At 48.5% G+C, this 72,089-nt stretch overlaps 2 protein-coding genes across 3 annotated transcripts; both read left to right on the top strand.

Moving 5' to 3' along the window:
- The first annotated feature begins 50,351 nt into the window (after positions 1 to 50,351).
- On the top strand, positions 50,352 to 66,148 carry LOC120982838 (E3 ubiquitin-protein ligase rnf8-B-like). Of its 2 annotated transcripts, none has more exons than XM_040413023.1 (8): positions 50,352 to 50,643; positions 52,272 to 52,397; positions 57,502 to 58,164; positions 59,043 to 59,105; positions 63,583 to 63,672; positions 63,748 to 63,855; positions 63,926 to 64,130; positions 65,566 to 66,148. In XM_040413023.1, the coding sequence occupies exons 1-8, from the start codon at positions 50,545 to 50,547 to the stop codon at positions 65,805 to 65,807; spliced, it is 1,596 nt and encodes a 531-aa protein (XP_040268957.1). In that variant the 5' UTR covers positions 50,352 to 50,544; the 3' UTR covers positions 65,808 to 66,148. The 2 variants fall into 2 exon arrangements, with proteins under 2 accessions (XP_040268957.1, XP_040268958.1); XM_040413024.1 differs by having other exon boundaries at positions 63,926 to 64,137; positions 65,566 to 65,719.
- Positions 66,149 to 68,975: 2,827 nt separating this feature from the next.
- Positions 68,976 to 71,926, top strand: LOC120982837 (alpha-1,6-mannosyl-glycoprotein 2-beta-N-acetylglucosaminyltransferase-like). The gene is made up of 2 exons (XM_040413022.1): positions 68,976 to 69,392; positions 69,498 to 71,926. The coding sequence occupies exon 2, from the start codon at positions 69,610 to 69,612 to the stop codon at positions 70,864 to 70,866; it is 1,257 nt and encodes a 418-aa protein (XP_040268956.1). The 5' UTR covers positions 68,976 to 69,392; positions 69,498 to 69,609; the 3' UTR covers positions 70,867 to 71,926.
- Positions 71,927 to 72,089: the final 163 nt, after the last annotated feature.

Raw genomic sequence — 72,089 nt, 5'->3', positions numbered from 1 at the left:
TGGAGAAATTCGCGCCCGCCATATTCTTTTACATTGTGAAGAACTTTGACCCATGACACATCCATCAGGTGGTACAGGACAGCCAATTGAGACGTTTTAGTACATGGACAAAATAATGAATGGAGATCGCAAATTCGAATAAAACATCTGGTATGTCACTGTCCATGTTGTGGGACTATTTGTGCACTTCTAGTAATTATTTCTTGGCTGCAAATATGAGCTGATGGTTTTTCAGGTTCGCCTGCCATTAAAATAAATGGGACCCGCCGCAAACTTGCAGTTCACGAACATTTGATTGCGTTCGCGTGATCGCGTTTGCGAACCGTCCCGGCAGATGTTCGTCCATCACTACTGATAACATCCTACCAAAACAAGAAAGGTACTTCACGTATAAAATCCTCCTAATATCTGGAAAGTTCTATCCTCCTTTATTTTTGGGTTTGTACAATTCCTGCCTCCTAACTATTTCCATTTTCAATTTCCATAAAAATGAAAACAAATCTTAACAATTTTTTTCATTTATATTAATAGGAGGCATAAAGACCATTGATACAAAATCATCACGATTAAAACCATTTTATCACCAAAATTTTACCTTCTAAAGTCAAGGATATCAATTTATGTTCCACAAATTCATCTTTTTCTTTACTCTCTCCAGCAACGCTTCCCAGTTTTTAAAATTTCCACATGATTCTGAAAAAAATAACCGTAAAATATTGAATTCAGAAACTCTTGCAATCTAAGTCCAAATTAAAATTCCCAGTAGTTAAAGCCACTTTAAAACCAGAATCTCCACTAAACCGTTCTACTGTTCTCAATACCCTATTTCAAGTTTTTAATTTTAAAACATGACAGGAGGCTTCCTATTTTGCATTAACTCTCTTTACTAACTCCATAGCAGTAAAGAAAAAAAAAAAAAATGTAAAGAGTAACAAGTAGATCACTCCGCCGCATAGTATATAAGGGTCATGCTGCCTGTACACTTCCTCTTTCTTTACTGCTCCATCAGCAGACAGGTCAGACTTTTTGCTCCCCTGGAGCTATATTACTTCTTGTGCATTTATTTCTTACTATATCGTATTATTATCATTTACCTCGGGTTCCTCAGGTCCCCCTCTAGCCTGGAGTGCCTCCTGGCTCCCTCATTTTCGCGGCCGTTTTCCCGCCATTTTCGCGGCCGTTTTCCCGCCATTTTCGCGGCCGGTTTCCCGCCGTTTTCGTGCCGGCCCGCTTCCAAATCACGGCTGGCCCCAAAAAATTTAGTCCCCGGCTTACGGCCTACACTCGTGGCCGCCATTTTGGATTGCGGACATCGCGGGATTTCGCAGCCATCTTAATTTTACCTCATAACATCTCATTGGGGATTCAGTGTGACTGTACTAATTAGCTGTTACTCCCTCATTATTGGTTTTCACCCCTGTGCCTATCTCAGACTACTATTCAGTTCTCTCTGTGCCTCATATGGCTGGGTCAGTCAGGTCAGTGCTGCTGCCTGTTTATTATTGTGACCTGCACTTAAGGGTTTCAACCCTGTGCGACCGGGGTGAGCCCCCACTATTAATACGCTGCTTATTGGGAGACTAGCTGTTGCAGTTCTCTCTAACTGGGTGAGCCCCAGTTTATAAGGTCACTACTTTACCCTGCTGGGGTTTATACTGGGCTTTGTTCCCATACTATTAAAACTGACCATACGCCTGTTCTCAAGACCTGGGTGCCCGTTTATTACTGTGCCTTTCAGTGACATACCAGCCGACCCTTATCATGGAGAATTCCCAGAATGTCCCTGTAGACTTTCAGGCTATGATTAACGCAGCTGTCGCTGCCTCTGTGGAGAAGGCACTCTCCAAGGCCCGAGCTTCGGCTCCTGACGTACCTAAAACTCGCAGACGTCCACGACACGAGTCGGACTCCGACCTGTCCGACTATCAGACAGGGGATGAATCCCGCCCTACGAAACGCCATGACCAAGGCGAGGACTATACACCCAAACCACCCAAAGGTAAGGCACCTGCCAAACGTAAAACTGCCAAACTTCACACTCCGGCCCCGCGTCAGGAGTACTCTTCAGAAGAAGAACAGGACCCTACCCACTCCATGTCAGTGCTAGATGAGTGGCAAGCTGACGCTTCACAGTCGGATTACGACGCATGGGGCTCGGACGAGAAGTCTGTTTCCGCTTTCATGCAGGAGACCCTCCTGGGTGCGGCCCAGGCAAGAGATATCGAAGACACTGCTGACGCAGAACCTCCTCTTGACTCAGACACCATTATGGACCCCTCAGGTCAGGCGATGTTCGATCCTCGCAACATACGACACCCCAGATCGGGTGAATGGTCGCCTCCGGAACACCTTTCCAGGTTCATGCACCTGTGGCTCCGCAAACCTCTGGAGAAAGAGGTCCGCAACCGACTCAGGTCTGAATGCCCACGCCCTTACCTGCCGGATAAGGTCGCTCAGACCCAGAATTTGACAAAGTTATGACGACCTTTATGATGCGCAGTGGCAGAGACCCTCGACGGGGGGTAGAGAAAGGCCTATGGGGCGCCCAAGATAACCTACTGGATTCCGTAGGCCCCCTGGCTCGCATTATGTATCTGGCGGATGATGCCTACGCCAAAGCCGATTCCTTATCCACCGAGGACTTCAGGGAATGGGCACATGACATTCGTGAGTGGGCACAACGTTGTTTTTGTTTCATCGGAAACGCCAATGTTACGCTCTCTTCGGAGAGACGAAAAGCAGCGTTATTCCGTATTAACGGTAAATTGGCAGACCTTGGCACAAAAGAGATTGGGCCCCAGGCACAAGGGAAACTTTTCGGTGAACCATTCCTCAAGGAATTAAACAAACATGTCAACGTTTTCACCTCCCTTAATAAGGCGCAATCCTCAATGTGCAGTGTCTTCAGGAGCAACCCTACCAGAGGGGTTTTTGGAAGGGCTGGCCGGCAACGGGGCCGTGCCGCCAGCCGATTTTGGCCTTCAGGCCCCCGTACTCAACCAACACCATTTTATCCGACAAGGGATTATCAGCAACGACCCTTTTCCAGAGGCTCGGATAGAGGCCGTGGAATCCGCGGACGCGGACGTTCCCGCTTTACTGCAGGTAAGGACCCATATTCCTCCGTTGTTACCATGTACCCGCACTGCGGGCCGTATTTCCCTTTCTTTCCACAATTGGGCCGCCCTTTGCTCAGACGCTTGGATTCTACAAACAGTGCAGGGATATATCATAGACCTAGTGGGAACCCCCTTTCAGGTTCAGCCCCCTCACCCCATCCACATGTCGTCTTTCGACCACAACCTTCTCAACACGGAGCTACGCGTGCTTCGGGACAAAGGGGCTATTCAACCAGTCCACGAACAGGGAGGTTACTTCAGCAACATCTTCCTCGTGCGGAAGAAGTCGGGAGAATACCGCCCAGTTATCAATCTTCGCGCCCTCAACGCGTACGTGGTCTATCGCCACTTCAAGATGGAGGGCATCCACCTCCTGCGGGACCTTCTTCGCAGCAACGACTGGTTCGCCAGGCTCGATCTAAAAGATGCATACCTGTCAGTCCCGGTGCACCCGGACTGTCGAGCACTCCTACGTTTCCTCTGGCATGGTCGCCCTTGGCAATTCACTTGCCTCCCTTTCGGGCTCAGCTCAGCCCCATGGTGTTTCACCAAACTCCTAAAACCGGTGGTGGCCCACCTGAGGTCCAGGGGCATTCGATGCATTATCTACTTGGACGACCTCCTCCTGTTCTGCTCCGACGAACGCAGACTACGCCAACACATTCACCTGGCAGTATCCCTACTGGAATCTCTGGGCTTCGTGGTAAACCAACAGAAATCGGAGCTGACCCCTACCCAGACGATACAATTCCTCGGCTTCGAGATCGACTCGACGACGTGCACTCTGAGGCTACCAACCTCAAAGATCGCAACCATTCGAAAGGAGATTCGCAGCGTTCTCCGACTCGATTCCATCCCTCTACGCAACCTGGCCAGGATTGTGGGACTCCTCTCAGCTTCCATTCAAGCCATATTTCCGGGTCCTCTCCACTACAGGGCCATGCAACGACTCAAGGCAAAATACCTTCGCCACAGACCTACCTACGATCAACCCGTCCCGGTGACGACAGAAGTTCGCGAAGAGCTGTCATGGTGGCTGGACAGCATGCAAGCCTGGAACGGCAAGGCCATATTCGGAGACACTCCAGATTTCGTTTAGAATCAGACGCCAGCTTGTGGGGATGGGGTGCCACCAACGGAACCATCTCCACGGGAGGAGCATGGACGACGCAGGAGCTCTCCATGCACATCAATTGCCTCGAACTCCTAGCAGGATCCTTCGCGATTCGCAGCCTGGCTCGGGAGAGCTCCAATTGTTGCATCCTCCTTCGCATGGACAACATCTCCGCAGTCCAGTACATCAACCACCTAGGAGGCGCTCGCTCACGCCTACGGTCAGATATCACGAGGAACATCTTCGACTACTGCCTCCCTCGCAACATCACGTTACAAGCGGAATACTTGCCGGGAGAAATCAACCTCACAGCCGACTGGTTCTCTCGCCACTGGAGAGACGTCAGCGACTGGAAGCTGAACACGAGAATCTTCAGGGCCCTGGCAGCCCGGAGGGGTCCCTTTCACCTGGATCTGTTCGCCTCTCGCAACAATCACCAGACCCCGGAGTTCTTCAGCTGGCTTCCGGACCCGGAGAGCAAGGCGACAGACGCTTTTCTCCAACAATGGCCGGCGACAGGAGCCTACGCTTTTCCCCCATTCTCCATGATTGCGAGAACACTACACCAGATGCGGACACAGCAAATCAAACTGGTTCTCATAACGCCCTTGTGGCAGAGTCAACCATGGTTCCCGGACCTCCTGGCCTCCTCCTACATGTCCACATAGTGTTGATCACGAATATTCGAATTGCGAATTTTAATCGCGAATATCGGCACTTCGAGAATTCGCGAATATTTAGAATATCGCTAAATATATTCGTAATCGCGAATATTCGATTTTTTTTTAAATACCAGTTCATGCGAATTTTTATGCGAAAATTTTATGCGAATTTTATGCGAATTTTCGCAATCAAGAAAATAATGCCTGGAGATCATGAATTCGCGAATTTTCGAATATTTGGGCGAATATTCGCCATATATTCGAAAATTCGCGAATTCGAATATTGCCCCTGACGCTCATCACTAGTCCCACATTTCAGCTCGATCACATTGCAGCCATTGACCTCCCTTGGATGTGGGCTCTCTTTTTCACGCTCCCTCTCCGGCGTGGAAACCTGATTCGCTGACAACCGTGATCAACATGGAAGGCTCTGAAAAGAACATCGATAGTTGATAGAGACAATATCCAAATGGATGGTGGACGTCACGGGGGCACCTCTGCATAGGTGACAGGAACATAAATTTCAAAAAATAGTCTGTTACATTGTCAGGTGACATTTTACAAATTTTGCCGGATAGAAACCCCTGCTCTGCATCGGTGACAGGGAATAAAATTTCGGAAATTCTTCTTTAATTGATGCGCGCCACCATTTCATTCAATGCTTAAACTTTAACAAGTTGTCCTACATTTGCGCTTTAATAATTTGTCCCACATTTGTGCTTCAATAATTTTTCCCACAGTTCCATTCTATCATATTTAATTTGAAACAATTAACCTCCCTTGGATGTGATCTCTCTTTCTCATTTTATCTATCTTTCCAACAGTCCAACAATTTTAAAATCTTCTTTTAAATACATAGACCATAAAACACCATATTAAAATCTAAAATCCTTACATCAAAGATTTCATTAGACTACATATTATCGTCGATACCTGTAACGGAGCTTCACTATCACAACAAGTTGTCTCCTCTGTCTCTTGTCTCACTAAGCCTCTTCTCTTGTTGGAGAACAATCCTTTATCAGAGACCATAACAAGTCTTTTTGCTCATTTGCCAAAGTAAAAAAAATTATATTCCCCCAAATACTTTTAACTATTTTATATGAGAAACAATTGACTGGACTCAATTCTATTTTATCATCCAATACTACAAGAGTTTTAGAGATTACACAATTTATTTCAATCTACATTTGGAACTTTAAAATCTCTTAAAATTTTGTGTAAAACAATATAGTGCTCTGATTATAAAACCCTATATGGCCTACTTCATTCTATGTTATATTTACTAATATAAAATCCAACATTATAATAAGAAAGGTTTTCACTTTTGTTTCTGGTCCCGGAGGTTGTTTCTCTGCAAACTTTGAGTGCTATGGAGAAATTCGCGCCCTGCCATATTCTTTTACATTGTGAAGAACTTTGACCCATGACACATCCATCAGGTGGTACAGGACAGCCAATTGAGACGTTTTAGTACATGGACAAAATAATGAATGGAGATCGCAAATTCGAATAAAACATCTGGTATGTCACTGTCCATGTGTGGGACTATTTGTGCACTTCTAGTAATTATTTCTTGGCTGCAAATATGAGCTGATGGTTTTTCAGGTTCGCCTGCCATTAAAATAAATGGGACCCGCCGCAAACTTGCGGTTCACGAACATTTGATTGCGTTCGCGTGATCGCGTTTGCGAACCGTCCCGGCAGATGTTCGTCCATCACTACTGATAACATCCTACCAAAACAAGAAAGGTACTTCACGTATAAAATCCTCCTAATATCTGGAAAGTTCTATCCTCCTTTATTTTTGGGTTTGTACAATTCCTGCCTCCTAACTATTTCCATTTTCAATTTCCATAAAAATGAAAACAAATCTTAACAATTTTTTTCATTTATATTAATAGGAGGCATAAAGACCATTGATACAAAATCATCAAGATTAAAACCATTTTATCACCAAAATTTTACCTTCTAAAGTCAAGGATATCAATTTATGTTCCACAAATTCATCTTTTTCTTTACTCTCTCCAGCAACGCTTCCCAGTTTTTAAAATTTCCACATGATTCTGAAAAAAATAACCGTAAAATATTGAATTCAGAAACTCTTGCAATCTAAGTCCAAATTAAAATTCCCAGTAGTTAAAGCCACTTTAAAACCAGAATCTCCACTAAACCGTTCTACTGTTCTCAATACCCTATTTCAAGTTTTTAATTTAAAACATGACAGGAGGCTTCCTATTTTGCATTAACTCTCTTTACTAACTCCATAGCAGTAAAGAAAAAAAAAAAAATGTAAAGAGTAACAAGTAGATCACTCCGCCGCATAGTATATAAGGGTCATGCTGCCTGTACACTTCCTCTTTCTTTACTGCTCCATCAGCAGACAGGTCAGACTTTTGCTCCCCTGGAGCTATATTACTTCTTGTGCATTTATTTCTTACTATATCGTATTATTATCATTTACCTCGGGTTCCTCAGGTCCCCCTCTAGCCTGGAGTGCCTCCTGGCTCCCTCATTTTCGCGGCCGTTTTCCCGCCATTTTCGCGGCCGTTTTCCCGCCATTTTCGCGGCCGGTTTCCCGCCGTTTTCGTGCCGGCCCGCTTCCAAATCACGGCTGGCCCCAAAAAATTTAGTCCCCGGCTTACGGCCTACACTCGTGGCCGCCATTTTGGATTGCGGACATCGCGGGATTTCGCAGCCATCTTAATTTTACCTCATAACATCTCATTGGGGATTCAGTGTGACTGTACTAATTAGCTGTTACTCCCTCATTACTGGTTTTCACCCCTGTGCCTATCTCAGACTACTATTCAGTTCTCTCTGTGCCTCATATGGCTGGGTCAGTCAGGTCAGTGCTGCTGCCTGTTTATTATTGTGACCTGCACTTAAGGGTTCAACCCTGTGCGACCGGGGTGAGCCCCCACTATTAATACGCTGCTTATTGGGAGACTAGCTGTTGCAGTTCTCTCTAACTGGGTGAGCCCCAGTTTATAAGGTCACTACTTTACCCTGCTGGGGTTTATACTGGGCTTTGTTCCCATACTATTAAAACTGACCATACGCCTGTTCTCAAGACCTGGGTGCCCGTTTATTACTGTGCCTTTCAGTGACATACCAGCCGACCCTTATCATGGAGAATTCCCAGAATGTCCCTGTAGACTTTCAGGCTATGATTAACGCAGCTGTCGCTGCCTCTGTGGAGAAGGCACTCTCCAAGGCCCGAGCTTCGGCTCCTGACGTACCTAAAACTCGCAGACGTCCACGACACGAGTCGGACTCCGACCTGTCCGACTATCAGACAGGGGATGAATCCCGCCCTACGAAACGCCATGACCAAGGCGAGGACTATACACCCAAACCACCCAAAGGTAAGGCACCTGCCAAACGTAAAACTGCCAAACTTCACACTCCGGCCCCGCGTCAGGAGTACTCTTCAGAAGAAGAACAGGACCCTACCCACTCCATGTCAGTGCTAGATGAGTGGCAAGCTGACGCTTCACAGTCGGATTACGACGCATGGGGCTCGGACGAGAAGTCTGTTTCCGCTTTCATGCAGGAGACCCTCCTGGGTGCGGCCCAGGCAAGAGATATCGAAGACACTGCTGACGCAGAACCTCCTCTTGACTCAGACACCATTATGGACCCCTCAGGTCAGGCGATGTTCGATCCTCGCAACATACGACACCCCAGATCGGGTGAATGGGTCGCCTCCGGAACACCTTTCCAGGTTCATGCACCTGTGGCTCCGCAAACCTCTGGAGAAAGAGGTCCGCAACCGACTCAGGTCTGAATGCCCACGCCCTTACCTGCCGGATAAGGTCGCTCAGACCCCAGAATTTGACAAAGTTATGACGACCTTTATGATGCGCAGTGGCAGAGACCCTCGACGGGGGGTAGAGAAAGGCCTATGGGGCGCCCAAGATAACCTACTGGATTCCGTAGGCCCCCTGGCTCGCATTATGTATCTGGCGGATGATGCCTACGCCAAAGCCGATTCCTTATCCACCGAGGACTTCAGGGAATGGGCACATGACATTCGTGAGTGGGCACAACGTTGTTTTTGTTTCATCGGAAACGCCAATGTTACGCTCTCTTCGGAGAGACGAAAAGCAGCGTTATTCCGTATTAACGGTAAATTGGCAGACCTTGGCACAAAAGAGATTGGGCCCCAGGCACAAGGGAAACTTTTCGGTGAACCATTCCTCAAGGAATTAAACAAACATGTCAACGTTTTCACCTCCCTTAATAAGGCGCAATCCTCAATGTGCAGTGTCTTCAGGAGCAACCCTACCAGAGGGGTTTTTGGAAGGGCTGGCCGGCAACGGGGCCGTGCCGCCAGCCGATTTTGGCCTTCAGGCCCCCGTACTCAACCAACACCATTTTATCCGACAAGGGATATCAGCAACGACCCTTTTCCAGAGGCTCGGATAGAGGCCGTGGAATCCGCGGACGCGGACGTTCCCGCTTTACTGCAGGTAAGGACCCATATTCCTCCGTTGTTACCATGTACCCGCACTGCGGGCCGTATTTCCCTTTCTTTCCACAATTGGGCCGCCCTTTGCTCAGACGCTTGGATTCTACAAACAGTGCAGGGATATATCATAGACCTAGTGGGAACCCCCTTTCAGGTTCAGCCCCCTCACCCCATCCACATGTCGTCTTTCGACCACAACCTTCTCAACACGGAGCTACGCGTGCTTCGGGACAAAGGGGCTATTCAACCAGTCCACGAACAGGGAGGTTACTTCAGCAACATCTTCCTCGTGCGGAAGAAGTCGGGAGAATACCGCCCAGTTATCAATCTTCGCGCCCTCAACGCGTACGTGGTCTATCGCCACTTCAAGATGGAGGGCATCCACCTCCTGCGGGACCTTCTTCGCAGCAACGACTGGTTCGCCAGGCTCGATCTAAAAGATGCATACCTGTCAGTCCCGGTGCACCCGGACTGTCGAGCACTCCTACGTTTCCTCTGGCATGGTCGCCCTTGGCAATTCACTTGCCTCCCTTTCGGGCTCAGCTCAGCCCCATGGTGTTTCACCAAACTCCTAAAACCGGTGGTGGCCCACCTGAGGTCCAGGGGCATTCGATGCATTATCTACTTGGACGACCTCCTCCTGTTCTGCTCCGACGAACGCAGACTACGCCAACACATTCACCTGGCAGTATCCCTACTGGAATCTCTGGGCTTCGTGGTAAACCAACAGAAATCGGAGCTGACCCCTACCCAGACGATACAATTCCTCGGCTTCGAGATCGACTCGACGACGTGCACTCTGAGGCTACCAACCTCAAAGATCGCAACCATTCGAAAGGAGATTCGCAGCGTTCTCCGACTCGATTCCATCCCTCTACGCAACCTGGCCAGGATTGTGGGACTCCTCTCAGCTTCCATTCAAGCCATATTTCCGGGTCCTCTCCACTACAGGGCCATGCAACGACTCAAGGCAAAATACCTTCGCCACAGACCTACCTACGATCAACCCGTCCCGGTGACGACAGAAGTTCGCGAAGAGCTGTCATGGTGGCTGGACAGCATGCAAGCCTGGAACGGCAAGGCCATATTCGGAGACACTCCAGATTTCGTTTTAGAATCAGACGCCAGCTTGTGGGGATGGGGTGCCACCAACGGAACCATCTCCACGGGAGGAGCATGGACGACGCAGGAGCTCTCCATGCACATCAATTGCCTCGAACTCCTAGCAGGATCCTTCGCGATTCGCAGCCTGGCTCGGGAGAGCTCCAATTGTTGCATCCTCCTTCGCATGGACAACATCTCCGCAGTCCAGTACATCAACCACCTAGGAGGCGCTCGCTCACGCCTACGGTCAGATATCACGAGGAACATCTTCGACTACTGCCTCCCTCGCAACATCACGTTACAAGCGGAATACTTGCCGGGAGAAATCAACCTCACAGCCGACTGGTTCTCTCGCCACTGGAGAGACGTCAGCGACTGGAAGCTGAACACGAGAATCTTCAGGGCCCTGGCAGCCCGGAGGGGTCCCTTTCACCTGGATCTGTTCGCCTCTCGCAACAATCACCAGACCCCGGAGTTCTTCAGCTGGCTTCCGGACCCGGAGAGCAAGGCGACAGACGCTTTTCTCCAACAATGGCCGGCGACAGGAGCCTACGCTTTTCCCCCATTCTCCATGATTGCGAGAACACTACACCAGATGCGGACACAGCAAATCAAACTGGTTCTCATAACGCCCTTGTGGCAGAGTCAACCATGGTTCCCGGACCTCCTGGCCTCCTCCTACATGTCCCACATAGTGTTGATCACGAATATTCGAATTGCGAATTTTAATCGCGAATATCGGCACTTCGAGAATTCGCGAATATTTAGAATATCGCTAAATATATTCGTAATCGCGAATATTCGATTTTTTTTTAAATACCAGTTCATGCGAATTTTTATGCGAAAATTTTATGCGAATTTTATGCGAATTTTCGCAATCAAGAAAATAATGCCTGGAGATCATGAATTCGCGAATTTTCGAATATATGGCGAATATTCGCCCAAATATTCGCGAAATATCGCGAATTCGAATATTGCCCCTGACGCTCATCACTAGTCCCACATTTCAGCTCGATCACATTGCAGCCATTGACCTCCCTTGGATGTGGGCTCTCTTTTTCACGCTCCCTCTCCGGCGTGGAAACCTGATTCGCTGACAACCGTGATCAACATGGAAGGCTCTGAAAAGAACATCGATAGTTGATAGAGACAATATCCAAATGGATGGTGGACGTCACGGGGGCACCTCTGCATAGGTGACAGGAACATAAATTTCAAAAAATAGTCTGTTACATTGTCAGGTGACATTTTACAAATTTTGCCGGATAGAAACCCCTGCTCTGCATCGGTGACAGGGAATAAAATTTCGGAAATTCTTCTTTAATTGATGCGCGCCACCATTTCATTCAATGCTTAAACTTTAACAAGTTGTCCTACATTTGCGCTTTAATAATTTGTCCCACATTTGTGCTTCAATAATTTTTCCCACAGTTCCATTCTATCATATTTAATTTGAAACAATTAACCTCCCTTGGATGTGATCTCTCTTTCTCATTTTATCTATCTTTCCAACAGTCCAACAATTTTAAAATCTTCTTTTTAAATACATAGACCATAAAACACCATATTAAAATCTAAAATCCTTACATCAAAGATTTCATTAGACTACATATTATCGTCGATACCTGTAACGGAGCTTCACTATCACAACAAGTTGTCTCCTCTGTCTCTTGTCTCACTAAGCCTCTTCTCTTGTTGGAGAACAATCCTTTATCAGAGACCATAACAAGTCTTTTTGCTCATTTGCCAAAGTAAAAAAAATTATATTCCCCCAAATACTTTTAACTATTTTATATGAGAAACAATTGACTGGACTCAATTCTATTTTATCATCCAATACTACAAGAGTTTTAGAGATTACACAATTTATTTCAATCTACATTTGGAACTTTAAAATCTCTTAAAATTTTGTGTAAAACAATATAGTGCTCTGATTATAAAACCCTATATGGCCTACTTCATTCTATGTTATATTTACTAATATAAAATCCAACATTATAAATAAGAAAGGTTTTCACTTTTGTTTCTGGTCCCGGAGGTTGTTTCTCTGCAAACTTTGAGTGCTATGGAGAAATTCGCGCCTGCCATATTCTTTTACATTGTGAAGAACTTTGACCCATGACACATCCATCAGGTGGTACAGGACAGCCAATTGAGACGTTTTAGTACATGGACAAAATAATGAATGGAGATCGCAAATTCGAATAAAACATCTGGTATGTCACTGTCCATGTTGTGGGACTATTTGTGCACTTCTAGTAATTATTTCTTGGCTGCAAATATGAGCTGATGGTTTTTCAGGTTCGCCTGCCATTAAAATAAATGGGACCCGCCGCAAACTTGCGGTTCACGAACATTTGATTGCGTTCGCGTGATCGCGTTTGCGAACCGTCCCGGCAGATGTTCGTCCATCACTACTGATAACATCCTACCAAAACAAGAAAGGTACTTCACGTATAAAATCCTCCTAATATCTGGAAAGTTCTATCCTCCTTTATTTTTGGGTTTGTACAATTCCTGCCTCCTAACTATTTCCATTTCAATTTCCATAAAAATGAAAACAAATCTTAACAATTTTTTTCATTTATATTAATAGGAGGCATAAAGACCATTGATACAAAATCATCAAGATTAAAACCATTTTATCACCAAAATTTTACCTTCTAAAGTCAAGGATATCAATTTATGTTCCACAAATTCATCTTTTTCTTTACTCTCTCCAGCAACGCTTCCCAGTTTTTAAAATTTCCACATGATTCTGAAAAAAATAACCGTAAAATATTGAATTCAGAAACTCTTGCAATCTAAGTCCAAATTAAAATTCCCAGTAGTTAAAGCCACTTTAAAACCAGAATCTCCACTAAACCGTTCTACTGTTCTCAATACCCTATTTCAAGTTTTTAATTTTAAAACATGACAGGAGGCTTCCTATTTTGCATTAACTCTCTTTACTAACTCCACAGCAGTAAAGAAAAAAAAAAAATGTAAAGAGTAACAAGTAGATCACTCCGCCGCATAGTATATAAGGGTCATGCTGCCTGTACACTTCCTCTTTCTTTACTGCTCCATCAGCAGACAGGTCAGACTTTTTGCTCCCCTGGAGCTATATTACTTCTTGTGCATTTATTTCTTACTATATCGTATTATTATCATTTACCTCGGGTTCCTCAGGTCCCCCTCTAGCCTGGAGTGCCTCCTGGCTCCCTCATTTTCGCGGCCGTTTTCCCGCCATTTTCGCGGCCGTTTTCCCGCCATTTTCGCGGCCGGTTTCCCGCCGTTTTCGTGCCGGCCCGCTTCCAAATCACGGCTGGCCCCAAAAAATTTAGTCCCCGGCTTACGGCCTACACTCGTGGCCGCCATTTTGGATTGCGGACATCGCGGGATTTCGCAGCCATCTTAATTTTACCTCATAACATCTCATTGGGGATTCAGTGTGACTGTACTAATTAGCTGTTACTCCCTCATTACTGGTTTTCACCCCTGTGCCTATCTCAGACTACTATTCAGTTCTCTCTGTGCCTCATATGGCTGGGTCAGTCAGGTCAGTGCTGCTGCCTGTTTATTATTGTGACCTGCACTTAAGGGTTTCAACCCTGTGCGACCGGGGTGAGCCCCCACTATTAATACGCTGCTTATTGGGAGACTAGCTGTTGCAGTTCTCTCTAACTGGGTGAGCCCCAGTTTATAAGGTCACTACTTTACCCTGCTGGGGTTTATACTGGGCTTTGTTCCCATACTATTAAAACTGACCATACGCCTGTTCTCAAGACCTGGGTGCCCGTTTATTACTGTGCCTTTCAGTGACATACCAGCCGACCCTTATCATGGAGAATTCCCAGAATGTCCCTGTAGACTTTCAGGCTATGATTAACGCAGCTGTCGCTGCCTCTGTGGAGAAGGCACTCTCCAAGGCCCGAGCTTCGGCTCCTGACGTACCTAAAACTCGCAGACGTCCACGACACGAGTCGGACTCCGACCTGTCCGACTATCAGACAGGGGATGAATCCCGCCCTACGAAACGCCATGACAAAGGCGAGGACTATACACCCAAACCACCCAAAGGTAAGGCACCTGCCAAACGTAAAACTGCCAAACTTCACACTCCGGCCCCGCGTCAGGAGTACTCTTCAGAAGAAGAACAGGACCCTACCCACTCCATGTCAGTGCTAGATGAGTGGCAAGCTGACGCTTCAGAGTCGGATTACGACGCATGGGGCTCGGACGAGAAGTCTGTTTCCGCTTTCATGCAGGAGACCCTCCTGGGTGCGGCCCAGGCAAGAGATATCGAAGACACTGCTGACGCAGAACCTCCTCTTGACTCAGACACCATTATGGACCCCTCAGGTCAGGCGATGTTCGATCCTCGCAACATACGACACCCCAGATCGGGTGAATGGTCGCCTCCGGAACACCTTTCCAGGTTCATGCACCTGTGGCTCCGCAAACCTCTGGAGAAAGAGGTCCGCAACCGACTCAGGTCTGAATGCCCACGCCCTTACCTGCCGGATAAGGTCGCTCAGACCCCAGAATTTGACAAAGTTATGACGACCTTTATGATGCGCAGTGGCAGAGACCCTCGACGGGGGGTAGAGAAAGGCCTATGGGGCGCCCAAGATAACCTACTGGATTCCGTAGGCCCCCTGGCTCGCATTATGTATCTGGCGGATGATGCCTACGCCAAAGCCGATTCCTTATCCACCGAGGACTTCAGGGAATGGGCACATGACATTCGTGAGTGGGCACAACGTTGTTTTTGTTTCATCGGAAACGCCAATGTTACGCTCTCTTCGGAGAGACGAAAAGCAGCGTTATTCCGTATTAACGGTAAATTGGCAGACCTTGGCACAAAAGAGATTGGGCCCCAGGCACAAGGGAAACTTTTCGGTGAACCATTCCTCAAGGAATTAAACAAACATGTCAACGTTTTCACCTCCCTTAATAAGGCGCAATCCTCAATGTGCAGTGTCTTCAGGAGCAACCCTACCAGAGGGGTTTTTGGAAGGGCTGGCCGGCAACGGGGCCGTGCCGCCAGCCGATTTTGGCCTTCAGGCCCCCGTACTCAACCAACACCATTTTATCCGACAAGGGATTATCAGCAACGACCCTTTTCCAGAGGCTCGGATAGAGGCCGTGGAATCCGCGGACGCGGACGTTCCCGCTTTACTGCAGGTAAGGACCCATATTCCTCCGTTGTTACCATGTACCCGCACTGCGGGCCGTATTTCCCTTTCTTTCCACAATTGGGCCGCCCTTTGCTCAGACGCTTGGATTCTACAAACAGTGCAGGGATATATCATAGACCTAGTGGGAACCCCCTTTCAGGTTCAGCCCCCTCACCCCATCCACATGTCGTCTTTCGACCACAACCTTCTCAACACGGAGCTACGCGTGCTTCGGGACAAAGGGGCTATTCAACCAGTCCACGAACAGGGAGGTTACTTCAGCAACATCTTCCTCGTGCGGAAGAAGTCGGGAGAATACCGCCCAGTTATCAATCTTCGCGCCCTCAACGCGTACGTGGTCTATCGCCACTTCAAGATGGAGGGCATCCACCTCCTGCGGGACCTTCTTCGCAGCAACGACTGGTTCGCCAGGCTCGATCTAAAAGATGCATACCTGTCAGTCCCGGTGCACCCGGACTGTCGAGCACTCCTACGTTTCCTCTGGCATGGTCGCCCTTGGCAATTCACTTGCCTCCCTTTCGGGCTCAGCTCAGCCCCATGGTGTTTCACCAAACTCCTAAAACCGGTGGTGGCCCACCTGAGGTCCAGGGGCATTCGATGCATTATCTACTTGGACGACCTCCTCCTGTTCTGCTCCGACGAACGCAGACTACGCCAACACATTCACCTGGCAGTATCCCTACTGGAATCTCTGGGCTTCGTGGTAAACCAACAGAAATCGGAGCTGACCCCTACCCAGACGATACAATTCCTCGGCTTCGAGATCGACTCGACGACGTGCACTCTGAGGCTACCAACCTCAAAGATCGCAACCATTCGAAAGGAGATTCGCAGCGTTCTCCGACTCGATTCCATCCCTCTACGCAACCTGGCCAGGATTGTGGGACTCCTCTCAGCTTCCATTCAAGCCATATTTCCGGGTCCTCTCCACTACAGGGCCATGCAACGACTCAAGGCAAAATACCTTCGCCACAGACCTACCTACGATCAACCCGTCCCGGTGACGACAGAAGTTCGCGAAGAGCTGTCATGGTGGCTGGACAGCATGCAAGCCTGGAACGGCAAGGCCATATTCGGAGACACTCCAGATTTCGTTTTAGAATCAGACGCCAGCTTGTGGGGATGGGGTGCCACCAACGGAACCATCTCCACGGGAGGAGCATGGACGACGCAGGAGCTCTCCATGCACATCAATTGCCTCGAACTCCTAGCAGGATCCTTCGCGATTCGCAGCCTGGCTCGGGAGAGCTCCAATTGTTGCATCCTCCTTCGCATGGACAACATCTCCGCAGTCCAGTACATCAACCACCTAGGAGGCGCTCGCTCACGCCTACGGTCAGATATCACGAGGAACATCTTCGACTACTGCCTCCCTCGCAACATCACGTTACAAGCGGAATACTTGCCGGGAGAAATCAACCTCACAGCCGACTGGTTCTCTCGCCACTGGAGAGACGTCAGCGACTGGAAGCTGAACACGAGAATCTTCAGGGCCCTGGCAGCCCGGAGGGGTCCCTTTCACCTGGATCTGTTCGCCTCTCGCAACAATCACCAGACCCCGGAGTTCTTCAGCTGGCTTCCGGACCCGGAGAGCAAGGCGACAGACGCTTTTCTCCAACAATGGCCGGCGACAGGAGCCTACGCTTTTCCCCCATTCTCCATGATTGCGAGAACACTACACCAGATGCGGACACAGCAAATCAAACTGGTTCTCATAACGCCCTTGTGGCAGAGTCAACCATGGTTCCCGGACCTCCTGGCCTCCTCCTACATGTCCCACATAGTGTTGATCACGAATATTCGAATTGCGAATTTTAATCGCGAATATCGGCACTTCGAGAATTCGCGAATATTTAGAATATCGCTAAATATATTCGTAATCGCGAATATTCGATTTTTTTTTAAATACCAGTTCATGCGAATTTTTATGCGAAAATTTTATGCGAATTTTATGCGAATTTTCGCAATCAAGAAAATAATGCCTGGAGATCATGAATTCGCGAATTTTCGAATATATGGCGAATATTCGCCCAAATATTCGCGAAATATCGCGAATTCGAATATTGCCCCTGACGCTCATCACTAGTCCCACATTTCAGCTCGATCACATTGCAGCCATTGACCTCCCTTGGATGTGGGCTCTCTTTTTCACGCTCCCTCTCCGGCGTGGAAACCTGATTCGCTGACAACCGTGATCAACATGGAAGGCTCTGAAAAGAACATCGATAGTTGATAGAGACAATATCCAAATGGATGGTGGACGTCACGGGGGCACCTCTGCATAGGTGACAGGAACATAAATTTCAAAAAATAGTCTGTTACATTGTCAGGTGACATTTACAAATTTTGCCGGATAGAAACCCCTGCTCTGCATCGGTGACAGGGAATAAAATTTCGGAAATTCTTCTTTAATTGATGCGCGCCACCATTTCATTCAATGCTTAAACTTTAACAAGTTGTCCTACATTTGCGCTTTAATAATTTGTCCCACATTTGTGCTTCAATAATTTTTCCCACAGTTCCATTCTATCATATTTAATTTGAAACAATTAACCTCCCTTGGATGTGATCTCTCTTTCTCATTTTATCTATCTTTCCAACAGTCCAACAATTTTAAAATCTTCTTTTTAAATACATAGACCATAAAACACCATATTAAAATCTAAAATCCTTACATCAAAGATTTCATTAGACTACATATTATCGTCGATACCTGTAACGGAGCTTCACTATCACAACAAGTTGTCTCCTCTGTCTCTTGTCTCACTAAGCCTCTTCTCTTGTTGGAGAACAATCCTTTATCAGAGACCATAACAAGTCTTTTTGCTCATTTGCCAAAGTAAAAAAAATTATATTCCCCCAAATACTTTTAACTATTTTATATGAGAAACAATTGACTGGACTCAATTCTATTTTATCATCCAATACTACAAGAGTTTTAGAGATTACACAATTTATTTCAATCTACATTTGGAACTTTAAAATCTCTTAAAATTTTGTGTAAAACAATATAGTGCTCTGATTATAAAACCCTATATGGCCTACTTCATTCTATGTTATATTTACTAATATAAAATCCAACATTATAAATAAGAAAGGTTTTCACTTTTGTTTCTGGTCCCGGAGGTTGTTTCTCTGCAAACTTTGAGTGCTATGGAGAAATTCGCGCCTGCCATATTCTTTTACATTGTGAAGAACTTTGACCCATGACACATCCATCAGGTGGTACAGGACAGCCAATTGAGACGTTTTAGTACATGGACAAAATAATGAATGGAGATCGCAAATTCGAATAAAACATCTGGTATGTCACTGTCCATGTTGTGGGACTATTTGTGCACTTCTAGTAATTATTTCTTGGCTGCAAATATGAGCTGATGGTTTTTCAGGTTCGCCTGCCATTAAAATAAATGGGACCCGCCGCAAACTTGCGGTTCACGAACATTTGATTGCGTTCGCGTGATCGCGTTTGCGAACCGTCCCGGCAGATGTTCGTCCATCACTACTGATAACATCCTACCAAAACAAGAAAGGTACTTCACGTATAAAATCCTTCTAATATCTGGAAAGTTCTATCCTCCTTTATTTTTGGGTTTGTACAATTCCTGCCTCCTAACTATTTCCATTTTCAATTTCCATAAAAATGAAAACAAATCTTAACAATTTTTTTCATTTATATTAATAGGAGGCATAAAGACCATTGATACAAAATCATCAAGATTAAAACCATTTTATCACCAAAATTTTACCTTCTAAAGTCAAGGATATCAATTTATGTTCCACAAATTCATCTTTTTCTTTACTCTCTCCAGCAACGCTTCCCAGTTTTTAAAATTTCCACATGATTCTGAAAAAAATAACCGTAAAATATTGAATTCAGAAACTCTTGCAATCTAAGTCCAAATTAAAATTCCCAGTAGTTAAAGCCACTTTAAAACCAGAATCTCCACTAAACCGTTCTACTGTTCTCAATACCCTATTTCAAGTTTTAATTTTAAAACATGACAGGAGGCTTCCTATTTTGCATTAACTCTCTTTACTAACTCCACAGCAGTAAAGAAAAAAAAAAAATGTAAAGAGTAACAAGTAGATCACTCCGCCGCATAGTATATAAGGGTCATGCTGCCTGTACACTTCCTCTTTCTTTACTGCTCCATCAGCAGACAGGTCAGACTTTTTGCTCCCCTGGAGCTATATTACTTCTTGTGCATTTATTTCTTACTATATCGTATTATTATCATTTACCTCGGGTTCCTCAGGTCCCCCTCTAGCCTGGAGTGCCTCCTGGCTCCCTCATTTTCGCGGCCGTTTTCCCGCCATTTTCGCGGCCGTTTTCCCGCCATTTTCGCGGCCGGTTTCCCGCCGTTTTCGTGCCGGCCCGCTTCCAAATCACGGCTGGCCCCAAAAAATTTAGTCCCCGGCTTACGGCCTACACTCGTGGCCGCCATTTTGGATTGCGGACATCGCGGGATTTCGCAGCCATCTTAATTTTACCTCATAACATCTCATTGGGGATTCAGTGTGACTGTACTAATTAGCTGTTACTCCCTCATTACTGGTTTTCACCCCTGTGCCTATCTCAGACTACTATTCAGTTCTCTCTGTGCCTCATATGGCTGGGTCAGTCAGGTCAGTGCTGCTGCCTGTTTATTATTGTGACCTGCACTTAAGGGTTTCAACCCTGTGCGACCGGGGTGAGCCCCCACTATTAATACGCTGCTTATTGGGAGACTAGCTGTTGCAGTTCTCTCTAACTGGGTGAGCCCCAGTTTATAAGGTCACTACTTTACCCTGCTGGGGTTTATACTGGGCTTTGTTCCCATACTATTAAAACTGACCATACGCCTGTTCTCAAGACCTGGGTGCCCGTTTATTACTGTGCCTTTCAGTGACATACCAGCCGACCCTTATCATGGAGAATTCCCAGAATGTCCCTGTAGACTTTCAGGCTATGATTAACGCAGCTGTCGCTGCCTCTGTGGAGAAGGCACTCTCCAAGGCCCGAGCTTCGGCTCCTGACGTACCTAAAACTCGCAGACGTCCACGACACGAGTCGGACTCCGACCTGTCCGACTATCAGACAGGGGATGAATCCCGCCCTACGAAACGCCATGACAAAGGCGAGGACTATACACCCAAACCACCCAAAGGTAAGGCACCTGCCAAACGTAAAACTGCCAAACTTCACACTCCGGCCCCGCGTCAGGAGTACTCTTCAGAAGAAGAACAGGACCCTACCCACTCCATGTCAGTGCTAGATGAGTGGCAAGCTGACGCTTCAGAGTCGGATTACGACGCATGGGGCTCGGACGAGAAGTCTGTTTCCGCTTTCATGCAGGAGACCCTCCTGGGTGCGGCCCAGGCAAGAGATATCGAAGACACTGCTGACGCAGAACCTCCTCTTGACTCAGACACCATTATGGACCCCTCAGGTCAGGCGATGTTCGATCCTCGCAACATACGACACCCCAGATCGGGTGAATGGTCGCCTCCGGAACACCTTTCCAGGTTCATGCACCTGTGGCTCCGCAAACCTCTGGAGAAAGAGGTCCGCAACCGACTCAGGTCTGAATGCCCACGCCCTTCCCTGCCGGATAAGGTCGCTCAGACCCCAGAATTTGACAAAGTTATGACGACCTTTATGATGCGCAGTGGCAGAGACCCTCGACGGGGGGTAGAGAAAGGCCTATGGGGCGCCCAAGATAACCTACTGGATTCCGTAGGCCCCCTGGCTCGCATTATGTATCTGGCGGATGATGCCTACGCCAAAGCCGATTCCTTATCCACCGAGGACTTCAGGGAATGGGCACATGACATTCGTGAGTGGGCACAACGTTGTTTTTGTTTCATCGGAAACGCCAATGTTACGCTCTCTTCGGAGAGACGAAAAGCAGCGTTATTCCGTATTAACGGTAAATTGGCAGACCTTGGCACAAAAGAGATTGGGCCCCAGGCACAAGGGAAACTTTTCGGTGAACCATTCCTCAAGGAATTAAACAAACATGTCAACGTTTTCACCTCCCTTAATAAGGCGCAATCCTCAATGTGCAGTGTCTTCAGGAGCAACCCTACCAGAGGGGTTTTTGGAAGGGCTGGCCGGCAACGGGGCCGTGCCGCCAGCCGATTTTGGCCTTCAGGCCCCCGTACTCAACCAACACCATTTTATCCGACAAGGGATTATCAGCAACGACCCTTTTCCAGAGGCTCGGATAGAGGCCGTGGAATCCGCGGACGCGGACGTTCCCGCTTTACTGCAGGTAAGGACCCATATTCCTCCGTTGTTACCATGTACCCGCACTGCGGGCCGTATTTCCCTTTCTTTCCACAATTGGGCCGCCCTTTGCTCAGACGCTTGGATTCTACAAACAGTGCAGGGATATATCATAGACCTAGTGGGAACCCCCTTTCAGGTTCAGCCCCCTCACCCCATCCACATGTCGTCTTTCGACCACAACCTTCTCAACACGGAGCTACGCGTGCTTCGGGACAAAGGGGCTATTCAACCAGTCCACGAACAGGGAGGTTACTTCAGCAACATCTTCCTCGTGCGGAAGAAGTCGGGAGAATACCGCCCAGTTATCAATCTTCGCGCCCTCAACGCGTACGTGGTCTATCGCCACTTCAAGATGGAGGGCATCCACCTCCTGCGGGACCTTCTTCGCAGCAACGACTGGTTCGCCAGGCTCGATCTAAAAGATGCATACCTGTCAGTCCCGGTGCACCCGGACTGTCGAGCACTCCTACGTTTCCTCTGGCATGGTCGCCCTTGGCAATTCACTTGCCTCCCTTTCGGGCTCAGCTCAGCCCCATGGTGTTTCACCAAACTCCTAAAACCGGTGGTGGCCCACCTGAGGTCCAGGGGCATTCGATGCATTATCTACTTGGACGACCTCCTCCTGTTCTGCTCCGACGAACGCAGACTACGCCAACACATTCACCTGGCAGTATCCCTACTGGAATCTCTGGGCTTCGTGGTAAACCAACAGAAATCGGAGCTGACCCCTACCCAGACGATACAATTCCTCGGCTTCGAGATCGACTCGACGACGTGCACTCTGAGGCTACCAACCTCAAAGATCGCAACCATTCGAAAGGAGATTCGCAGCGTTCTCCGACTCGATTCCATCCCTCTACGCAACCTGGCCAGGATTGTGGGACTCCTCTCAGCTTCCATTCAAGCCATATTTCCGGGTCCTCTCCACTACAGGGCCATGCAACGACTCAAGGCAAAATACCTTCGCCACAGACCTACCTACGATCAACCCGTCCCGGTGACGACAGAAGTTCGCGAAGAGCTGTCATGGTGGCTGGACAGCATGCAAGCCTGGAACGGCAAGGCCATATTCGGAGACACTCCAGATTTCGTTTTAGAATCAGACGCCAGCTTGTGGGGATGGGGTGCCACCAACGGAACCATCTCCACGGGAGGAGCATGGACGACGCAGGAGCTCTCCATGCACATCAATTGCCTCGAACTCCTAGCAGGATCCTTCGCGATTCGCAGCCTGGCTCGGGAGAGCTCCAATTGTTGCATCCTCCTTCGCATGGACAACATCTCCGCAGTCCAGTACATCAACCACCTAGGAGGCGCTCGCTCACGCCTACGGTCAGATATCACGAGGAACATCTTCGACTACTGCCTCCCTCGCAACATCACGTTACAAGCGGAATACTTGCCGGGAGAAATCAACCTCACAGCCGACTGGTTCTCTCGCCACTGGAGAGACGTCAGCGACTGGAAGCTGAACACGAGAATCTTCAGGGCCCTGGCAGCCCGGAGGGGTCCCTTTCACCTGGATCTGTTCGCCTCTCGCAACAATCACCAGACCCCGGAGTTCTTCAGCTGGCTTCCGGACCCGGAGAGCAAGGCGACAGACGCTTTTCTCCAACAATGGCCGGCGACAGGAGCCTACGCTTTTCCCCCATTCTCCATGATTGCGAGAACACTACACCAGATGCGGACACAGCAAATCAAACTGGTTCTCATAACGCCCTTGTGGCAGAGTCAACCATGGTTCCCGGACCTCCTGGCCTCCTCCTACATGGATCCTCTCCTCCTTCCATCCTTCCAGGACCTGCTCACGGATCCCAAAGGATGTCTCCACCCGCTCATCCTGGAAGATCGACTACCCCTGGTGGCTTGGTCTCTTTCCTGGGTTCCTGGCGAGTCAGCGGACTATCGCAGACTGCTAGGGACCTCTTATGGGACTCATGGGCCCCGGGAACTAGACGCTGCTACCTTTCAGCTTGGGCCTCCTGGTCTACTTGGTGCATGGAACGGGACTCCGATCCATTTACGGCACCTGTTCCCATGATTCTCAATTTTCTTTCCTCCTTGTTTTCCTCTGGCCGCTCTTATCGCTCTATCAACGTCGTTCGCTCCGCGATTTCGGCAGCCCATACTCCCGTCGGGGACCTCCCGGTCGGCAAAGATCCTCTGGTCTGTCGCCTACTCCGCGGCATGCGGCTCCGCCGCCCCCCAGCCCCCAAATACCATCACCTATCGGACGTGGGACTGGTTCTCCATTTTTTCAGGGATTGGCCTCCGAATGACCGCCTCTCCCTTCGCCAACTATCCGCTAAGTGCGCTTTTCTCCTCTGTCTTGTGTCTTTCCGACGGGTGTCGGACGTTCGGGCCTTCAATGTCGATGCCTTTGAGGTGACCCCTGAAGGAGTCACTTTCCATATCTCTCGTCGCACTAAATCAGGTTCGACGTCGGTCTCTTATCCCTTTTTTCCAGACGACCCGCAGCTCTGTGTTGTGTCCACCCTTCGCAGTTATGTTTCGGTTACCTCCTCACTCCGTCCCTTTACGTCGGGTCAACTTCTAGTTTCCTACGTGCGCCCTTACGCCCCAGTCTCTGTCACCACGCTGGCCCGTTGGATCCGCTGGATCCTTTCCCTCACAGGTATAGACCCCGCTTTCGGCGCCCACTCCGTTCGCGGAGCGGCGGCTTCAGCAGCCCTAATGGCAGGGGCGTCCCTTTCAGATATTCTCCGAACGGCGGACTGGTCTAGGGAATCTACTTTCCGTACCTTTTATTTTCGCACTCCCCCTTCTGCTGGGACATCTCTTCTTCAGCGTTAAAATTGCAAAATAGGAAGCCTCCTGTCATGTTTTAAAATTGAAGATTATGCTAGCTTTAGTGTACTAATAATCTTAATTTTAATAAAGACAGAAGGCGAGTTTTTTCCCTCCCTTCTATTCCCTACCCTGACTCTTTGGGGGAGTGAATCTCAAGGTGTCGGATATGGGGCTCGATTTTAATAATCTCTCTGTTTTGGGACATATTCAGAATTTCTCACCCTAAGTATTGCCTCCCTGACGGGCAGTTCTTAGTTGTATTACATACTTACACCTACCATACATTTAGCCACTAGATAATTTGCACGCTATTTGTAATTATTTAATTTTACACTATTCCGTTAAAGCCCATAAGCGTAAATAGTTACGATTCTATACCTAACCTATTTTATACTCTCCTTTCAGCGTAACCCTCTTCAGGTCCTCCACTGGTCGCTGGTTTGTTAATCTTACGACCCCATAGGATGAGATGAGAGCTTCGTTCGGTCTTACCCCCAACCTCGTTTACCAGAAGTCTCCTCAAGTTCTGCTCGCCAGAAACCGCTGTTACAGTTTTCGTTGAATTTCTGGATGTTCGAGCTCAACCTGGACTTTGATGTCGCTTTTAGAAAGAGGAAGTGTACAGGCAGCATGACCCTTATATACTATGCGGCGGAGTGATCTACTTGTTACTCTTTACATTTTTTTTTTTTTTTTCTTTACTGCTGTGGAGTTAGTAAAGAGAGTTAATGCAAAATACTCGCCTCCTGTCTTTATTAAAATTAAGATTATTAGTACACTAAAGCTAGCATAATCTTCAATTTTTTTACAAAAAAAGTGACATCATCCACATATGCTATAACTCTTCGCTCAGGGATAAAAACACAATTAACAACTTTATCTTTTTATTTTTTTAATTGCACATAATAAAGGTACAATTGCATAGGTGAATAAAATCAGGAGTAAAGGGCAACCTCGTTTCTCCCACACTCTATTTTAACACTTCTGGATAAAAAAAAAACATTAAGGCTACATGAACACATCCATACTAAGACCAATGATAGTCTATGGGGTTATTCACACGGCAGTTTTTTGACGGCCAGTGAATAAGAGATGTCAAAAAGTAGAACGTGCTCTATCTTGTCCGTAGCCCCTATACAATTTAATGGGTCCGTTTTTAACGTCCATTTCCCAGAAAGGAATCAGTGACAAAACGTCCATTAAAAATTGACAGTTTATCCGTTTTTAACGGGCGTTTTTTTCACTGTTGTGTGAATGTAGCCTAACTGGGAAACTCTACCATCTCCACCACATGCCTCTTCAAAGTCTAAAGAAATTAATGCTAAATCCCGACCTCTGTCTTTGAAATCCCATCACATCTCTCACCAAAAAAGCGAACCTGTAATTTTTCTCCCTGGCACCGCACACGTTTGATCCATTCCAATTACAGACGAGATTACTCTTTTTAAACAATTAGCAAAAAAGTTAGCATAAATCCTATAATTAATGCTTAGCAAAGTTCTAGGTATTGAATTTTTTTAATTCTTTTTCCACTTTTTAAAAAAGTAAAACAGCAGTCTAAGCTACTGGAAGTACAGAAAGGGAGACGCTTTCATAGATAATTCCCGGTGATCATTATACTGGGACTTTACTTCCCCAACTGTCCCCTGATGATTTGGGTTACACTACCTAAAGAAATGCGTCGGGACAGAGCTGGACACTCAGGACTGTACTGCTGTGTATTCCTATGGATCCATACACAGAGCGGGAATCCTTGTGATTAAGATACAGCAGAGAGTCCTAGGAAGCACTAGGGACGGCTCAGAGGGGTCGCCCTTATCAGGGTGAGTGCACTTCTACCTGAGCATAAAGACTAGCTTAGGCCAAGTAGGGACAGTCCAAGGAAAGATACCTATCTCTGTACTCCTGTACTCCTCACCGCCTGTCTCCACAGAACTGACATTAGTACACTGAGATCATTTGCACATAGTCTGTCTATATCTTAAACCTTTGTGGACTCAGTCTTTTAAATGTATTAATTAAAAGTTAAGTAATCTGACAAGGCCACCACTACTGTTTGTGAATTTATAAAGTGCACAAGAAGATAGAACTTCACCCTTAAAAAAATCATCCCCTACTAAATCCCCCCAAAATCCTTTCTGCAGGTAGGCCATCCAATCCCGTCATCTTATTATTAGAAAAATTATTACATCAACTATCTCATTTAAAAATAAAAATAAAAAACATCAGTTTCCTCTAGTAAATCTACAATCCACTTTATCCCTGTACCTCACATAAGTCCAGAGATCTCCACATTAATTGATCTGATAGAATTATATCAAGCTGACCGCTCGGGGGTGTCTTTTCTGCTACAGCTCAGGAAGCGTGTCCTGTCGTCTGCAGCTCTCTCCCTGTCACAGTCATGGAGGCAGTTGAAGGATGAAACTGAGGATGTGCGGCCATCTCAGTGAGCAGGTCAAAGAAATAAGAAAAAAACAAACAGCAGGTGGCGCTGTACAGATATACTTTATTAACTCAAAGGTATTCAGATCCAACTTTTGAATAATTTTTTGTTGGACAACCCCTTTAGGAAAGCATCACTATCTTTTTTAGAGAATAACCCATCATAAAATTCCTCTGCTTTTTCTACCTTTCTTTCAATCATCTTTTCCCCCTCAATATGTCATCCACATTCAGTCCATTGTTCCTCAAAAGATACAAACACTGAAGTTTTGCATTTAACCCTTCCTACACACTTAACCTCTGCTTTCTCTCACCAACATGAATAAAACATGAATGAAAAATAACCTAATTTGGTTCTTTAATGAAATCCCACGATTTCAAAAATTATAAAAACTTCTTGTCCTAAAACTAATTTTTGATACATAACACCAAACTCAGGTTTCACCTCCATCTTCCAACAATTTAGTATAAAGCTTCCAATGTGAAGATTTTTTTACTTCCATATCACCATGTTTTAAAAAACATTTCAACAATATAGTCAGAAAAGCACAAAAGTAGCATCTGTTTTAAAAAGAAAATGACCTATTGTTTACATCACATATAACATATTTTTAAAGAATTTTTGATGATGTTTTTAATTTTCAACATCCATATGTATATTTAAACAAAAAACATAAAATCCTGCAGTTTTCACACTGGCCACTAAGCCTAATAATAGGCGCCACTTCAGGGTCTGTACAGATCCCATTACTGCAGTTATCTGCTTATCTATGCACAGAGCTGATATCATTACATGCAGGATTAGAATGACAGATAAGACAGTATCCACCATTCACAATAGGTGATTGTCAGAGCTTATCTAATTCCTCCCTGTACAATGACCTCTGTACAGGTCACAGAGCATGCTTAAAAATGTTCCCATAGAAGTCGAAAGGGTCACCTCTTTACTATTCTGTCTATGGCCCTTGGGGGTGCCATAAAGCAATTTTCTTTCTAAATGCTGTTAACAACAGCTCAGGTAAAATAGCCGCCCCATAATCATGTTCTGGAAATAAAATTAATAAATCTGCAAAACAGATTAGAAAAAAGGAGATTTGTTCTTATCAGGTTTTAACTGGCAGAAAATAATTTGGTGACACATTTCCTTTGAAATTATCTAATTGATCCTTGACTCAAAATTCCTGTTATTTCATATAATGTTATCTTTTTATTTTTTTACCACAAACTTCCCATATATTAAACAAAGAAACTGAACCGTATTTTTTGTTTTCCAAATGACAAATAAAATCCCCTCCTACAATAATTGGATCTACACCAGTTTCAAACAGTTGAATTCTCTTACTTTTTTCCATGTATCCATACACAGAAAACATTTTATATTTTTGTTAGTTTTTATTTTTACTTCAAAATTCTCCAAAGATAAATCTCTACCAATTTCTCACATTCCATTCTTACTACAGAAGAAACCAACACCATCGCTTTTTTGTTAATTTCCACCTGAAAAGACAGCCTTAACATTCCAATGTTTTTTTACCCAGATCGCCTGGGCATCTAGTTCTCCATTTGTTGTAGGACTTGGGTATGCCACCACCCATATTTTTAGTCTAATGTACTGATCGCTATGACATCATTGGGGGATCTGCCCACTCAGTCACGTCGTATGAGGACCAGATTGGTTCCCTAGGGGGCTTCACTATCGACTGGGAAAACAAAAGGCAGGTGCAGGATTACAATAAGTCCTTGAGCTTCCCCTTAGCACAATCCTGATGAAGCCAGTGCACTGGTGAAACATGTAGGGAGGGTTTCCTCACGGGAATCCCTTTTTTTAGGCAGGCAACAGCTATTCTACGTTTGGCACTCGATAGGGCTTGCTAACTAACAGACCTACAGAATCTACCTCATGATAGAAGTATGTGTTGGCAACTTTAGTGTGATTTCTCCCCCTTCTCTTGCCCCTATTTAGGGGTGTAAGTAAAGAACAAGGGGAGACCCCAGCAGTGAAATAGTAATAGAGTGAAAGCGGTACCCCAATAGTTTTAATGGATCCCACTTGTATTTTCTTTTAGCATAAATAGTAAAAGTTGCGTTTTATCTTAATAAGAGTGACCCTGTACAGGGAATATTTTTGGGGTTATCAACCCTTTACCCAATAATAGCAGAGGGGGCACATGGAAAAACCTATATGTCAAAGACTGAAATGCGTACTTTGCTGGATAAACACTGGATAGCCCCTGGATTCAGTACAATGGCAGCCAGGATTACCCAGGCTTGCATGGTATGTGCTAGATGCAACACTGGTAAAGTAGTTAAGGTCCCGATGAAGCACACCCCAAAGCCACTTTACCGTTTTCAGAGACTTCAGATGGACTATATACAGCTACCCAAGGTATGTGTATATGAGCATGTGCTTGTGTGTGTTGATTTATTCTCTGGATGGCCTGTAGTGTATTCCAGTGGCACATGCTACAGCAAAGGCCACTGCCCAGAAACTGACCAAGGAGCTTTTTTGTAGGTTCAGGGTTCCAGAAGTAATAGAAAGTGACGAGGCGCACACTTCACAGGAGAAATCATGAGAGAGGTGATGGAGGTCCTAGGCATAAAGCAAGCATTCCATACTCCCTACCACCCACAGAGCAGCGGGAAAGTCTAGAGAATGAATGGTACCCTAAAATTAAAGATTCGGAAGGTCATGGAGGAAACAGGAAAAAGTTGGGTGGATTGCCTGCCAGTAGCCCTGTTCTCAGAAAGATATACCCCACACAGACAGACATGGTTGTCATCATATAAAATTCTTTTTGGATCAGCACCATGTAAGGGCTTGTATTTCCCTCGGAAGATGGCCATGAAACATAATTCCCTGTCAGAATATGTTCAGGCTTTATAGACACAATTAAACAGAATGCATAAGCAAATGTTTGCTTCCAAACCCCGATAGCACAAAAGGCAGCCATACTCTGGAGCCTGGAGATTGGGTGGAGAGATACGTGAGGAACGTGAGTTTGATGGCCCCTTCCAGGTCCTATTGATGACCTCCACGTCTGTAAAGCTGCAAGGAAAGACCAACTGGGTGCATGCCAGCCATTGTAACAAGGTTTCAATCACCGAGGCCAATAAGGATGACCTTCTTCACACTCCTGATGGGATTGGCAAGGCTGATACAAGTGACTCAGTTTCTTAATGTTTTAGTTTTTTTTGCCTTTCTCTGGATCAACTTGCAGAATAACAGGCTGAACTAGGTGGACAGATGTCTTTTTTAAGCCTTATAAAGTATGTTACTATGTAATGAGATGCTAAGAGGTGAATGGGACAATAAATTCATTACACATCATCAGGTGTTATCTAAGGACTTACAGGAATCTAACCTCAAAAAATTCTGGATTTGTACCCAGTATCCTCTAAGACCATGCCATATCTAGCTTTACCTGTGTCTTTTCAGGAAGTAGCCACCTTGTCATGTTGGTCTTCAGTTTATAACCCTCAGAATGACAAATCCACCTATAACACTACTGGTGTTCCCTTACCCGCTGCAGGATGGTTGGAAACCTCTTGGTGGCAGGCTAATATAACTACCAGAAATGTTAGAGATCTTAGGGTATATGATCATAATGGACAGCAGTGGGTAAGATTAAGCAATTTGATATGGGAAACCTGGTACTCCCAGTACAACTCTCATATAGCCTAGCCTAAGATCTTTTACACAAGTCATTACAATTAGTTATGGACAAACATCGGCCGGGACGGTTCGCGAACCGCAAGTTCGCGGCGGGCCCTATTCATTTTAATGGCAGGCGAACCTGAAAAACCTTCAGCCCATATTTGCAGCCACCAAATACTTAGTCCCACAACATGGACAGTGACATACCAGAGGGGGATCAATGACAAAAATTCCAACATAAAATATGTATCTCAATCAGGGGACATTTTATGCGTCTTAAAGGGAAATTCTCTGAAATGTGCCCTGTTGGAGCCTAGAAGAATGTTATTTTAGGCCACGGAGAACGGGCCTTAAAAATTAGGCATTCACCTGACATAAAATAAATTGTGATTATGTGGCTCGAGGTACATTATGCGGTCACTGAATAACAATTTTACTGTAGCCCACTTTTTTTTTTTCACTTTTTTTGGGGACAACTGGTATATCACACCAGTAGAAATTATTGGTTCCAATAGCGTTTGTCCCTCTATATAGTTGCAGTATCGCAGCAGAACCGCGCACAACTGCTGCACAATACAAATATACTATAATATACTTTCTATGTTAGAAAGTATATTTTAAGTATATTACACCCCTCAGTAAGTCACACCTATCGATAGCACACCTACAGTATACCAGTCCTTAAAAGGATATTTGTGGCCCTATTAGCCAGCGCTTGGTGTCCCTAACAGCCTGTCCCTGCTCCACACAGCAACCTCTCCCTACACTGGCAAAAGACTGAATGTAAAATGGTGGCCAGATCGGGTTTATTTATAGGGTAGGGGGTGTGTCCATGTGCTGAAACGTCTCCATTGGCTGTCCTGTACCACCTGATGGATGTGTCATGGGTCAAAGTTCTTCACAATGTGAAAGAATATGGCGCCGGCGGACATTGCCATATGTTCGCCCGTTCGGCGAACCGCGAACGAGCAAAGTTCACCGTGAAACAACCGCTGGGCGAACCGCAAGGCCATCTCTAATTACAATGTCTTTGGTCAATAGGCATCTACATAATGATACCTGTGAGAACAATATGTACGTCCCTTTGGGGAGTGATTCCCAGTGTAAACAGTATGGAAATGGATCTATTGAGGACTCGACTAACGACATGTGGGTTTTACAGTATCATGGGAGGAAGTGGTGATGTACAAGAGCAGAATGGTGAGTGGTGTCTCTAGAATAGTAGCTTAACGGTCACTGTAATGGCTGCCATGTTTTTACATGGCAAAACATACACTTACAGACTGCCAGGCGACATGTATTATGTTTGCGGCCAGGTGGTCTATAAGTGGGTCCCACCTGGAGCGTCTGGTGCTTGTGCTATTGCCAGCCTTACACCTGCTATGTTCATTCTGCCACATGGAAAGATGAACATACATGCAGTCCCCAAACATACCATTTACCAAAGAGCTGCCGACAAAACCCCTAGACCCAATGCAAAAACCCATGTAGTATCAATTAGCATCCCAAATATGTTTTTAGCACTCTGCTCCTATCACGGTCGGCGTGACTATCACATACGTGACGCAGAGGGAGGGAACAAGGAAGGCCCTGCCCAAGTGAGAGGGAAGGTGGTGACCCCTGACTCACCTAGCGGCTGGCACCTGGCTGCCCTGACGTCCCTAGACGGGTTCCTCACCCATACGCCGATCACGTGCCTAAAGCCCTGGCTTTCCCTAAGCTGAGCCCTAGATAGTGAACAGGGCGGTGGGAACACTAGTCCGCACCACTAGCTCTAAAGGAAAACACCAAGGGGAGGACAGACAATACAAACTCAACATATAATCCCAGGTGGGCGACAACAAGAGACAACAAGAAGCCCAACAGGGATCCGGAGGGTAGCACACAGGAACGACAACCAGGATTCACAACTCCAGTGGGTCAGTATAGATGTCCAGGCAGGAAGCTCTATAACTGGCAACTAGAGAAGTGTGAGGGGAGAATATAAGGAGGTTGGGAGTGGCAGACAAGAAACAGCTGAGGAGGAGAAGCTACGGATCCCTGATTGAGACAAAAAGGATAGCAAGGCAAACACAGAAAACAATCACTAAGAAACAACGTGATCTTTAGATATAGAGCGCGCAGCCACCCGCTGCGACCTCCTGACCCCGGGTATAACGGAGTCAGACGTGGCTCTTGATACCCTCGTGACAGTACCCCCCCTTTCACGAGGGGCCTCCGGACACTCAGGACCAGGTCTCTCCGGATGAGAGGTATGGAAAGCCTGAATTAACCTGTTGGCGTTTACCTCTGACGCTGGAACCTACATTCTTTCCTCGGGACCGTAACCCCTCCAATGCACCAGATACTGAAGAGAGCGGCGGACCCGACGAGAATCAACAATTCTGGCTATTTGAAACTCCAGATTACCATCCACAATAACAGTAGGAGGTGGCAGCGGCGATGGTTCTAGAGGTGGAACATACTTCTTGAGTAACGATTTATGGAAGACGTTATGGATCTTAAAAGTCTGAGGTAGCTCCAGGCGAAAAGCCACAGGGTTAATAACGGCTACTATTTTATAAGGACCAATGAACCTAGGGCCCAGTTTCCAAGAGGGAACCTTCAACTTAATATTCCTAGTAGACAACCACACACAGTCATTCACTCCTAGGTCCAGACCTGGCGACCGTTTCTTATCGGCCATGCATTTATATTTACCACTCATCTTTTTCAAGTTAACTTGCACCTTCTGCCATACCGATGAAAGAGATGAAGAAAACCTTTCCTCTTCGGGAACCCCAGAAGACCCCCCCCTCTTTGAAAGTACAAAATTGGGGATGAAAACCGTATGCACCAAGGAATGGTGACTTGCCAGTGGACTCCTGATAATGATTATTTATGGCAAACTCAGCTAACGGTAAATATGATGACCACAACTCTTAGTTTTCAGACACAAAACACCTTAAATATGTTTCTAGGTTTTGGTTGGTACGCTCAGTCTGTCCATTCGACTGAGGATGGAAAGCTGAGGAAGATGACAAGTGTACCCCCAAACGGGAACAAAAAGCTTTCCAAAACTTAGAAATAAACTGGGTTCCCCGATCCGAAACCACATCGGAAGGGACCCCGTGAAGCTTCACGATTTCACTGATAAACACCTGAGCAAGAGTTTTAGCATTAGGAAGTGCGGGTAGCGCAATAAAGTGTACCATTTTGCTAAACCTGTCTACTACTACCAAAATAACTGTTTTACCCGCCGACAATGGTAAGTCAGTGATGAAATCCATTGACAGATGTGTCCATGGCCTATTGGGGATAAAAAGTGGCAATAAAGACCCTGCTGGACGTGTATGAGAGACTTTCGCGCGTGCACAAGTAGAACAAGTAGACACGAAATCCATTACATCCTGACGCAACCTTGGCCACCAAAAACGACGAGATAATAGCTCCAAGGTTGCTTTACTACCCGGGTGCCCAGCAAGTGCCGAATTATGATGTTCTTTTAATAATTCAAGACGCAGGTTTAACGGTACAAACAATTTCTCTGAGGGGTACAACCACTCCTCTTTGTAAAATAGGTACCGGATCACTAGCATTACCCCCTCCAGGGAAACTACGAGATAACGCGTCTGCCTTGGTATTTTTTGCCCCAGGACGATAGGTGATTACAAAGTTAAATCTGGTAAAGAATAGCGACCACCTGGCTTGTCTAGGGGTGAGACGCTTAGCCGATTCTAGGTACAGAAGGTTTTTGTGATCCGTAATCACCGTGACGGGGTGGATTGCTCCCTCTAAGAAGTGACGCCACTCTTCAAGCGCCAGCTTAATCGCCAACAGTTCCCTATTTCCAACATCATAGTTCTTCTCTGCAGAAGATAATTTTTTGGAAAAGAAAGCGCAAGGGCGCCATTTGCCAGGAGACGGACCCTGAGACAATACAGCCCCCACTCCCACCTCTGACGCATCTACCTCAACAATAAAAGGCTGGGAGACATCAGGTTGAATTAGAACAGGTGCCGAGGTAAACCTCTCTTTTAGAGAGGAAAATGCATTTTTAGCGGCGTCAGACCATTTAGAAAAATCCGTCCCCTTCCTAGTCATGTCGGTAAGGGGTTTAACGATCGCTGAATAATTTTTAATGAACTTTCTATAGAAATTTGCGAAACCCAAAAACCGTTGTAGGGCTTTAAGGTTCTCAGGAAGATCCCAATCTAAAATTGCCTGGACCTTCCCAGGATCCATACGGAAACCTGAAGCAGATAATAGATATCCCAGGAACTGTATTTCCTGAACGGCGAAGACACATTTTTCAATTTTCGCATATAATCTATTCGTCCGTAGGACCTGCAGTACTTGCCTGACATGCACCTCATGTGTTTTCAGATCAGCCGAATAAATTAAGATATCATCTAGGTATATGACTACAAACCTGCCGATAAGATGACTAAAAATATCATTAACGAAATGTTGGAAGACAGCAGGGGCATTGGTCAGACCGAAAGGCATAACTAGATTTTCATAATGCCCCTCAGGGGTGTTAAAAGCTGTCTTCCACTCATCCCCTTCCCTGATACGAATCAGATTGTAGGCCCCCCTAAGATCAAGTTTGGAGAACCACCTAGCACCCGCAATCTGATTAAAAAGGTCAGGAATGAGAGGAAGAGGGTATGGGTCTCGGATGGTTATCTGGTTTAGCTCACGGAAATCTAGGCAATGACGCAGGCCTCCATCTTTCTTTTTAACATAGAAAAACCCTGCAGCCACGGGTGAAGAAGAGGGTCTGATGTGTCCCTTAGCCAGACTCTCGGAGATATAATCTTTCATGGCTTGTCTCTTGGGACCCGAAAGATTATACAACCTGGACTTGGGTAATTTTGCACCGAGAATCAGGTTAACCGGGCAATCATAAGGACGATGAGGTGGTAGCTTCTGACAACCCTTTTCAGAAAAAACGTCCTCAAAGTCCGAAATAAATGTAGGTAGGGAAGCTATGGAGGCGATTAAGCAATTGTTATTTAAGCAATTCTCTCTGCACTGCTCACTCCACTCCAATATCTCCCTGGCCTGCCAATCCACCACTGGATTGTGCGCTACCAACCAGGGAAGACCCAATACCACAGGAGAGGGAAGGCCCTGCAGAACGTAACATGAAAGACACTCATTATGGTGGTCCCCTACCCGAAGGTGTAAATTACGAACAATGTGGGTGAGGTTTCTCTGAGACAGAGGAGCAGAATCTATAGCGAATACGGGAATAGGTCTCTGCAGCGTACAGAGAGACAAACCCATAGTGCGGGCAAAATGGGCATCTATCAAATTTACCCCTGCTCCACTGTCTAGAAAAAAAGAAATAGACTCCGTCTTAACACCAAAAACAATGACCGCTGGTAACACAAATTGAGATGTTCGTATGGAGGAAACGTATACCCCCCGGCTGACATCCTCCGCACAGCCTGGGGTTAGTAGTTTTCCGACGGTCTTTTGTTTTTGAGAAAGGAGGGACAGACATTAATGAAATGACCCTTCCCCCCACAGAAAAAACAAGCCCCCCCCCCTACGGCGAACCTCAGGAGGACGGACCTGACGAGAAGTTCCGCCTAGCTGCATAGGCTCGTCTAAGTCCGTACAGGCTGACTGTTGCTTGGGAGAGGTAACCAATTGCTCAGGAATTTTCGATCTCTCCCTAAGACGCCTATCTATTCTGATAGAGAGGGACATAACAGCATCAAGGGAAAGGGGGGTCTCATACAGCGCCAGTGCATCCTTAACCCTTTCAGATAACCCAGAGCAGAACTGACTCCTGAGAGCCGGGTCGTTCCACTGAGTATCCGTAGCCCACCTACGGAACTCTGAGCAATATTCCTCTGCTGACCGATCTCCCTGTAGGAGTCTCCGTAACTTCGACTCAGCCAGGGCGACTCGGTCAGGGTCATCATATATGAGACCCAAAGCCCCAAAAAATCCCTCCACTGACCGAAGAGCCTGAGAACCAGGGGGTAACGAGAACGCCCAGGATTGCGGATCCCCCTGAAGCAGGGAAATGACAATCCCAACCCGCTGTTCTTCATTACCTGAGGAGTAAGGGCGCAACTTAAAGTATAATTTGCAGGCCTCACGGAACGTCGCAAATTTGTCCCTTCCCCCAGAAAATCTGTCAGGAAGAACAACCTTGGGTTCAGTGACAACCTGGTTACCCATAGCAACCGCTGGGGGTGCGGTCTGCTGCATTTGCTGCTGTTGTTGGAGAACAGACGCCTTCAATCCTGCCACCTCCAAAGACAGGCCTTGAAGCTGTTTTGCCAAGGCAGCAATAGGATCCATATTGGATTCTAAGTAGAGAAAAAAAAACAACAGAAAGAATTTATTTTATTTTATTTTTTTTTCTCAAAAAGTAATGGCCAGTTATAATATCACGGTCGGCGTGACTGTCACATACGTGACACAGAGGGAGGGAACAAGGAAGGCCCTGCCCAAGTGAGAGGGAAGGTGGTGACTCCTGACTCACCTAGCGGCTGGCACCTGGCTGCCCTGACGTCCCTAGACGGGTTCCTCACCCGTACGCCGATCACGTGCCTAAAGCCCTGGCTTTCCCTAAGCTGAGCCCTAGATAGTGAACAGGGCGATGGGAACACTAGTCCGCACCACTAGCTCTAAGGGAAAACACCAAGGGGAGGACAGACAACACAGACTCAACATATAATCCCAGGTGGGCGACAACAGGAGACAACAAGAAGCCCAACAGGGATCCGGAGGGTAGCACTCTGGAACGACAACCAGGATTAACCACTCCAGTGGGTCAGTATAGATGTCCAGGCAGGAAGCTCTATAACTGGCAACTAGAGAAGTGTGAGGGGAGAATATAAGGAGGTAGGGAGTGGCAGACAAGAAACAGCTGAGGAGGAGAAGCTACGGATCCCTGAGAGAGACAAAAAGGATAGCAAGGCAAACACAGAAAACAATCACTAAGAAACAACGTGATCTTTAGATATAGAGCGCGCAGCCACCCGCTGCGACCTCCTGACCCCGGGTATAACGGAGTCAGACGTGGCTCTAGATACCCTCGTGGCAGCTCCTTTATCCAATGATAATGCAGATGTGGGATCAGACGATGGAGGCTCCAGAATATTTAGATGATCAAATATGGGAAGTTTTAGCACTGCTTAATCAGACTAATGCAATTCAAGCTCAGCTGATAATAGTAACCAGTCTATATACCATTGTACTTGATTATATTACCGCAAAGGATGGCAGAAAGTCACCAATGACCTGTTAACAGCCAAAACCAAAAAACATTACTCTGTCCTCCTCCTCCTGGAACTGTCCTCTGCCTTCTCCATTACTCTGTCCTCCTCCTCCTGGACCTGTCCTCTGCCTTTGACACTGTCAACCACTCCCTTCTGTTGCAAACTCTCTCATGTCTTGGCATCACTGACCTGGCCCTCTCCTGGATCCCATCATACCTCACGGAGCGGACATTTAGCGTCTCTCACTCTCACACCACCTCCTCGTCTCATCCCCTCTCTGTTGGTGTCCAGCAAGGCTCAGTCCTAGGACCCCTGCTCTTCTCTATCTACACTCTTGGCCTGGGACATCTCATAGTCCCATGGCTTTCAGTATCACTTTTATGCTGACGACACACAAATCTACCTCTCTGGTCCAGACATCACCACCCTACTATCCAGAATCCCACACTGTCTATCTTCTATATCATCCTTCTTCTCCTCTCGCTTTCTAAAACTTAACATGGTTAAACCAGAATTCATCATCTTTCCCCCATCTTGCTCAACCCCCCCAACAGACCTATCACTATCAATTGCTGCACACTCTCCCTGGTCAACCAAGTCCGCTGCCTCGGAGTGACCTTGGTTTCTGCCCTCTCTTTCCGACCACACATCCAAGCCCTTTCCACCACCTGTCGTCTCCAATTCAAAAATATCTCTGCTTTCCTCAACTTTGAGTCTGCGAAAATGCTTGTACATGCCCTCATCATCTCCTGCCTAGACTACTGCAACATTCTCTTCTGACCAGCTTTACCCTCTCCTACTGTGTCCGTCTCCCGTACCATGTAGATTGTAAGCCTCTCGGGCAGGGCCCTCTCCTTCTGTACCAGTCTGTAACTCGTCTTGTTCCTGTTAGTGCAATTGTCTGTATTATGTGTGTGCACCGCTTATCATATGTACAGCGCTATAGAAGGAATGGCGCTTTAATAATAAATAATAATAATAATGTGCCAGGTCATTGGACCAACGTGCTGCCATTATATTGATCCAGATGGAAACTTTCAAGGGGGGCACAGATCGGGGTGATAACAGAAATGCTGGAGAGGTGGTTAAAAGAACGTAAGGAGAACAAAAAAATTTCATTCCTGAACCCAACAACTGGTTTAAAAGCATAAGCGGGTGGATGATGGGTGTTTTGCAAGGGTTAATGCAGCTGGTTATTGTACTGTAAGAGTATTTTTAAGTACTAATTGGTTCTGTCCCCTTTAATTCTGTTCAATACTCTGTGTAATAGTTTACAAGTTTTCCTTGTAATGAAGTGGGTTAGAGATAGTACTTGCCCTATATCTTGTACACCCTGGTGTGTTGGTCATGTGTTATAACTAGTGTTAGGCGCGATTATTCGAATGGCGAATTGTAATCGCAAATATCGCCATTTCGAGAATTCGCGAAGATTTAGAATATAGTGCTATATATTCGTATTCTCGAATATTCAAGATTTTTTTTTTCATCAGTAACCTCTTTTCTTGCTTGTGGGCCAATGAGACGGCTGCAATGTCTTTGTCTGAGCTTAGCAACATCCCTAGCAACCAATAGGAAAGCTGCCCCTCCCCCTTACTATATAAGAACCTCCCCAGCAGCCATTTTCTGTAGTTTTAGGGAGTTCAGCAGTGTCATTGCTGAGCTATGTGCTTTCCTGTGTCATTACATTAGATAGTTAGTTAGATAGCTCATATATATAATACAGATAGTCAGTGTAGGTTATATCCTGATATAGTAGATAAAATAGAAAAACGACTGGCACTCACTATGTGGGTCACATCAAACAACATTTATTGGCCGCCAGCTCAGCAATGGAGTATAAGCAGCAAAATGAATGCAACATAAAATTAAAACAACACGGTCTCCGGAATGACCTTAAAATACCCCTAAAAAAGATCAAATATAAAAAGTACAATGCACTGGTAATGGATCCTATATGCAGAAAAAGGATCCTCTAAATATAACGCAGATGGTGGGTAAGAGATCTTATCCCCTAAATAATCTACTTGGCATCAATGTTCCTTAGCAAAAAGGCAATATATGTCCGAATAGTTCGTATTGGGGATACTGTCCCTTTAAGTAGAAGTGAGATATATCACAAAGTCCGTTTGTACCTTTCCCAATGTCCGCAATGTATAATATATGTTAGTCCGGACCCAATGGGATTATGCGAACTTCAATGACTTTTGGTGCTAGAGGCTGCAGGGAAATGTCGCTTACCGGTGTATGTACGTCTCCGGCAGTCCCGTTGAACAGCTTACTGCACCGCTCAGAGCGCCGTCACGCTGTGCACAGCCTTCACAGCCGAGGACCAGGAAGCGTTGAGTACAGAGCTTTCACCGCTTCCCGGTTCTCCGGTACTAATCCATAATTGAAGCGCTCATTAGTATTCGCCCCATAAGAGGCAAGGGCAATTTCCCCCCACTTTTGGGGGGGGGGGGGTGCGTCTTATGGGGCGAAAAATACGGTATATCAGTGTCATTTAAATCACCCCCTTTCCATAGAATAAAAAAATAAATACATACAGTCATGGCCGTAAATGTTGGCACCCCTAAAATTTTTCAAGAAAATGAAGTATTTCTCCCAGAACAGTATTGCAGTAACACCTGTTTATTCCCTTTGTGTGTATTGGAACAAAACAAAAAAACTGAGGAAAAAAAGCAAATTGGACATAATGTCACCAAACTCCAAAAATGGGCTGGACAAAATTATTGGCGCTCTTCCTTAGCAGACGGCTCCAGGTCTCTCTTATTGGAAGGGCGCCTTTTCCCAACAGCAACTTTAAGATCTCTCCACAGTGTTCAATGGGATTTAGATCTGGACTCATTGCTGGACACTGCAGAACTCTCCAGCGCTTTGTTGCCATCCATTTGACATATGTTTGGGGTCATTGTCCTGCTGGAAGACCCAAGATCTCGGAAGCAAACCCAGCTTTCTGACACTGGGCTCTACAGTGCGACCCATCCTCAGATTTCATGACGCCTTGCACACATTCAAGGCACCCAGTGCCAGAGGCAGCAGGACAACCCCAAAACATCACGTAACCTCCGCCATATTTCACTGTAGGTACCGTGTTCTTTTCTTTGTAGGCCTCATTCCGTTTTCGGTAAACAGTAGAATGATGTGCTTTACCAAAAAGCTCTATCTTGGTCTCATCTGTCCACAAGACGTTTTCCCAGGATTTTGGCTTACTCAAGTTCATTTCTGCTAAATGTAGTCTTGCTTTTTTATGTCTCTGTGTCAGCAGTGGCGTCCTCCTGGGTCTCCTGGGTCCTCCTGTGTCTTCCTGGGTCTCCTGAGTCCTCCTGGGTCTCCTGCCCTAGCGTTTCATGTTGACGGATAGTTGGCGCAGACACTGACGCTCCTCGAGCCTGCAGGACAGCTTGAATATCTTTAGAACATGTTTGGGGCTGCTTATCCACCATCCGGACTATCCTGCGTTGACACCTTTCATCAATATTTCTCTTCCGTCCACGCCCAGGGAGATTAGCTACAGCGCCACGGGTTGTAACTTCTTGATAATGTTGCGCACTGTGGACCAAGGCAAATCTAGATCTCTGGAGATGGACGTGGAACCTTGAGATTGCTGATATTTTATCACAATTTTGGTTCTCCAGTCCTCGGACAGTTGTCTTCTCCTCTTTCTGTTGTCCATGCTGAGTGTGGCGCACACAGACACACAATGAAAAGACTAAGGCCTCTTTCAGACGGGCGTCACGTTTTGGCTCAGGATGCGTCCCGGGTGCATTGCGGCAAACCCGCGCGAGTAGTTACGCAATTTCAGTCAGTTTTGACTGCGATTGCGTTCCGTTGTTCAGTTTTTATCGCGCGGGTGCAATGCGTTTTGCACGCACGTGATAAAAAACTGACTGTGGTACCCAGACCCGGACTTCTTAACAGAAGTTCAGGTTTGGGTTCAGTGTTGTGTAGATGTAATTATTTTCCCTTATAACATGGTTATAGGGGAAAATAATAGCATTCTGAATACAGAATGCTTAGTACAATAGCGCTGGAGGGGTTAAAAAAAATTATAATAATTTAACTCACCTTAATCCACTTGTTCGTGCAGCCCGGCTTATCTTCTGTCTTCAGGACCTGGGTAAAGGACCTGTGGTGACGTCACTGCGCTCATCACATGGTCCATCACCATGGTGATGGATCATGTGAGGGACCATGTGATGAGCGCAGTGACATCACCAAAGGTCCTTTTCCTCAAAGAAGAAGGAAGAAGAAGACAAAGAGATGCCGGCTGCGCGAACAAGTGGATTAAGGTGAGTTAAATATTTTATTTTTTTTTAACCCCTCCAGCCCTATTGTACTATGCATTCTGTATTAAGAATGCTATTATTTTCCCTTATAACAAAAAATAATAATGATCGGGTCCCCATCCCAATCGTCTCCTAGCAACCATGTGTGAAAATCGCACCGCCCCCGCACTTGCTTGCGATTTTCACGCAGCCCCATTCACTTCTATGGGGCCTGCGTTGCGTGAAAAACGCACAAAGAGGAGCATGCTGCAATTTCCACGCAATGCACGAGTGATGCGTGAATATCACCGCTCATGTGCACAGCCCCATAGAAGTGAATGGGTCCGGATTCAGTGCGGGTGCAATGCGTTCACCTCCCGCATTGCACCCGTGCGGAAATCTCGCCCGTGTGAAAGGGGCCCAAGTGAACCTCTCTCCGTTTTATCTGCCTTCATGTGTGATTGTTATATTGCCCACACCTGATACTTGCCCCGGGTGAGTCTAAAGGAGCATCACATGCTGGAAACAATCTTATTTAGCCACAATTTTGAAAGGAAGGCGCCAATAATTCTGTCCGGCCCATTTGTGGAGTTTGGTGACATTATGTCCAATTTGCTTTTTTTCCTCCCTTTTTTGGTTTTGTTCCAGTACACACAGGGAATAAACAGGTGTTACTGCAACACTTTTCTGGGAGAAATACTTAATTTCCTTGAAAAATTTCAGGGGTGCCAACACAATACAGCGAATGGCGTAACGGAAAAAAGGGTCAAAAAGGCCAGTTCGTCTTTTTTTTATCACTTCTATAACTATAAAAAAGTTATGGGGGTCAGAATATGGTGATGTAAAAAATCTTTTTTATTCAAAGTTTTAATCTATTTTTACACTATTTAGACATAAAAAACCTACACATGTGGGGTATCGTTGTAATCGTATTGACCAAGAGAATTAAGGGCATGGGTCAGTTTTGCCGCAAAGGGAACGTCGTAGGGACAAAACCCGTAAAACTGTGGAGGGAATTGCATTTTTTTTCCAATTCCACCCCATTTGGAATTTTTTTTTCTGCTTCCCACTACATTGTATGCCATAATTAATGGTGGCATTAGAAAGCACAAGTTGTCCTGCAAAAAACAAGCCCTCATATGGATATACGTGAAACGAAAAATAAAAAAGTTATGGCTTAACCGCCTGCGGACCGCCTAACGCAGGATTGCGTTCCGGAGGCGGTCGTTTTGTTCCTTTTGGGCAGAGCCGGCCCGCGCATGCGCATTGCGGGCCGGCAAAAGTTAAAGCAGTATTTCGTCACCAGCCTGCCAGCCAATGATCGTTGCTGGCAGGCTGGTGATTTTCAAAAAATCGAATCAGAAGCCATCTAACACCTTATATTTATAAATATGATGTGTTAAATGGCTTCTGTGCTCCTCTGCTGGTCCTTTTCGTCGGTTGGTTCCAGCAGAGGAGCAGACATCACAGTGAGTACACAAGACAGCACACTTAGCCCCAGATCACCCCCATCACCCCAATTAACCCCTTGATCACCCCTGTCAATCACTAGTGAAAGAGTGATCAGTGTAAACTGTCACTTTTTTTTTCCACTAGTATTGACGGTTAGGTTTTAGGATAGTTTAGGCCCCTTGGTTAGGTAGTTTAGCGTCAGTTAGCGCCCAGCCCACCGCACCGCAGTCACTGATTCGCTGATTAGCATTGGTGCTTTTATAGTATCTGTAAGTGATCAGAACTGATCACAGTCAGATCTATAATAGTGTTAGTGTCACCTTAGCTCGCCCTCCACCCAAAACGCAGTGTTTGCCCGATCAGGCCTGATCGGTCGCCCACACGTGCGTTCACCCATCGCAGCGGCCTCCGGTACTTCGCTAGACTCCCCTTTGTAAGACAGGTTTGCTTTTTTTCTTGGGTAGTCTCAGGGAATACCCCTAAATTTAGTAGTCCAAAATGTCAAACAGGGGGTATTCTTCTGAAGAGGCCTACAGGATTCTGACCCAGTCGGATGAGGAGTGAGAACCCTCATCTGACGAATCTAGCGGGTCAGAATATGAACCTGTAGAAAGCAGTGGCTCTCTGCCCCAAAGTTCGGACGAGGAGGTTGAGGTCCCTGATAGCACCAGGCGTACCCGGCCCCATGTCGCTAGACCACAGGTTATGCAGGATCCGCTTCAAGGGCAGCAGAGTGGGGCTGTCGCTGCCGGATCACGTGGTGAGGCATACACCAGCAGCGCAGCCCTTCCTGGACCTAGTACCAGCACTGCCGTACAACATGGTGACGTGGCGAGCACCAGAAGGGCAGCAGAGTGGGGCTGGCGCTGTCGGATCACGTGGTGAGGCATACACCAGCAGCGCAGCCCTTCCTGGACCTAGTACCAGCACTGCCGTACAACATGGTGACGTGGCGAGCACCAGAAGGGCAGTTGAAGCTGGTACGGTGGCACGTGCAGTAGTTACCCCGTCGCAGCCACCGCGCAGACAGGCCCGTAGAGCCCCTAGAGTCCCTGAGGTGCTGGCAAACCCTGATTGGCAGTCACCAACTTCAGCCGCACCTGTAGTTCCCCCTTTCACCGCCCAGTCTGGAGTTCGGGTTGAGACGGCTCAGATCGGTTCGGCCCTGGGATTTTTTGAGCTGTTCTTGACTGCGGAGCTCTTGGACTTAGTCGTGGCAGAAACAAACCGATATGCCACACAATTTATATCCGCCAACCCAGGAAGCTTTTATGCCCAGCCAGTTTCTGAATTTAAAACTTTTCTGGGCCTTCTCCTCAACGTGGGTCTAACCAAAAAGCATGAATTGCGGTCATATTGGTCCACGAACCCGATTCATCACATGCCCATGTTCTCTGCTGCTATGTCCAGGGCACGATTTGAGGCCATCCTGCGTTTCCTGCACTTTAGTGATAACAGCACCTCTCGTCCCAGAAGCCACCCAGCTTTTGACCGGCTCCACAAAATTCGACCCCTCATAGACCACCTTAACACCAAATTTGCAGATTTGTATACCCCTGAGCAAAACATCTGCGTAGACGAGTCCCTTATACATTTTACCGGGCGCCTTGGCTTCAAACAATACATCCCAAGCAAGCGTGCCCGGTATGGGGTCAAATTGTAGAAGCTCTGTGAAAGGGACACAGGCTATACCCACAAATTTCGAGTCTATGAGGGAAAAGATCAGACCCTGGAGCCAGTCGGTTGCCCTGACTACCTGGGGAGCAGTGGGAAGACAGTCTGGGACTTGGTGTCACCCTTATTTGGCAAGGGGTACCATCTTTATGTGGACAATTTTTACACAAGTGTGCCCCTCTTCAGGCATTTGTTCCTAGAACAGATTGGCTTCTGTGGCACCGCGCGAACTAGTCGCGTGGGCTTCCCCCAACGGCTCGTTACCACCCGTCTTGCAAGGGGGGAGAGGGCTGCCTTGTGTAACGAAGAACTGCTCGTGGTGAAATGGAGAGACAAGCGTGACTTTTACATGCTCTCCTCCATTCACGCAGACACGACAATCCAAATAGAACGGGCAACCCGTGTCATTGAAAAGCCCCTCTGTGTCCACGACTATAATGCGCTCATGGGAGGGGTGGACTTCAATGACCAGATGTTGGCTCCCTATTTAGTTTCCCGACGCACCAGACGCTGGTATAAGAAGGTGTCTGTATATTTAATTCAATTGGCTGCATATAATAGTTTTGTTCTCTACAGTAAGGCTGGGAGAACACGATCCTTCCTCAAATTCCAGGAAGAGATCATTGAGAACCTCCTGTATCCAGAAGGTTCCGTGGCCCCATCCACCAGTGTAGTTAGCCGTCTACACGAGCGACATTTCCCCAGTGTCGTTCCTGGTACCTCAACCCAACCGTCACCCCGAAAAAGATGTTGTGTCTGTAGCAGGAGTGGAATAAGGCGTGACACCCGCTATTTCTGTCCTGACTGTCCTGACCACCCTGCCCTATGCTTAGGTGAGTGTTTCCGGAAGTACCACACACAGGTACACTTAGCATAGGGATTGCATCTCACAGGACAGGCACACAGGGCTATTAGGGCCCTTTTACTCACAGCTGCTGCAAACCTCTCCTTTCACCTGGGATAAAGTGCATAACGTACTTCGCCACATCTTTGGGCGATTTGCGCTTTGCACATTGTCCCATGGGGAAGGAGATGTTTGTTCTATAAAGGTAAAAAAAAAAAATAATCACTGGTAAGCAAAAAAGTTAATGTTCAGTTCAAAAGTTCTGTTCAAAAGTTATTATAAAGTTAATAAAGTTATTGCTTTGCGGCCTGGTTTTTTCTTTTTTGTTTTGTTTTTTTTACCTTCCAGGTGGACCAACCGATGAACCAGCTGCAGCACTGATGTGCATTCGGACAGAAGCATTGCGCTGCTGTCAGATTACACGCAAGTCGGTGTATGCGGCGCTGCAAGACGAGATTTCTCCTCTGCAGTAAAAGATACGTTTGCCGAGGCATATGAGCTGAGGGGCGGTGTTCATATACTTTGGCAAACACTTTGTATATATAAAAAAAAAAAATCCCGGCAATGATTTATTCATCCACATCGATTGATGTGAATGGAGAAATCTGGTTTGCCAGGGCATACGAGCTGAAGTGGGTATGGATGTTGGGCGGAGCTCCTATGTCCTGGCAGACGCCTTTCCCCTCCTTTTTCTTTTTTTGGCAGAGATTTTTTCATCCACATTGATCGATGCGAATGAAGAAATCTGTGCCGTTCATTTTTTCTTTCAGCCCAGAGGCTGAACGGAAAAAAAAAATCATTACCCGTATGCTCAATATAAGGAGAATAGCAGAAACTCCTAATGCTGGGCATACATGTAATGATTGCGGAGACCCTCAAATGCCAGGGCAGTACAAACACCCCACAAATGACCCCATTTTGGAAAGAAGACACCCCAAGGTATTCCGTGAGGGGCATATTGAGTCCATGAAAGATTGAACTTTTTGTCCCAAGTTAGCGGAAAGGGAGACTTTGTGAAAAAAAAAAAAAAAAAACAATTTCCGCAAACTTGTGCCAAAAAAAAATAATCTTCTATGAACTCGCCATGCCCCTCATGGAATACCTTGGGGTGTCTTCTTTCCAAAATGGGGTCACATGTGGGGTATTTATACTGCCCTGGCATTTTAGGGGCCCTAAAGCGTGAGAAGAAGTCTGGTATCCAAATGTCTAAAAATGCCCTCCTAAAAGGAATTTGGGCCCCTTTGCGCATCTAGGCTGCAAAAAAGTGTCACACATGTGGTATCGCCGTACTAAGGAGAATTTGGGCAATGTGTTTTGGGGTGTCTTTTTACATATACCCATGCTGGGTGAGAGAAATATCTCTCTAAAATGACAACTTTGTATAAAAAAATGGGAAAAGTTGACTTTTAGAGAGATATTTCTCTCACCCAGCATGGGTATATGTAAAATGACACCCCAAAACACATTGCCCAACTTCCCCTGAATACGGCAATACCACATGTGTGACACTTTTTTGCAGCCTAGGTGGGCAAAGGGGCCCACATTCCAAAGAGCACCTTTCGGATTTCACAGGCCATTTTTAGACATTTGGATCCTAGACTTCTTCTCACGCTTTAGGGCCCCTAGAATGCCAGGGCAGTATAAATACCCCACAAGTGATTCCATTTTGGAAAGAAGACACCCCAAGGTATTTCGTGATGGGCATAGTGAGTTCATAGGAAGTTTTTATTTTTTGTCACAAGTTAGTGGAATATGAGACTTTGTAATAAAAAAAATAAAAAAAATAAAAAATCATAATTTTCCGCTAACTTGTGACAAAAAATAAAAACTTCTATGAACTCACTATGCCCATCAGCGAATACCTCCGGTTCACTTGCGTCTCAGCTCAGCAGAGTCAGCGAGTAAACCGAAGATTCGATTCATGAATCGGTTCATGTGAAAGATCCGAACTTCCCATCTCTAGCCCGCACTACTGAGTGAGTGATTCACAAGTCACAACACAGACATGACAGATGGGGGCGGCGTTCAGACCCAGCGGAGGCAGAGCGTGCAGGGCGGGCGCAGGCTGACGTCACCACGTAAAGCTGCGTGCCCGCCCGCGCCAACGCTTGCTTCTGTTCTGCAGCTCTGCTACTGCGTCTGCTAGTGTCAGTGAGCCGGTCCGTGCCCGGCCCAGGCCCCAGCTTCGGGCAGGAGAGGAGGACTGTGTGCGGCAACTTCCCAAGAACTCTGCCTGGTCCTGCCCCGGCCGGCCCCTAGGCGAGCTGAGAAGAAAACTAAGTATGTACCCCACGACCTCGTCTCATGGCCTGCCTGCGCCCAGCCCCTCCTTAACCCTGATACCCCTATAACTGAGGGGAATCAGGGTACATTATACAGGGGTAATATAACTAAGGACCCCTGTATAATGTCCTCCTCAGTTATATTACCCTAGTATAATGTCCCCTGATACCCCTTAGTTATAATATTACCCATAATGTCCCTGATACCCCTCAGTTATATAACTGAGGGTAATCAGGGTACATTATACAGGGGGTAATATAACTTATATTACCACTGTATAATGCCTGATAGGCCTATTGAGTAACTTATATTACCCTTGTATAATTATGACACCCACCAATTAAATACACCGGGTAGTAATAAAGTGAAAGGAGCCCTAACACATTTTACAAAATTTGATACCCAAACAATAGAACTACGGCTCCAATTATAAGTACAAAAATCTCTTTATTAAATAAACAGAATCACATTGTCATAAAACCAGCAGTAAACAGGTATGTTATAGTGAGGAAAGACCCGAGGAGGACCGGGGGATCGACACACATGGGCTCACAGAAATCGGTGAAGAGCGTCACAACAAAGCCAGAAAAAATACATCCCCGGAAGAAGCCAGGTTGCTGGCGAAACGGCGTTGGGACACGGAGACTGAGGGACCGGCGCACTAATACTGGGTACTTTTTCTGAGCTTGTCTTTATTTCTACACTGCCTATGTATATTTCTCATTGGATCCAACCATCCAGAGTTACTTTTTCTTTTCTTTTTCTGGCTTTGTTGTGACGCTCTTCACCGATTTCTGTGAGCCCATGTGTCGACCCCCCGGTCCTCCTCGGGTCTTTCCTCACTACAATATACCTGTTTATATGACAATGTGATTGTGTTTATTTAATAAAGAGATTTTTGTACTTATAATTGGAGCCGTAGTTCTATTGTTAGGGTATCGACCCCTGTATAATTATGTACCCGGATACCCCTTAGTTATATGATCCCGGCGGGGTCATATAACTAAGGGGTATCCGGGTACATAATTATACAGGGGTAATATAACTCAGGAGGCCTATCAGGCATTATACGGTGGTAATATAGCTTACATTACCCCTGTATAATGTCCAATGACAGCCCACCTCAGTTATATTACCCTTGTATAATGTACCCTGATACTCCCCAGTTATATTACCCCTGTGTAATGTACCCTGATACCCCTATATAATATAACTAAGGGGTATCAGGGTGCATTATACAGGGGTAACATAACTGAGGAGTGGTATCCTATCAGGGACGTAATACAGGAGTAATGTAAGCTATATTACCCCTTTATAATGTCTGATAGCCCTCAGTTATATTACCCCGGCGCCAGGGGCGTAGCTGCAGGGGAAGCGGCTGCTTTAGTATTTTTCAGTAGTATGATTAGCTGGTGAAAACTATTAGTGCCCCCCATTTTTGACTGTGTATCTTCTGTGCCCCCCTATATATTGAGTCCCCACTGTTAAGTAAGAGGGAAGAAAAATGAAAACGCAAAAAAAAAACTCCGGTATCCTAAGGGTTAAGGACCGCTCACTGCAGCTTTTTGTATTAATTGCGATAAAGTCTCCTGAAAATTCATTAAAAAACATAAAAAAATACAAATGATGTGAATAAGAAACCTGCTACAGCCTCAGTGAGGAGGAGGCCGGACGTCACAGCCATGAGAGAAGGAGGTGTGCCTGTGACGTCAGCGCCCGCGGAGCTGTGCCTGTGACGTCAGCGCCCTAATGCTGGGTTACTACTGGTTTCGTTCGACATTCGGCTACTCTTGCCTGCAGCGAGTCTGTAGGGCGCACACGCTGATTGGTCCGCCTGGTTGATTACAGGTGACCGCTGTCGGCGCTCGATTACAACTGACTGAATCTATGCTCGGCATGTGATTAGTCCGGGCTTGTTGTTGATTTCTCCCTCCGATAGGCCGCGGATGACAGGCGGTAAAGATGGAGGACACCGGGGACGGGATGAGCGGCGGCACGTGCTGGTGTCTGCGGAGACTGGGATCAAGCCGGGACATATTACTACTGCCTGAGGGGGAGGAGGTGAGGAAAGCAGCGCCCTATACATAACACCCGGGTGTATACGAGCCTTCAGCGGCCTGATGTTATCTGCCAGTATTCACACAGTGTGGAGGACAAGCGTATGGGATGAGTGCGTCTTCCTGGGGACAGCAGCCATGTCCCGCCCCCCATATGGTGTGCGCCCCCTGCCCCGCACGCCCCCATATAGTGTGCGCCCCCCTGCCCCCCATATGGTGTGCGCCCCCTGCCCCGCACGCTCCCCCGTATGGTGTGCGCCCCCTGCCCCGCACGCCCCCCATATGGTGTGCGCCCCCTGCCCCACACGCCCCCCGTATGGTGTGCGCCCCCTGCCCCGCACGCCCCCCGTATGGTGTGCGCCCCCTGCCCCGCACGCCCCTCGTATGGTATGCGCCCCCTGCCCCGCACGCCCCCCATATGGTATGCGCCCCCTGCCCCGCACGCTCCCCCGTATGGTATGCGCCCCCTGCCCCGCACGCTCCCCACGCCCCCCGTATGGTATGCGCCCCCTGCCCCGCACGCTCCCCCCGTATGGTATGCGCCCCCTGCCCCGCACGCTCCCCCCGTATGGTATGCGCCCCCTGCCCCGCACGCTCCCTCGTATGGTGTGCGCCCCCTGGCCCGCACGCCCCTCGTATGGTGTGCGCCCCCTGGCCCGCACGCCCCTCGTATGGTGTGCGCCCCCTGGCCCGCACGCCCCCCGTATGGTGTGCGCCCCCTGGCCCGCACGCTCCCCCGTATGGTATGCGCCCCCTGCCCCGCACGCTCCCCCGTATGGTATGCGCCCCCTGCCCCGCACGCTCCCACGTATGGTATGCGCCCCCTGCCCCGCACGCTCCCCCGTATGGTATGCGCCCCCTGCCCCGCACGCTCCCCCGTATGGTATGCGCCCCCTGCCCCGCACGCTCCCCCGTATGGTATGCGCCCCCTGCCCCGCACGCTCCCCCGTATGGTATGCGCCCCCTGCCCCGCACGCTCCCCCGTATGGTATGCGCCCCCTGCCCCGCACGCTCCCCCGTATGGTATGCGCCCCCTGCCCCGCACGCTCCCCCGTATGGTATGCGCCCCCTGCCCCGCACGCTCCCCCGTATGGTATGCGCCCCCTGCCCCGCACGCTCCCCCGTATGGTATGCGCCCCCTGCCCCGCACGCTCCCCCGTATGGTATGCGCCCCCTGCCCCGCACGCTCCCCCGTATGGTATGCGCCCCCTGCCCCGCACGCTCCCCCGTATGGTATGCGCCCCCTGCCCCGCACGCTCCCCCGTATGGTATGCGCCCCCTGCCCCGCACGCTCCCCCGTATGGTATGCGCCCCCTGCCCCGCACGCTCCCCCGTATGGTATGCGCCCCCTGCCCCGCACGCTCCCCCGTATGGTATGCGCCCCCTGCCCCGCACGCTCCCCCGTATGGTATGCGCCCCCTGCCCCGCACGCTCCCCCGTATGGTATGCGCCCCCTGCCCCACACGCCCCCCTGTATCATACGTAGCTCCTGCCCCTCTCCGCAGACCCGTCCTGGGATACATGATGTGTGGCGTCTCTGAAAACCCTCCTCCATCCAGATCCGCGGTATTAACCCTTCACTGATCAGGACGCCTCATCCTTATACCGCCTATAACTGTCTCTTTTCTTCAGGTGACCTTGGGCAGAGCGTTCACCACGTACCAGCTGCAGTCCACCCTGTGCCCCCTCATGGTCTCCCGGGTGCACTGCATCTTCAAGCAGAACGCAGAGGGTCAGTGGACCATCACCGACAACAACGTAAGTCTGACAACAGGGAGTTATTTCAGCGCAGGAGCAGCAGGATGTAGTGCAGGTGACTGGTCCTGTGCGGTGGACCCGCTGACTAGGGTGAGGTTGGTCGGCCACCTTATGTGTCAGGGGAGAGAGAGGGATCAGGCAGGACAGGGGGCCGGTCAGAGGTAGAGGACCCCATAGAGATGGTGGAGGTGGTCTTTACTGCCCCTCCCCCACTGTATACACGTCGGCTCCAACTGCAGGAGCTGCTGGGGCTTAGCAGATCAGCCCTGGTGTGTAATGCGCCCCCCAGGGTGTGATCTCAGGGGGGCAACCTGTAAAATAAAATAAAAAACTACAACTCCCATCATTCCCTGACAGCCTACAGCTATTATCCTACAGAAGGGCATCGTGGGAGTTGTAGTTTTACAACAGCTGGAGGGCCGCAGGTTGAGCGTCCCTGCCGAAGACTATCATTATAAAAATAGTGGTGTGACCTCAATGTAGCAGCGTAGTTGTGCCCTATGTGTCGTGTGGCCCCAGCCTAAAGCTGACCTACAGCAGTGAAGAGAAATGGCCGGGTTGTTATGGAAACCTGGAGTAAGGGTCCATTCACACGCCTGGATCCGCAATGCACTCGGCCCGCACCCCCCATAGAACTAACTATTCTTGTCCGCAATTGCGGACAATAATAGGACATGCTCTATTTTTTTTTTTTTTTCCGGAGCTGCGGACCAGAAGATCGGGCCCGTGGTTTGGAAATGCGAATGTGGACAGCGCACTATGTGCTCTCCGCATCCATGCAGTCCCCATAGAGAATGAATGGGTCCGCACCCGTTCCGCAGAATTGCGGACAACACTTGCGGATGTGTGAATGGAGTCTAAAACTGTGTGTATGTGGAGACTAAGGGCCTGCGAGCTTCTATTGGGTCATGTGACCAGGCTTCTATTGGCTAATGCATTTTTTTGGGAATATCTCAGAAACGGTTCGTGCTAGAGAGCAGAGACCCCACAAGATTTCTTTCCAGGTAGCAAGGGATGTGTATAGCAAGTGCCGTAGAAATCCATGGTTGCGTTTTTGAGTGATCGCAGAACATACACACATATACATATATATATATACAGTGCTGCCCATAATTATTCATACCCCTGGCAAATTTTGACTTAAAGTTGACTTTTGTGTGCCTTATCTGGAGAAGTGGCGTCCTCCTTGGTCATGAGACATTGCCACCAGCAGAGCCCAGATCCACCAGGACGGCCTTGGTGGGGATCCTTGGATTCTAACCATCCTCCTGGCAGCACAGGGGTCACTTGTGGCCTCCGACCGCGTCCTCTGAGGTTTTCCACAGTGCGGAACATCTTGTATTTTTTAATAATACTTTGCACTGTAGCCACTGGAACTTGAAGACATTTAGAAATGGCCGTGTAGCCCTTTCCTGACTTGTGCGCAGCCGCAGGTCCTCGCTGAGCTCCTTGGTCTTTGCCATGACTGTCCACAAACCAGCTGCAGAGAGCTGCTGATCTTCACCTGTTGAGTTGATTAAAACAGCTGTTCCCAATTAATCAGGGTAATTAGGAGGCTTCAGAGCAGCTTGGACTGTTTGGAATGGTGGAGAACTTTTGATGTTCCCACAGACTGTGACACTTTGTGAAGGGTAGGAATAGTTTTGGACTGGACACTTTTTACTCAAATGTAAATAAAAGCTGAGAAATGTTTTTTCCCCACATTAATGCCTCTTGTACATCGTCTTATTATCTTTTGGGAGACACCGATGTCATTTCCCGTCAAAAAATTACTTGCTGGTTGAATAAAAATAACTTTAAGTCAAAATTTGCCAGGAGTATGAATAATTATGGGCAGCACTGTAGATGTAGATTTACCTGTAGCCTGTGCTATATATCCCCGAGGTTCACGAGGTGCGACACTAGATGGCGCCAGACGTCCCTAATAGAATCAGTGGAGAAAACTCCGTCAGTAAGACTTCAGCCTCCTAACACCTTAAAGGGAACCTGTCACCGGGATTTTGTGTATAGAGCTGAGGACATGGGCTGCTAGATGGCCGCCAGCACATCCGCAATACCCAGTCCCCATAGCTCTGTGTGCTTTTATTGTGTAAAAAACACGATTTGATCCATATGCAAATTAACCTGAGATGAGTCCTGTACGTGAGATGAGTCAGGGACAGGTTAATTTGCATATGTATCAAATTGTGTTTTTTTTACACAATAAAAGCACACAGAGCTATGGGGACTGGGTATTGCGGATGTGCTAGCGGCCATCTAGCAGCCCATGTCCTCGGCTCTATACACAAAATCCCGGTGACAGGTTCCCTTTAAGGCTACGTTCACACTCGCGTTTTGGGCGGATCCGTCATGGATCTGCAAAGACGGATCCGTTGCAATAATAGAACCGTATGTGTCTGTTTGTATTATCTGTAACATAGCCAAGGCGGATCCGTCATGAACTTCATTGAAAGTCAGTGGAGGACGGATCCGTTTTCTATTGTGTCAGTGAAAACGGATCCGTCCCCATTGACTTACATTGGGGGTGAGGACGGATCAGTTTCGTCAAGCGGACAGCAAAACGCTGCAGGCGGCCTCCAGAGCGGAATGGAGGCGGAACGGAGGCAAACTGATGCATTCTGAGCGGATCCTTTTCCATTCAGAATGCATTAGGGCAAAACTGATCCGTTTTTGGACCGCGTGTGAGAACCCTGAACGGATCTCGCAAACGGAAAGCCAAAACGCCAGTGTGAAAGTAGCCTGACCCTCCTGATTTTTCTTGTTGTGTTTTTTGTTTAGGAACCATTTTGGGGTAAATATATTGCATTAAATAACTAGTAAGCACTAGTTGAGAAAGGGAAGAATCAATAGTCAGTGTGAACCCGCAGGGGGCAGCAGAGGGTTACCCGGCACCAGGGGATAGCAGCAGAGGGTTAGAGGGCGCCAGCAGGGGGCAGCAGAGGGTTACCCGGGCGCCAGCAGGGGGCAGTAGAGGGCGCCAGCAGGGGGCAGCGGAGGGTTACCGGGCGCCAGCAGGGGGCAGCGGAGGGTTACCGGGCGCCAGCAGGGGGCAGCGGAGGGTTACCGGGCGCCAGCAGGGGGCAGCGGAGGGTTACCGGGCGCCAGCAGGGGGCAGCGGAGGGTTAGAGGGCACCAGCAGGGGGCAGCGGAGGGTTAGAGGGCGCCAGCAGGGGGCAGCGGAGGGTTACCGGGCGCCAGCAGGGGGCAGCGGAGGGTTACCGGGCGACAGCAAGGGGCAGCGGAGGGTTACCGGGCGCCAGCAGGGGGCAGCGGAGGGTTACCGGGTGCCAGCAGGGGGCAGCGGAGGGTTACCGGGTGCCAGCAGGGGGCAGTGGAGGGTTACCGGGTGCCAGCAGGGGGCAGTGGAGGGTTACCGGGTGCCAGCAGGGGGCAGTGGAGGAAGAATTGAATTTCCGTTGATCTGATTCCTCACTTGTTAATGAGATACAAAGAGTTGCTGCGTGAGACCCAAAAAAAATAAATAGGAAGGGGGGCATTTTTCTATAGTTTTTCTATATCCGATGACTGTACAGATCATAGTGGAGAGAAAACACTTCTTCTCAAAGCAAAAAATTCGGGCACCCGAGCTGTGCTGCAAAAATCCAGGAATTTATTTTTAATGGATTTTTCAATAAAAGATGATTTTTAGTAGCACAGCTCGGGTGGCCGAATTTTTTGCTTAATTTGAGAAGTGTTGAACCTGTTGCCAAACCAGCGTTTCCTGGACACCGAGCGCGGACGCTGCCTGTGGGTGCGCGAATACAGCGTAAAGGGCTGAGCGGGAAACGGGCGCTTCTTGGTTTGCTTTTAGTAGAGAAACCACTTCCCAAATCGCCAGAGCAGCATCTATGTGTATGCAGGACGGGCAGAGAATGCTGGGAGATGTCAGCTCTGAAGCTGCGGAGCAGTGACTGACTGCACCAGCAGAATAGTGAGTGCAGCTCTGGAGTATAATACAGGATGTAACTCAGGATCAGTACAGGATAAGTAATGTATGTACACAGTGACTGCACCAGCAGAATAGTGAGTGCAGCTCTGGAGTATAATACAGGATGTAACTCAGGATCAGTACAGGATAAGTAATGTATGTACACAGTGACTGCACCAGCAGAATAGTGAGTGCAGCTCTGGAGTATAATACAGGATGTTACTCAGGATCAGTACAGGATAAGTAATGTATGTACACAGTGACTGCACCAGCAGAATAGTGAGTGCAGCTCTGGAGTATAATACAGGATGTAACTCAGGATCAGGATAAGTAATGTATGTACACAGTGACTGCACCAGCAGAATAGTGAGTGCAGCTCTGGAGTATAATACAGGATGTAACTCAGGATCAGTACAGGATAAGTAATGTATGTACACAGTGACTCCACCAGCAGAATAGTGAGTGCAGCTCTGGAGTATAATACAGGATGTAACTGAGGATCAGTACAGGATAAGTAATGTAATGTATGTACACAGTGACTGCACCAGCAGAATAGTGAGTGCGGCTCTGGAGTATAATACAGGATGTAACTAATGATCAGTACAGGATAAGTAATGTATGTACACAGTGACTCCACCAGCAGAATAGTGAGTGCAGCTCTGGATCAGTACAGGATAAGTAATGTAATGTATGTACACAGTGACTGCACCAGCAGAATAGTGAGTGCAGCTCTGCAGTATAATACCTCAGGATCAGTACAGGATAAGTAATGTATGTACACTGTGACTGCACCAGCAGAATAGTGAGTGCAGCTCTGGAGTATAATACAGGATCAGTAATGCTGTGTTCACACTAGTTGGATCCCTGATGAATATAAATGCTGCGGATCTGATGAACAGTATCTTGACTGTTTGTGTGGAGTCTTTGGGTGCGATCTAGTGCAGGTAAATAACATCCCCTTATATAAAGGTTGTCACGTTCCGCTGGTATTATAACCACAAACCCTATATAATGCTGTGGGTGACGCTGCTCCGTGACTAGTATCCGGTAGCAGCTGGCTGACTTGCTGTGGGCCACCTCCGCCTGCCGCTGGATTGCTTGCACTGTGGGTCTCCTGCAGCCTGGAATCGGGGTCATTCTTGTTGGAGGAGGTTCTGATTGTCTTCTCTCTTGCAGAGCCTCAATGGCGTTTTCCTCAATAAACAGAAGCTGGAGCCTCAGAAGCCCTACGTCGTGACCAGAGGGAGCTGCGTCCAGGTGGGGGTGGCTCTACCCAACACAGAACAGGCCGAGTTTGAATATGAACTGGTTCAGGAAAATCTAGAACAGATCCGACCGCATTTGACTCCGCAGTCGGGGAAGAGAAAGTCGACCAGAACCAAACGTAAGCTGAACTGTGAGGACTCTGAGGCCTCTGGGACGGAGGGCACCTCCGGCACCTCCAGGGCCAAAATCCACCGGGTCTCGAAAGACTGCAGAGAGCCAACCAGGTCCCGTAAGACTGAGATGGCCAAGCAGCCCACAGTGAAAGTGGAGGCTGTGGTGGATTTGGAGAGCTCCATGGACGCTGATATGATGGCCCCCTCTCAAACACCGTCTCAGAGCAATTTCCATTTGACCAAAATGAGACAGTCTATTGTAGAACTTAGGGACCTAAATGCTCAGGTCCAGGAGAAGCTGAAGATCCCTGAGCAGAGCGGCTCCACGGGCAGCAGACAACCAGCGTCCACACAGCAGCAGCTCCAGGACCTTCAGAAGGAGCTGTGCAGTAAACATGAGGAGCATCTCCAGAGGGTCAGTGAGCTGAAGAAGGTCTTCCAGGAGGAGCAAGGAAGCACGGTACGGATGACCGCCAATGACCCTGTGCTCAGTCTTCTGTTGTAGAGACTGGATTTCTGTACGTGGGGTCAGCCGCGCTACAGCATGCCCATATGTGCAGGTCCCGTCCTGGCAGGCTAGTCCTCCTGGTGCCGGCTCAGGAGCTGTTCCCACACTAGTGACATCCAAAATATGTACCTAAATCCCCTGCTGCAATGTCCGGACATTTAACCTTTTTAAATTCTATTCAGTAGCAACCACAGAATGTCAGAGATTCGGGGGATGGGCCCCTATTTATTTGCTCATCGGTGTCCCCGTGACATGATTGTGGGGTGCCGATGTGCAGCCTTTTGTTAAAGGGGTTATCCCATGAACGCTCCGGAGCAGGCACTATCTTTAAAGACCCAATATCCGCCATACATGTGTGGCAGATGTCATGAAGGGGTTAAAGTGGCCCCTCCTGAAGGCACAGATAGTCTGGGGCTAAAGGGGTTCTCCGGGTAAAGGTAATGATGACCTATCCTAAGCCATACTTATCTGAGCCCTCGTCAGTGCCGTGCATCGTGTAGTGCAGCTCAGCTCCATTGACTTCCGCGGGATGTCACATGACCTAGGAAGAGGCCTAAGCGCTCAGAGCTCCGGCCTCTTTTAACAGCTGATCGGCAGGGATCCCGGGTGTCGGACCCCCGCTGATACTGGTGATCTACCCTGAAGATCATCAATAGTAGTTCCAGGAGAACCCCTTTAACCACTCGCCCATCTGAAGGCCCGGTATCGCCCTCATTTGGCTTTCCGCCTTGTTGCAGAGGATTTCCTCTGTATGTAATGAGGCTGTGCTGTGGGATGTGGGGGTCTCCAGTGTTTGGGGTCAAATTAACTTTGTCTCCTTCTGATCACAGGGGAAACCATCGCAGGCAGAAGAGGAGCCTCTGGGGGAGCAGCTGGCGCAGGCGCTGAAAGAGGTGACGTCAAGATCTAGATATCTGTGCTGTCTGAGGAATGTGGTAACACTGAGTAATATTGTATGAGGGCGCAGTGATTATAGAAGGTGGAGCTCTGGGTCTGTAGTAATATTGTATGAGGGCGCAGTGATTGTCGGTGGAGCTCTGGGTCAGTAGTAATATTGTATGAGGGCGCAGTGATTATAGAAGGTGGAGCTCTGGGTCAGTAGTAATATTGTATGAGGGCGCAGTGATTGTAGGTGGAGCTCTGGGTCAGTAGTAATATTGTATGAGGGCGCAGTGATTATAGAAGGTGGAGCTCTGGGTCAGTAGTAATATTGTATGAGGGCGCAGTGATTATAGAAGGTGGAGCTCTGGGTCAGTAGTAATATTGTATGAGGGCGCAGTAATTGTCGGTGGAGCTTTGGGTCAGTAGTAGTATTGTATGAGGGCGCAGTGATTGTCGGTGGAGCTCTGGGTCAGTAGTAGTATTGTATGAGGGCGCAGTGATTGTAGGTGGAGCTCTGGGTCAGTAGTAATATTATATGAGGGCGCAGTGATTATAGAAGGTGGAGCTCTGGGTCTGTGGTAATATTGTATGAGGGCGCAGTGATTGTAGGTGAAGCTCTGGGTCAGTAGTAGTATTGTATGAGGGCGCAGTGATTGTCGGTGGAGCTCTGGGTCAGTAGTAATATTGTATGAGGGTGCAGTGATTGTCGGTGGAGCTCTGGGTCTGTAGTAATATTGTATGAGGGCGCAGTGATTGTCGGTGGAGCTCTGGGTCAGTAGTAATATTGTATGAGGGCGCAGTGATTGTCGGTGGAGCTCTGGGTCAGTAGTAGTATTGTATGAGGGCGCAGTGATTATAGAAGGTGGAGCTCTGGGTCAGTAGTAATATTGTATGAGGGCGCAGTGATTGTCGGTGGAGCTCTGGGTCAGTAGTAATATTGTATGAGGGCGCAGTGATTGTAGGTGGAGCTCTGGGTCAGTAGTAATATTGTATGAGGGCGCAGTGATTATAGAAGGTGGAGCTCTGGGTCAGTAGTAATATTGTATGAGGGCGCAGTAATTGTCGGTGGAGCTTTGGGTCAGTAGTAGTATTGTATGAGGGCGCAGTGATTGTCGGTGGAGCTCTGGGTCAGTAGTAATATTGTATGAGGGCGCAGTGATTATAGAAGGTGGAGCTCTGGGTCTGTGGTAATATTGTATGAGGGCGCAGTGATTGTAGGTGGAGCTCTGGGTCAGTAGTAGTATTGTATGAGGGCGCAGTGATTGTCGGTGGAGCTCTGGGTCTGTGGTAATATTGTATGAGGGCGCAGTGATTGTCGGTGGAGCTCTGGGTCTGTGGTAATATTGTATGAGGGCGCAGTGATTGTCGGTGGAGCTCTGGGTCTGTGGTAATATTGTATGAGGGCGCAGTGATTGTCGGTGGAGCTCTGGGTCTGTGGTAATATTGTATGAGGGCGCAGTGATTGTCGGTGGAGCTCTGGGTCTGTGGGAATATTGTATGAGGGCGCAGTGATTGTCGGTGGAGCTCTGGGTCAGTAGTAATATTGTATGAGGGTGCAGTGATTGTCGGTGGAGCTCTGGGTCTGTGGTAATATTGTATGAGGGCGCAGTGATTGTCGGTGGAGCTCTGGGTCAGTAGTAATATTGTATGAGGGCGCAGTGATTGTCGGTGGAGCTCTGGGTCTGTAGTAATATTGTATGAGGGCGCAGTGATTATAGAAGGTGGAGCTCTGGGTCAGTAGTAATATTGTATGAGGGCGCAGTGATTGTCGGTGGAGCTCTGGGTCAGTAGTAATATTGTATGAGGGCGCAGTGATTGTAGGTGGAGCTCTGGGTCAGTAGTAATATTGTATGAGGGCGCAGTGATTATAGAAGGTGGAGCTCTGGGTCAGTAGTAATATTGTATGAGGGCGCAGTAATTGTCGGTGGAGCTTTGGGTCAGTAGTAATATTGTATGAGGGCGCAGTGATTGTCGGTGGAGCTCTGGGTCAGTAGTAATATTGTATGAGGGCGCAGTGATTGTAGGTGGAGCTCTGGGTCAGTGGTAATATTGTATGAGGGCGCAGTGATTATAGGTGGAGCTCTGGGTCAGTAGTAGTATTGTATGAGGGCGCAGTGATTGTAGGTGGAGCTCTGGGTCAGTAGTAATATTGTATGAGGGCTCAGTGATTGTAGGTGGAGCTCTGGGTCAGTAGTAGTATTGTATGAGGGCGCAGTGATTGTCGGTGGAGCTCTGGGTCAGTAGTAATATTGTATGAGGGCGCAGTGATTGTCGGTGGAGCTCTGGGTCAGTGGTAATATTGTATGAGGGCGCAGTGATTATAGAAGGTGGAGCTCTGGGTCAGTAGTAATATTGTATGAGGGCGCAGTAATTGTCGGTGGAGCTTTGGGTCAGTAGTAGTATTGTATGAGGGCGCAGTAATTGTCGGTGGAGCTTTGGGTCAGTAGTAATATTGTATGAGGGCGCAGTAATTGTCGGTGGAGCTTTGGGTCAGTAGTAGTATTGTATGAGGGCGCAGTGATTGTAGGTGGAGCTCTGGGTCAGTAGTAATATTGTATGAGGGCGCAGTGATTGTAGGTGGAGCTCTGGGTCAGTAGTAATATTGTATGAGGGCGCAGTGATTGTAGGTGGAGCTCTGGGTCAGTAGTAATATTGTATGAGGGCGCAGTGATTGTCGGTGGAGCTCTGGGTCAGTAGTAGTATTGTATGAGGGCGCAGTGATTGTAGGTGGAGCTCTGGGTCAGTAGTAGTATTGTATGAGGGTGCAGTGATTGTAGGTGGAGCTCTGGGTCAGTAGTAATATTGTATGAGGGCGCAGTGATTATAGAAGGTGGAGCTCTGGGTCAGTAGTAATATTGTATGAGGGCGCAGTGATTATAGAAGGTGGAGCTCTGGGTCAGTAGTAATATTGTATGAGGGCGCAGTGATTGTCGGTGGAGCTTTGGGTCAGTAGTAGTATTGTATGAGGGCGCAGTGATTATAGAAGGTGGAGCTCTGGGTCTGGAGTAATATTGTATGAGGGCGCAGTGATTGTCGGTGGAGCTCTGGGTCAGTAGTAATATTGTATGAGGGCGCAGTGATTGTAGGTGGAGCTCTGGGTCAGTAGTAGTATTGTATGAGGGCGCAGTGATTGTAGGTGGAGCTCTGGGTCAGTAGTAATATTGTATGAGGGCGCAGTGATTGTAGGTGGAGCTCTGGGTCAGTAGTAGTATTGTATGAGGGCGCAGTGATTATAGAAGGTGGAGCTCTGGGTCAGTAGTAGTATTGTATGAGGGCGCAGTGATTGTAGGTGGAGCTCTGGGTCAGTGGTAATATTGTATGAGGGCGCAGTGATTGTAGGTGGAGCTCTGGGTCAGTAGTAATATTGTATGAGGGCGCAGTGATTGTAGGTGGAGCTCTGGGTCAGTAGTAATATTGTATGAGGGCGCAGTGATTGTAGGTGGAGCTCTGGGTCAGTAGTAATATTGTATGAGGGCGCAGTGATTGTAGGTGGAGCTCTGGGTCAGTAGTAATATTGTATGAGGGCGCAGTGATTGTAGGTGGAGCTCTGGGTCAGTAGTAGTATTGTATGAGGGCGCAGTGATTATAGAAGGTGGAGCTCTGGGTCAGTAGTAATATTGTATGAGGGCGCAGTGATTGTAGGTGGAGCTCTGGGTCAGTGGTAATATTGTATGAGGGCGCAGTGATTGTAGGTGGAGCTCTGGGTCAGTAGTAATATTGTATGAGGGCGCAGTGATTGTCGGTGGAGCTCTGGGTCAGTAGTAATATTGTATGAGGGCACAGTGATTATAGAAGGTGGAGCTCTGGGTTTGTAGTAATATTGAAAGAGGGCGCAGTGATTGTCGGTGGAGCTTTGGGTCAGTAGTAGTATTGTATGAGGGCGCAGTGATTATAGAAGGTGGAGCTCTGGGTCTGTAGTAATATTGTATGAGGGCGCAGTGATTGTCGGTGGAGCTTTGGGTCAGTAGTAGTATTGTATGAGGGCGCAGTGATTGTCGGTGGAGCTCTGGGTCAGTAGTAATATTGTATGATGGCGCAGTGATTATAGGTGGAGCTCAGGGTCAGTAGTAATATTGTATGAGGGCGCAGTGATTATAGAAGGTGGAGTTCTGGGTCTGTAGTAATATTGTATGAGGGCGCAGTGATTGTCGGTGGAGCTTTGGGTCAGTAGTAGTATTGTATGATTGTCGGTGGAGCTCTGGGTCAGTAGTAATATTGTATGAGGTCGCAGTGATTGTCGGTGGAGCTCTGGGTCAGTAGTAATATTGTATGAGGGCGCAGTGATTATAGAAGGTGGAGCTCTGGGTCAGTAGTAATATTGTATGAGGGCGCAGTGATTATAGGTGGAGCTCAGGGTCAGTAGTAATATTGTATGAGGGCGCAGTGATTGTAGGTGGAGCTCTGGGTCAGTAGTAGTATTTGAGGGATTTGCGGCGCCATATTTCCTGCTGGGTCGTCCTGATTTGAGATCCTCCGATGTCTTCTCAGCACTCGCTGCTCATGGAAGATCTGAACCGCAGTCGCCGGGATTTTGAACAAATAATTCAAGCAAAAAATAAAGAGCTACAGGAAACCAAGGTGCAGTATTGTGACGGCTCTGCTGGGGGTTGTAGTCCTTAGATTGTTGGATGTGACTTTCCTGCATTTTAACAGGAGGATAAGGAAAAGGTGGCCGCGCAGAAGGAGGAGGTCTTCAACCACATGAACGACGTCCTGGACAATGAGCTGCAGTGCATCATCTGCTCCGAGCACTTCATCGAGGTGAGGGGTCGCAGCGCGTGGCCGCGGTCAGAGTCCGGAACCAGTGTGTAACTGTCTACTGCCCCCACAGGCCGTGACCCTGAACTGCGCCCACAGCTTCTGCTGCTTCTGCATCCAGTCATGGAGAAAGAGAAAAGAAGAATGTCCCATCTGCCGGCAGGAGATAACGACCCAGACCCGTTCCCTCGTCCTGGACAATTGTATTAACCGCATGGTGGACAAACTGAGCCCCGAAATGCAGGACCGTCGCCTGGCTCTCATACTAGAGCGCAAAGGTGAGAGGTGGGTGACCCATACTCCAGCATCCGGCGACTGAGGCTTCCAGGAGACCGGCACTATAAGAGATCCACCGCCACATTCCCAGTGATGGCACCGCTGATCTCTAGTGATAGGCGGCATCCTCAGTGGTGGCACCGCTGATCTCTAGTGATAGGCAGATTCGCAGTAATGGCACCGCTGATCTCTAGTGATAGGCTGCATCCTCAGTGATGTCATCGCTGATCTCTAGTGATAGGCAGATTCCCAGTGATGGCACCGCTGATCTCTAGTGAATGGATAGGCGGCATTCTCAGTGGTGGCATCGCTGATCTCTAGTGATAAGCGGCATTCCCAGTGATGACACCGCTGATCTCTAGTGATAGGCTGCATTCCCAGTGATGGCACCACTGATCTCTGGTGATAGTCAGCATTCCCAGTGATGGCACCGCTGATCTCTAGTGATGGATAGGCGGCATTCTCAGTGATGGCACCGCTGATCTCTAGTGATAGGCGGCATTCCCAGTGATGGCACCGCTGATCTCTAGTGATGGATAGGCTGCATTCTCAGTGATGGCACTGCTGATCTCTAGTGATAGGCGGCATTCTCAGTGATGGCACCGCTGATCTCTAGTGATGGATAGGCTGCATTCTCAGTGATGGCACTGCTGATCTCTAGTGATAGGCGGCATTCTCAGTGATGGCACCGCTGATCTCTAGTGATGGATAGGCTACATTCTCAGTGATGGCACTGCTGATCTCTAGTGATAGGCTGCATTCTCAGTGATGCCACCGCTGATCTCTAGTGATAGGCGGCATTCTCAGTGATGTCACCACTGATCTCTAGTGATAGGCGGCATTCTCAGTGATGCCACCGCTGATCTCTAGTGAGCGTGGGTTCAGTGCGGGGAGGGGGGATGTGATCGCAAAGCAGTATATGTTCACTCTCTGTACTGATGATGAGGATGATTTTTCCTCCTGGTTCTGCCTCGTCTGTGGCTCCCGTTTCTTTTTGGGGCCCCGAAGTGCTGAGCTGAACCCTGCGCTGATGGGGTCTGTGTGGATTATAGAGGGGGGGGGACCCCATTATCTAGAGGCCTCCTGGGTGTACGGACTGGGCCGCTGATCTCTGAACTACCAGACACTGAGACGTTCTGCAGCATTATACCTCATCGTTGCTCAGATTTCTGCTTGCTGTCTGTGAATGGGAACATGCTTGACTACATCCAGAGGCTGACCCCAAGACTAAATCCTTCTCGCAGCTGAAGGTTTGTTACTAGCATGAAAGTTCCCATTCGCTGACAGCAGGTAGAGATCTTACCCTGTTGTGTACTGATGAGGGGAGGCGCAGCCCCTTTGTCCCGGGTGTCCCTAGCCCTTGGCTGTAGTCAGAGTAACCCTTTATGTTCCAGCCTGTGACCTGCGTTGTATAACCCCTTCTCGTCTGGTTTTCAGATCAGGCAGCAGAGACGCTCCTCCGCTCCATCCCGGTCTCCTCTGACAGCGAGGGCAGCCCCCTACCCTCTGACATCATCCTCTCCAGCAGCGAGGAAGCCGATGACCTGCTGCAGGAGGACATCTTGTGGGACAGCGAAGACTCGCACTACTCCTTCTCCGACGAGGACATCGAGGATCAGGGGGATCTCTTCTCCGACGACGATGATGACGACGACGACGACTTTTTCTTCATGATGTGATCCGTCCTCCTGGTCAGGGCCGCGGACTCGAGTCTCTGCCAGGCGGAGCATTAAAGTCTTGCCGCCGTCTGCTGGACTCCATGACAGTTGGTTGATTTGGTGGCTGTAGCTAAGAGGCGGCGTGCCCTGTGGTGGGAGGTTGTAGTATGTTCTGTATAGGATCGGGGTTACATGAAGAGCACCGTTGTTCAGTCACCCTGTGAGTAACCCCCTGTCCCCCCCTCAGTCATCCATGGGAAACTTTAGATGCGAGCCACAGCGGAGGAGGCTCTGATGTCACCAAAAAACTGCTGAATGTGACTGACAATTGCCTCGTCTTCTGTACCAGTAAACAGCGGGGGGGGAGAAATCAAGATGGGGGGGGGGGGGGACAGAAATCAAGATGCGGGGGGGGGGACAGAAATCAAGATGGGGTGCCGGTCATTGATTTACACCGTCCGGCAGCTCCTGGAGATGTCCAGCGTATCGTGTACTCTGCCATGCTTCCATCTGCTCACGTCTTTAAGGCATAGAGTTACAGTCTCTCCGCTATGCTTTACACTGCAGCTCAGTCCCACCATCTGATGGACGTCCCCATCGTTCATCCTCAGCTTGCCAACCACAGTTTTCAAAAACCAAACCTAAACCTTGTTTTCTCAGGGTGTGGGTGCTGGTTTTATTGGTGGTGGTGGGGGGGGGGGGGGTGGAGATGAGCGGCTCCAGTTGGAACCCCCTGTCCCCCCCCCTCCCTTTTTTTTTTTCTTATAGAATTGTGCTCTTGCCCTTTAAGCCGTTGGCTGTACAATGTGCCGGATGTAGCGCTGAGCTCTCCCATCATCCTCTGTTACTCGGTCAGTAATCGCAGCCCCGCGCCCTTGTGATGTCACCTCGGGCCCCTGCATCACTCGGCCTGTTCTACTGGTTCTGTGATTAACCCCGACTCTGCTGAACACCTGTAAAACGTTGCACTAAGAATTCCTTGTACTTTGGGCAGCGCCGGATTGAGAGACGTTTTACCATGTGCTTTATAGACCGGACCGTGCGTGCGCGGCCGCCCTGCGTTCGTTTCTTGTGCTCCCATAGAAATTAATGGAGGACGGCTGCGCATGCGCGATGCTTTCTCCCAAACTTTTGGCGTTCTGTCCCACCTCTATTTTATTTTTTTCTCTGTATATAATCGCAGTATGCTCTCGCTGTGCCATTTTTTTTTTTCTGATGTTTCCTAAAATGAGTGACTAAAAAAACACATAAAAAAAATTAAAAAAATAAGTCTGAATTTTGTATTGTGTCTTCACAATTATAAAAACAACCCCTGTGTGTGGCTGCAGGAGCTCTGGACTTCTGCGTCCTTTGTGGTAAGGTCTGGTGGGATTCCAGAATTATGAATGCAGCTCTAGAGGTAACTGGAAGCGCGGTGGCGGCCGCGGTTCTCCGGGGACATTACTTTGGATTTTCCTCTAAAACGCTGATGACGTTAAAGTTTATATATTTTTTTTGAACAGTGTAAATGTTTTATACTGAAAGCCACATTACAGTTTAATCCCCGCGGGGGTCGCAGGCTGTCCGCCCATGTGACCGCCGCCGCCCCCTGTATGTGCAGCACGAGACTCCAGAGTGGGCATGCTCGGCCATTGGCTTGTACCGGACGCCCCCGTTATTCCTGGCGATTTTTCATGGGCAGACCCTCAGGTTTGGGGACAAGCGCCTGATCGCTGGGGGTCCCACATCTCCCACCTGAATGGAGTGGTGGTCGGGAATGAGCGCCACTGCGCACTATGGACCATATGGGACTGAGAACTGCGACCATGAGAGGAGTGACCAGGGACCCCAGTGCGACGCTTATCCTCTGCATAGGGGGATACGATTTTGGATCTTGGCTCTGTACCTCGTACGATGCTCTGCGCTGAGGGCAACCGGGGCCCCACACCCGGGGCGTGCCGGGGGCCGTCACCCCAGTCTTTATAGAGTCATAAATGACTTCACCGCAGTATAATGAGACCGGGCGACGCCGCTTATCCTGGCTGATGACTGTAAAAGTGTCAGTGAGGGGCCCGACTCTGGTAACCTTGTTGTCAGGCCTCTTTCACACGAACGTTTTTTTTTTTTGCGTTCCGTTCATTTCAGTGGTTCTGCAAAAAAAAAACAATGTACTCCGTATGCGTTCCGTTTTTCTTTTTCGTTCAAAGATAGGACATGTCCTATTATTGCCCGTGAATACCGTTCTGTGGCTCCATTCAAGTCAATGGGTCTGCAAAAAAAAACGGAACACATACAGAATGTACTCCGTATGTCTAACGCATCCGTTCCGTTTTTGCAGAACCGTCTATTGAAAATTTTATGCCCAGCCCAATTTTTTCTATGTAATTATACGGAAAAACGGAACCGGAAACACTACTAAAAAAAAAAAAACGGACTATCCTGCTGTGGGGGCAGGGCGCTGGGGTCCAGGCTGGGTCTCATCCTCAGGCTCCGGCTCAGAAAGAGAAGCGGCAATCAGAGAGAATTATCTTTAGTCACTGGGCACAGGAGCTTACACTCTAAATTACCTATCACACCCATTATTACATAGGATGTGTCATAAGGTGCTCAGCACTTCATAGCCTGTACTCTCCCTAACACGATGATGAGGGTAGTAGTGAGTCGGGTAGTCACACTCTGCCATAAGACCCCAGGATTCTAGATGACACAAGGTGGTTGTAGTAATGGAAATGATGGGGGTGGGAGTTGTCCCTATTTCCGTGCACACAGGACCCCGGCGATTACAATGGGGGGGAGGGCACACCCCAATAATTCTTACATCACGTGTCTACCCCTCTAGGATGTGTTAACCCCTTATTCACCAACGTCTCATCAGGACGGCCCCCTATAAACAGTACGGGCTGAAGTCCTGGCACCCTTGCCCTTAGTAAACGTGGCCGTCCGCTCACTCAGCTCCATTTCTTATTGGTGAAAAGTTTACGCCGGACACTCCCCTTTGGGCGGTCCTGTGGCGCAGTGCGTCGTCAGTGCTGTGTGATTGGTTGGTTGGACGTGACGTCAGGCACCCCATGGCCGGGTAAAGTCCAGTCAGTCAGTTCAGGTGTTCAGTACCTGGAGGACGGAGGAGACCGAGAGGCTGAGGTGCCCGGGGAGGGGCAGGTACGGGGCCTGAGGGGTAGGTTTATGGGGCACAGGGGGTATATAGTGTGTGTAGGGCACAGGGGTATATAGCGGGGTGTGTAGGGCACAGAGGTATATAGTGAGGTGTGACTGTACAGGGGTATATAGTGGGGTGTGTAGGGCACAGGGGGTATATAGCGAGGTGTGTAGGGCACAGGGGTATATAGCGAGGTGTGTAGGGCACGGGGGTATATAGCGAGGTGTGTAGGGCACAGGGGTATATAGCGAGGTGTGTAGGGCACAGGGGTATATAGCGAGGTGTGTAGGGCACAGGGGTATATAGCGAGGTGTGTAGGGCACAGGGGTATATAGCGGGGTGTGTAGGGCACAGGGGTATATAGCGGGGTATATAGGGCACAGGGGTATATAGCGAGGTGTGTAGGGCACAGGGGTATATAGCGGGGTATATAGGGCACAGGGGTATATAGTGAGGTGTGTAGGGCACAGGTGTATATAGTGAGGTGTGTAGGGCACAGGGGTATATAGTGAGGTGTGTAGGGCACAGGGGGTGTGTAGGGCACAGGGGTATATAGCGGGGTATATAGGGAACAGGGGTATATACTGGGTGATGAGGGCTCGGGTGAGATAGTAGAGGGGCACAGTTGGCGTCTGGTGGCAGAGGGCTCAGTCCTGCATCCCCCCCAGTTGGCACCCAGCTCTTGCCATGCGGCTGACCCTACACAAGAAGAAGATCGCCGCCCTGCTGCTGCTCCTGGCCCTCGGCACCTGGCTGCTGCTCACATCTTCCCGCCTGGATGACCCGTCGCCCACAGAGCCGCCCAGCGAGAAGGATCCCTCCGGCTTCCAGCTGCCAAGTGGCGCTCCGCTACAGAGGAGACTGGCAGCCTACCGCAACAACCTCCGGCAGCCGATGCGCAATGCAGAGCGGTTTCCCGGTCCCCCTGAGCTGGTGCTGGTGGTGCAGGTCCGAGGAGGGCCGGGCAGCGGGTCCCGGCTGCAGCTGCTGGCTGAGTCTCTGCAGAGCGCTGGCCCGGGTGCCACTAGCCGCCTACTACTGGTGCTGAGCATGCAGCAGCCGTGCCCGGAGGCTGCCCGCGCCATGACGTCCATAAACTTCTGCCGGGTGCTGCCAGTCTACTTCCCATACAGCCTGAGCTTCTATCCAGATGAGTTTCCTGGCAGCGACCCTGCCGACTGCCCACGGGATATGCCCAAGGAGTCTGCCCTTCTCAAAGGCTGCAGCAATGCCAAGTACCCGGACAGCCACGGCCACTACCGAGAGGCTGCCTTCACCCAGGACAAGCACCACTGGTGGTGGAAGCTGCACTTCATATGGGAGAGGGTGCGGGAGGTGAGCGGGCACAGTGGGCATATCCTCTTCCTGGATGAGGGCAGCTACCTGTTCCCAGACTGGCTGCACGTCCTAAGGCTCATGCAGAAACAATGCCAAGAGGAAGGCTGCCACATGCTGAGCCTGGGTGGCACGGGTATCCCGGAGTCGTCACCTGACCCGCAGCACATGGAACTGAGCGGCTTTGTGGCCCCGCGGCACAGCGCCGCCATCGCAGTATCGAGAGAGACGTACTACCAGCTGATGGGGTGCCTGGCACAGTTCTGCACCTACGACGACTACAACTGGGACTGGAGCCTGCAGCACATCTCTGCCGCCTGCCTGGCACACCCACTCAAGGTGCTGTCTGCCCGCCTGCCGCGAGTTCTCACGCTCCCCGCCAAAGCTGAGGATGGTGGCATGTGCGGGCGCTACGGACCCTGCGCCAACACGGATGCCTCCTCCCAGGCTCTGCGGGCCAAGATCCGGCAACTGAGTGGCCAGCTCTTCCCGAAGGCCATCAGCATAGCCAGCCGGCAGCAGGAAATCCGCAACCCGCCGCCCATGAAGAACGGCGGCTGGGGGGACATCAGGGACCACACCCTGTGCCAGTCCTATGCCAGGCTCTAGTGCCATGTCTAATGCCCTTCGTTCCTGACAATAACTGAATGCGACCAAATCAACCCAAACCTTAAATTCCTCAGGGATTATTACAGCGATCTGGACCTGAGGGCGCGATCGTAGCGCTGCGCCATGTGGGCGTGTCAGGCGCTTGCCCCCCTTAGTTGCCTTGGTGACTGCTCGGAGCCGCCATCTTGGAGAAATTAGATGAACGGACATTATTATGGTGGGAAGTTCTCGCCCTCGTGGCGCCGCCCGGCCAGAGACTGGAATGCCCATCGTGTTGCCTTATCATGTATTACACCACTCATCTTTGAGCATGCTGGGAGTTGTAGTTCTTCAACATCTGTGTGCCTTACTTGTGACCCCACCCCTTGTCTGTTGGAGGCGGGGTCACAGCCTGACTACCCCCTCCCCCCTCCGCTCGTCTGTCCTCGCCCTCCGTTCACATTCCGCTCCACCGGTCTGCCAGCATTCTGGAGGCGACGGGTGCCTCATGCCTCAATCTGCACTTACCAAATGTCGGCGGTGCTGAGGCGTATGATACAGTGCGCCTCGCGCCTCGGTCCTGTAAGACTTAGAGAAACATGTTTACTGGGCGACTCCATTGATGTGTGAAACATGGTGCCTCATACCTCAGTCATGTCAGAGGTGCTGATTGACTCTTATTATGGGAGAAGCCACATACCAAATGCTGAGGTGTAAGGTAACATGTGCCTCACGCCTCCTCAGTCATGTCAGCAGCCATAACTGTTCATTGTTGCTACCAGCGAGGTTTCAGACACTGTCTGCCTCAGTCATGTCGGTGGCGGCCTCCGGTGACCATTCTCCAGGCGCTGCCGATACTTTTTAGCCATAATGTTACTCGGTGCCTCATTGATGTACTGCAGTGTTGGCTGGCGCCTCGCGCCTCGTGCCTCAATCATATGTCGATGCTGCGTGTATACTGCACATACCAAATGTCACCCGTTGGGGCGTGAGGTGCCGCGTGCCTCGCACCTCCATCTTGTAATGTTCTGTTATAATTAATATATTGTGATTGAAGGAAAGATAAAGTTTAATCTGACGACTCGTGTTTGGTGTGAATGTTTGTGCCTCGCTCGGGGGGGCGGTCACGGGTCCGGTGCTGCCATCACAGAACGCCTACGGGTTGTCACCCAGCTTTCTACAGAGCCGATAAGTAGAGGGACAATGAGCTGGTGCTAAGTGTCAGTCTTAACTGTTCTACCATT

The sequence above is a fragment of the Bufo bufo genome, assembly GCF_905171765.1.
Source record: "Bufo bufo chromosome 4 unlocalized genomic scaffold, aBufBuf1.1 SUPER_4_unloc_1, whole genome shotgun sequence".
NCBI classification, from domain to species: Eukaryota; Metazoa; Chordata; class Amphibia; order Anura; family Bufonidae; genus Bufo; species Bufo bufo.
The sequence above is the reverse complement of the archived record's forward strand: the minus strand, read 5'-3'. Positions and strand labels throughout refer to the sequence as shown.

Excerpts from the sequence above, each read along its gene's own strand:
- LOC120982838 (XM_040413023.1), top strand. The coding sequence starts at position 50,545 with ATGGAGGACACCGGGGACGGGATGAGCGGCGGCACGTGCTGGTGTCTG. Across the intron at positions 58,165-59,042 it reads AGGAGGAGCAAGGAAGCACG|GGGAAACCATCGCAGGCAGA; the intron begins GTACGGATGACC and ends TTCTGATCACAG. Across the intron at positions 64,131-65,565 it reads TCTCATACTAGAGCGCAAAG|ATCAGGCAGCAGAGACGCTC; the intron begins GTGAGAGGTGGG and ends TCTGGTTTTCAG.
- LOC120982837 (XM_040413022.1), top strand. The coding sequence starts at position 69,610 with ATGCGGCTGACCCTACACAAGAAGAAGATCGCCGCCCTGCTGCTGCTC.